This window comes from Helianthus annuus, chromosome 1 (assembly GCF_002127325.2).
Source record: "Helianthus annuus cultivar XRQ/B chromosome 1, HanXRQr2.0-SUNRISE, whole genome shotgun sequence".
NCBI lineage: Eukaryota > Viridiplantae > Streptophyta > Magnoliopsida > Asterales > Asteraceae > Helianthus > Helianthus annuus.
The window spans coordinates 59,983,276-60,055,364 of NC_035433.2; the positions used below are offsets into that span (position 1 = coordinate 59,983,276).

At 36.9% G+C, this 72,089-nt stretch overlaps 3 protein-coding genes and 1 non-coding gene across 5 annotated transcripts; 1 reads left to right on the forward strand and 3 right to left on the reverse strand.

Annotated features, from left to right (window-relative positions):
- Positions 1-16,545: 16,545 nt before the first annotated feature.
- On the reverse strand, positions 16,546-22,678 carry LOC110867206 (calcium-dependent protein kinase 7). The gene is made up of 8 exons (XM_035976717.1): positions 21,691-22,678; positions 20,740-20,863; positions 20,493-20,636; positions 19,313-19,465; positions 18,727-18,842; positions 18,479-18,646; positions 17,060-17,290; positions 16,546-16,940 (listed from the first exon to the last, which is right to left on the reverse strand). Exons 1-8 carry the CDS (start codon positions 22,201-22,203, stop codon positions 16,794-16,796), a joined length of 1,596 nt encoding a protein of 531 aa, XP_035832610.1. The 5' UTR covers positions 22,204-22,678; the 3' UTR covers positions 16,546-16,793.
- An 18,657-nt stretch (positions 22,679-41,335) lies between these two features.
- Positions 41,336-50,174, reverse strand: LOC118481303 (putative elongation factor TypA-like SVR3, chloroplastic). Of its 2 annotated transcripts, none has more exons than XM_035976718.1 (14): positions 49,826-50,174; positions 48,358-48,464; positions 47,321-47,524; positions 46,310-46,486; positions 45,289-45,441; positions 45,093-45,182; positions 44,758-44,892; positions 43,877-43,993; positions 43,617-43,768; positions 43,434-43,518; positions 43,249-43,343; positions 42,699-42,864; positions 41,678-41,873; positions 41,336-41,584 (listed from the first exon to the last, which is right to left on the reverse strand). In XM_035976718.1, the coding sequence occupies exons 1-14, from the start codon at positions 50,055-50,057 to the stop codon at positions 41,451-41,453; spliced, it is 2,043 nt and encodes a 680-aa protein (XP_035832611.1). In that variant the 5' UTR covers positions 50,058-50,174; the 3' UTR covers positions 41,336-41,450. The 2 variants fall into 2 exon arrangements, 1 of the variants encoding a protein (XP_035832611.1); XR_004865344.1 differs by having other exon boundaries at positions 41,363-41,584; positions 42,659-42,864.
- An 848-nt stretch (positions 50,175-51,022) lies between these two features.
- On the forward strand, positions 51,023-51,093 carry TRNAG-GCC. The gene has a single exon. It is a non-coding gene; the product is annotated as a tRNA-Gly (tRNA).
- Positions 51,094-63,863: 12,770 nt separating this feature from the next.
- On the reverse strand, positions 63,864-64,917 carry LOC110891438. Its single transcript, XM_035987659.1, has 4 exons — positions 64,742-64,917; positions 64,569-64,654; positions 64,372-64,459; positions 63,864-64,099 (listed from the first exon to the last, which is right to left on the reverse strand). Exons 2-4 carry the CDS (start codon positions 64,644-64,646, stop codon positions 63,864-63,866), a joined length of 402 nt encoding a protein of 133 aa, XP_035843552.1. The 5' UTR covers positions 64,647-64,654; positions 64,742-64,917.
- Positions 64,918-72,089: the final 7,172 nt, after the last annotated feature.

Below are 72,089 nucleotides of genomic sequence, written 5' to 3' on the forward strand. Positions count from 1 at the left end.
TACATCCCCTTATGTTTATTAAGTTTAACATTTAGTCCCTCAACTAGAATAAAGTTATACTTTTCTTTTTTGTAATCCCCTCCACTTTAGTTTAATTTTTGTTTACATCCCTTATAATTTAGTTGTTTATTTTTCCCTACACTTTAGTATAATTATTGTTTACACTCTTTACAATTTAGTACATTGATTTGTTTTCAGTTTCCTTTACCGATTTACACTACAACCTTGAACTTTAATAAAGTTATTATTTTGAGTTTCTTATGGGGTATGGTGGGGCTTGGGTTGGGGCTTGGGTTGAGCATTGGTTGACACGTGGAATGGGGTAACAAACATGGCTAAACAAAGTCTTCTTATTTTAATATTTAGAGCAATTTTAATCTAGACAGGTTAACTTAAAAAAACATATTTATAACTAAATTCAAATTCTTCTTATTTTAATATTCATAATAACCAATACAAAGTCTGGTGGTTCTAAATTCGATCATTAATATATTAAGAAATATTAAGAAATACATATACATACGATTTAAGAAATATACATAATAACCCATGCTTCTCGCAAAATCTTATTGAGTCTAACGGAGTTTCTATCTGCCGTTTCAACTGTAAAAGTCTGCCTAAGTTTGGTTAAGGGTAAATTAAGGACTTGGCAGAATGAAGTATTTATAAAACCTTGGTTTGCACCAGAGTCAAATAATACTTGCATAAACGTTTGTGAACTAAAACGTACCAACTATGATGTTAGGAATTAGTTCAGCTTCTTGAGTAGTTAATTGAAAAGCTCTTGCGTTTTTCTTGGTAGTCCCTTCTACAGGTTTCGTCTTTTCGTTTGCTGGGTTGCCTAATTTCGGGCAGTTTGTTCTGAAATGTCCGGTTTCTCCGCAATTGTAGCAGGTTATTGCCTTCTTTTTCCTGCAATCCTCTTCTCGATGTCCTGGAATTTTGCAGTAATTGCAGCATCCTCTACATTTTCCAAAATGCTTTCCCTTGCAAGTATTGCAAAATGGGATAGTGGAAAATCGCCCGGCTTCTCTTTTTCTGAAATTGCTACTATTACCCATATGAAATTCTTGGGAAATTTTCTGGGCTAAATCCTTCCTCCTATTTTCTTCCCGAGTGCGTACCAATCCGTCAGTTAGAGTGTTAGCTAATTCTACCGCATCGTCAATTGTGCGGGGTCTCGCAGCTTTGACAATGTCACGAATTTCGCTAATCAAACCCCAGATATAGCGAGAGATAAGTACCGGTTCCGGCGAAGCCAGAGTAGGTGCAATTCTGGCATACTCAAAGAATTTTGAAGTATACCCTCGACAATCTACGTCCACCATTCGGTGACTTAAAAACTTATTCGCCATCTGCTCTTTTTCATATTCGGGACAGAATTTTCTTTCTATTATTTGCTTAAATTCTCCCCAACTCATGGCATAGGCTACGTCACTTCCTTTAGCTTGTAACACTGTATTCCACCATTCTAATGCTTCTTCCTTGAAAAGGTGCGAAGCGTACATAACCTTATCTCCCTCCACACATTTACTTATTCTGATCACCGCCTCGGTTTTCTCTAACCAATGCAGTGCCGCAGTTGCCCCTTCATTGCCTGCGAACTCTACAGGTTTACAGGCAAGGAACTCCTTGTAAGTGCAACCAGGCATTGCAACTTTCCTTTTCTTAGGGAGCGGAGCTTGTTGTGGTTCCACATCATGATTAACATGATCATTGCCCCCATTTACGCTATTACTGAAGTTATCTTCAGAAATACGTTTGCTAGGAATGATTTGTTGTGGTTCTAGTGGATTTTTAACAGCAGCGACGATTGCTGGAATAGCGTTGGCTATCCCTTGAGCAATTATTGTTGGAATAGTGTTAGCTATCCCTTGAGCAACTATATTTTCTATATCCTGTCTAGTCATATATTGATCCCCAGGTTGTTGCTCAGATTGATTAATCTCATTAACTGGTTCATTATTTGCGTTCTCCATCTGATAATTAATTGTATGTATATATATATATATAATTGTATTAGTATCAAATAAATAACAAGTATACACAAAATTATTATATAGCTTCATATAGCCAAAACTATTGATTTCTCCATTCCTTTTTATATTTAATAATATGCCTTAATATACACCATTATCTTACAAAATTTTATTTGTTGTTATTTTACAGACTGATTTTGACTATTATTATTACACAATCCCTGTTCCATAAATCTTTGTTAGATGATATTCTAGTAACGGTATTCCCTCTCATCGTAATTCCAGGAGATCTGTTCCTCAATTTCTTGGATCCTATTCCCAGCATTCATTAGTTCTTGGTTAAAGTGACGAAGTCTAGCTATATTCTCGTTACTTATTGGTGGATTTGATTCTGGATCGAACTGGGGAAAAAAGCTTATAGGGATTTTTTGGATCTGTATTTCATTAGTCAACCATTCGTCTATTCCTAAAGGTTGCGAGAGGATCGAAGGGTTTGGAATAGATGGTTCTACGTTTATTAATAGTTGATTGTCATTAACAGACTTGATAGAATTATAATCTGTCAATGTAAAATCTAATTCTTCCTGGGATGGTAATCCCTCAATTTGCCTAGAGCTTTCCCCGATTTCTATTTTCTTAGGTGTGGGTTTTTCGAAAGGTACAGCGTTGAATTCTATAGGTTCCTCTATGTCTGGTATATATCTATTGAAATCTCTGGAAACTTCTATTCTTACTAGATAGAGATTTAAATTCTGAAGGGCATCAGACAAGTCACTCATGCTGTTTAGCAACATACACACAATTACTAAGTCAGAATTTATAACAAATTTGGTAGAAAACTTTGAAATACTATTTCATACTGTTTAATTATCAAAATAACTGAAATTTAAAATATCCTAGGTTTTATTTATAAATTTATTTATTTACTGAATAAGACTTCTAGACTGTGGATAATAAAGGTATTAAAACTTTTGATCTAATTCGCTTAAAAATTTGCATTAAGTACTATGTTGGCTATATAAAGATCTGCCCATCCTATACTCAGTTAATCAGATAATAAAACATATATTCATAGAATGACAGTTAGAAAATTTAAATAAATACTTAATAGGCTTAAATCAGTGGCTTGATCAGTGGCTCTGATACCACTTTTTTCTGTCACGGCCCCCGTACCCGGTTTGACCCGGTCCAGGAGCCGCGGGCCAGAAAACCCGTGGTATTCATGTTTACAGCGGAAGTCTTAACAGGATCGTTTTAAACTTGAAAAATTTGCCCGAGTATTATTTATTTACATTTAGGATAAACCCCGTAAATATCATAATTTCATTATTTTACAAACATGTTTATTTTATTTGAGCCACCACTTCAAGCTTGATAGTGCTCCGTAGCACGTGTACTTAATTCAGTAGGTCACCTGAAACATGTTGTAAAAAGGTTTTGTCAGCGGGGAAATATTGAGTGAATCATTCATTTTGATAAAAATGACACATAGTTATAAATTACAGCATAAGAGCGATTACTATGGCAGTATCTTAATTAATATCTGGTCTTGCCACCCGTGTGACGATGGTCATACCACTATTGGGTCCAGTCACCCAATTAGTGACGTTTTGTCACTGTTAGGTTTTATTAGCCTAACCCATGTTAGGGCTTATTGCCTAACTGTGAGAAATTAGTAATGTGCACAATACCCCACTAACCAGCGGTCAAGATAACCATGACTTAATCCCCGTAATTATAACACTTTGAAAATAATTTGGAGTATTGTAAAACAGTTGATAAAAGAGAATGACTCACATTGCAGATTTAACGGGCAAAGTATAAGCCTACTGATTAGCCTTGATTAAACCTAATTTAATAATAATGCACACACAACGGGTTAGTAACTAATTCAGCAGTTACGTCAATTCACGAGATTAAACCCTCACATCAATTAACAAGTGCATACTTAATAATTCAATCGGATTCACAACGAATAACAGAGCATAGTCTGAATTCGAACAGCACTCAAATATTTAAGTCGAAATCACGACGAATAATCAAAGTACAAGCTCAATTTGAGCAGCACTCGGACAATCGTTGGATAGTTATAATTGATCGGACGTTGAATCGTAATAGCGATCGAGTTATTACCCTGATTGCGGCAGCACTTCGTGAATTGTGTGTGTTATTGAACTGATTGTGATATAACTCTTCGTACACAACGAATTTCTTTGTCGAAACAAGAACAGAAGGCAAGTCCCGATGTCTGCTATTTATACTAATTTTTGGGACTCGCTTACGGACAGTATGCCTGATCCCTTACGGTCCGTAAGCTAAGCAGTCTAATTATAGGCTGCCTAGGCTCGGGACTAGGCTTGCTGAATCAAAATTTCAGCCAATCAGATGCTAGCAACGAGTTATTTTGGATAACTATCAACTAGGGTTTGCCCCCCTTGAGTTTTAGGGGCCATGATCCTGATTCCGAGTGTTCTGAAAATTCTAGGGCTAATGCAGAATTACTTGGGTGTCTCAATTAGGGTTTCGTTATTGACTAATTACCATCCTAATTATTGATTTTTGTGACAGTTGTTACATCCTTCCCACCTTAAGAAAAATCTCGTCCTCGAGATTTATTGAAATAGATGAGGGTATTTTCGACTTATTTCTAATTTTAGTTCTCAAGTGTATTCTGATCCTCTCTTTAAATTCGGCTTTGATCAGCACTAGTCGTTTGTGCTTGAAAACTTGATCTTTCTATCTTACTTTTGTAATGGTTTCCTTACCATTTAATTTTTCCATTTGCCTCTATATCTTGAAGCGGTACTACCAGGGATCAGTCTGATAGACATTTCTTGAGATTGGATACATGAAACACATCATGTACTCATGCTAACTCTTCTGGTAGTTGTAAACGATAAGCTACTGGTTCTAATCGTTGGATCACTGGAAATGGTCCTACGTATCTTGGACTTAGCTTCCTTTCTTACCGAATTTATAAATTCCTTTTTCAAGGAATTACTTTCGATAGCATTTTGTCTTCAACTCGAACTCCAATGGCTTTTGTTTATTATTTGTATAATTCTTCTAACTGTCTTCAACCTTTCCTTCGTGATACTAAATATGACAGTCGTAGTCACTTACGTTTTTCCACTTTTTTTTTTCCTCATGTTTAATTCTTGTTGTTCAAATATGTATCTTAAATTCTTATGACTTGTATGGATAGTAAACTTACTTCCATACAGATAATGTTTCCTAATCTTAAGGGTAAACTTATGGCTTCTAATTTTAGGGTTACAAGTGGTATGGCTTTCTTTGTACTTTTGTAATTGCCTTGATGCATACACAATTACCTTTTTGCGTTGCATTATCATATATCCAAATTCTAGCTTTGAAACATCACCGTATACTTTAAAAACTTCTGTTTCTTCTGGTAAGGCTAGAATTGGAACCTTATGCTTAAAGGCTTCTTCTGGTTTAGGTTCTTATTCAACCTTAACTGTTTTAACTTAGTTAGGGATATATCTATCTGAGAAATATCCTAAATAAACTGCCTATAGTATCGGGCTAAGTTTACAAAATTCCTAAATTCCATTTAGGGATTGCGGAATCTTCCATTTAATAATTTGCGGCTATCTTAGCAGGATCTAAGTCAATATCTTCATGATTCATCATGTGTCCTAGAAATTGTATTTCCTGCAGTCAAAATTCACACTCCGAGAATTTGGCATAAAGCTTTTCCTTTCTTAACAAAGTTAAGGGTGCATGTAGGTGCTTATGATGTTCTTTCCGACTTGTGAAATAAAGGTGTATATCGTTAATGAAAATGATTACAAATTTATTCAAATACGGTTTACAGTTTTGATTCATCATGTCCATAAATGTTGTTGGAGCATTTGTTAATCTAAAGGGCCTGATTGTAAACTTATAATGACCATACCTAGTTTCTGAAAACAGTTTTAGATATGTCTTCTTTTTGATGATATCCGGAGCGTGAGTCTATCTTAGAAAAATACCTAGATCATCAATCTTAGGTGATGGTGTATCAATTCTTAATTGTAACCTTATCCTATTAATACATTTTCTCATCGAACCACCTTTTAGCTTAACAAACAACACGGGTTTTCCTTAAGGGAATGAACTATGATATATAAAACTTTTACTTAGTAATTTATCTAACCGTTTTTTTTCCAATTTGAGCATTCAGGTGGGTGTTAATCGATAAGGTGCCTTAGCTATTGGTACAGTTCCTAGATTTAGATAAATTCTAAATCCTACTCCTCTATTAGGTGATAATCCTGGTAGGTTTTGGGGAAAAATATTAGGATATTCCGATATAATCGGAATGTCTTTTATTTTCTTATCTTTGGTATCAACAACTATTGATATCCTATATACTATTCCTGGTTTCCTTGAGGAACTGGCCAGCTTTATTATGGAAATAAATTTCAGTGATTTTTGTGGTTTATTTCCGGTTATTATTACTAATTCTCTTGCGGACGTATGGATTTCTATGGAACTTTTATCATAGAGAATTCAAGCATGGTTGGCTATTAACCCATCTATTCCTAATACAATATTGAATCCGTCTAAATTTATTAGTAACAAGTTTTTGCAGAAAATTTATGTCCTAATTTTATCTTTGCTTCTCGCAAAATCTTATTGAGTCTAACGGAGTTTCTATCTACCGTTTCAACTGTAAAAGTCTGCCTAAGTTTGGTTAAGGGTAAATTAAGGACTTGGCAGAATGAAGTATTTATAAAACCTTGGTTTGCACCAGAGTCAAATAATACTTGCATAAACGTTTGTGAACTAAAACGTACCAACTATGATGTTAGGAATTAGTTCAGCTTCTTGAGTAGTTAATTGAAAAGCTCTTGCGTTTTTCTTGGTAGTCCCTTCTACAGGTTTCGTCTTTTCGTTTGCTGGGTTGCCTAATTTCGGGCAGTTTGTTCTGAAATGTCCGGTTTCTCCGCAATTGTAGCAGGTTATTGCCTTCTTTTTCCTGCAATCCACTTCTCGATGTCCTGGAATTTTGCAGTAATTGCAGCATCCTCTACATTTTCCAAAATGCTTTCCCTTGCAAGTATTGCAAAATGGGATAGTGGAAAATCGCCCGGTTTCTCTTTTTCTGAAATTGCTACTATTACCCATATGAAATTCTTGGGAAATTTTCTGGGCTAAATCCTTCCTCCTATTTTCTTCCCGAGTGCGTATCAATCCGTCAGTTAGAGTGTTAGCTAATTCTACCGCATCGTCAATTGTGCGGGGTCTCGCAGCTTTGACAATGTCACGAATTTCGCTAATCAAACCCCAGATATAGCGAGAGATAAGTACCGGTTCCGGCGAAGCCAGAGTAGGTACAATTCTGGCATACTCAAAGAATTTTGAAGTATACCCTCGACAATCTACGTCCACCATTCGGTGACTTAAAAACTTATTCTCCATCTGCTCTTTTTCATATTCGGGACAGAATTTTCTTTCTATTATTTGCTTAAATTCTCCCCAACTCATGGCATAGGCTACGTCACTTCCTTTAGCTTGTAACACTGTATTCCACCATTCTAATGCTTCTTCCTTGAAAAGGTGCGAAGCGTACATAACCTTATCTCCCTCCACACATTTACTTATTCTGATCACCACCTCGGTTTTCTCTAACCAATGCAGTGCCGTAGTTGCCCCTTCATTGCCTGCGAACTCTACAGGTTTACAGGCAAGGAACTCCTTGTAAGTGCAACCAGGCATTGCAGCTTTCCTTTTCTTAGGGAGCGGAGCTTGTTGTGGTTCCTCATCATGATTAACATGATCATTGCCCCCATTTACGCTATTACTGAAGTTATCTTCAGAAATACGTTTGCTAGGAATGATTTGCTGTGGTTCTAGTGGATTTTTAATAGCAGCGACGATTGCTGGAATAGCGTTGGCTATCCCTTGAGCAATTATTGTTGGAATAGTGTTAGCTATCCCTTGAGCAACTATATTTTCTATATCCTGTCTAGTCATATATTGATCCCCAGGTTGTTGCTCAGATTGATTAATCTCATTAACTGGTTCATTATTTGCGTTCTCCATCTGATAATTAATTGTATGTATATATATATATATATATAATTGTATTAGTATCAAATAAATAACAAGTATACACAAAATTATTATATAGCTTCATATAGCCAAAACTATTGATTTCTCCATTCCTTTTTATATTTAATAATATGCCTTAATATACACCATTATCTTACAAAATTTTATTTGTTGTTATTTTACAGACTGATTTTGACTATTATTATTACACAATCCCTGTTCCATAAATCTTTGTTAGATGATATTCTAGTAACGGTATTCCCTCTCATCATAATTCCAAGAGATCTGTTCCTCAATTTCTTGGATCCTATTCCCAGCATTCATTAGTTCTTGGTTAAAGTGACGAAGTCTAGCTATATGCTCGTTACTTATTGGTGGATTTGGTTCTGGATCGAACTGGGGAAAAAAGCTTATAGGGATTTTTTGGATCTGTATTTCATTAGTCAACCATTCGTCTATTCCTAAAGGTTGCGAGTGGATCGAAGGGTTTGGAATAGATGGTTCTACGTTTATTAATAGTTGTTTGTCATTAACAGACTTGATAGAATTATAATCTGTCAATGTAAAATCTAATTCTTCCTGGGATGGTAATCCCTCAATTTGCCTAGAGCTTTCCCCGATTTCTATTTTCTTAGGTGTGGGTTTTTCGAAAGGTACAGCGTTGAATTCTATAGGTTCCTCTATGTCTGGTATATATCTATTGAAATCTCTGGAAACTTCTATTCTTACTAGATAGAGATTTAAATTCTGAAGGGCATCAGACAAGTCACTCATGCTGTTTAGCAACATACACACAATTACTAAGTCAGAATTTATAACAAATTTGGTAGAAAACTTTGAAATACTATTTCATACTGTTTAATTATCAAAATAACTGAAATTTAAAATATCCTAGGTTTTATTTATAAATTTATTTATTTACTGAATAAGACTTCTAGACTGTGGATAATAAAGGTATTAAAACTTTTGATCTAATTCGCTTAAAAATTTGCATTAAATACTATGTTGGCTATATAAAGATCTGCCCATCCTATACTCAATTAATCAGATAATAAAACATATATTCATAGAATGACAGTTAGAAAATTTAAATAAATACTTAATAGGCTTAAATCAGTGGCTTGATCAGTGGCTCTGATACCACCTTTTTCTGTCACGGCCCCCGTACCCGGTTTGACCCGGTCCAGGAGCCGCGGGACAGAAAACCCGTGGTATTCATGTTTACAGCGGAAGTATTAACAGGATCGTTTTAAACTTGAAAAATTTGCCCGAGTATTATTTATTTACATTTAGGATAAACCCCGTAAATATCATAATTTCATTATTTTACAAACATGTTTATTTTATTTGAGCCACCACTTCAAGCTTGATAGTGCTCCGTAGCACGTGTACTTAATTCAGTAGGTCACCTGAAACATGTTGTAAAAAGGTTTTGTCAGCGGGGAAATACTGAGTGAATCATTCATTTTGATAAAAATGACACATAGTTATAAATTACAGCATAAGAGCGATTACTATGGCAGTATCTTAATTAATATCTGGTCTTGCCACCCGTGTGACGATGGTCATACCACTATTGGGTCCAGTCACCCAATTAGTGACGTTTTGTCACTGTTAGGTCTTATTAGCCTAACCCATGTTAGGGCTTATTGCCTAACTGTGAGAAATTAGTAATGTGCACAATACCCCACTAACCAGCGGTCAAGATAACCATGACTTAATCCCCGTAATTATAACACTTTGAAAATAATTTGGAGTATTGTAAAACAGTTGATAAAAGAGAATGACTCACATTGCAGATTTAACGGGCAAAGTATAAGCCTACTGATTAGCCTTGATTAAACCTAATTTAATAATAATGCTCACACAACGGGTTAGTAACTAATTCAGCAGTTACGTCAATTCACGAGATTAAACCCTCACATCGATTAACAAGTGCGATACTTAATAATTCAATCGGATTCACAACGAATAACAGAGCATAGTCTGAATTCGAACAGCACTCAAATATTCAAGTCGAAATCATGACGAATAATCAAAGTACAAGCTCAATTTGAGCAGCACTCGGACAATCGTTGGATAGTTATAATCGATCGGACGTTGAATCGTAATAGCGATCGAGTTATTACCCTGATTGCGGCAGCACTTCGTGAATTGTGTGTGTTATTGAACTGATTGTGATATAACTCTTCGTACACAACGAATTTCTTCGTCGAAACAAGAACAGAAGGCAAGTCCCGATGTCTGCTATTTATACTAATTTTTGGGACTCGCTTACGCACCGTATGCCTGATCCCTTACGGTCCGTAAGTTAAGCAGTCTAATTATAGGCTGCCTAGGCTCGGGACTAGGCTTGCTGAATCAAAATTTCAGCCAATCAGATGCTAGCAACGAGTTATTTTGGATAACTATCAACTAGGGTTTGCCCCCCTTGAGTTTTAGGGGCCCTGATCCTGATTCCGAGTGTTCTGAAAATTCTAGGGCTCATGCAGAATTACTTGGGTGTCTCAATTAGGGTTTCCTTATTGACTAATTACCATCCTAATTATTGATTTTTGTGACAGTTGTTACAGTTTGGTGGGCTTGTGGGCTGGCCGGCTGGGCTGACCCGCTGGGCGGGCAGACCCAATATGATTTAAAACACAAATTTAATTTTTTTAATATTTCTAAATAAAGAAAATTACAAAAAAAGAAAATTACAAAAAAAATCCTAACTTTTATATTTGCTTTTTATCTCTTCTCTCAACGCCAAGACTATTTCTAACTCGTCACCCTGTAGGTGATCAATCGGCTGGGATAGAATTTTCAAATCATCCCGTATTTGTTTCAGGGCATCTCTAGCTTCTTTGCTCCTTCGTATTTCGGCTCTTTGTTGTTGGAATACGTTGAATGTATCCAACCTGCATGGAATGTCATCCAACTGGTCGCTGTATATTCCCCTACGCGAGCCAGAACTCCCAGCTGAAGGCGATGCCATTTGTTTTTGAGCACGCCTTCTTGGAATCCATACGGGTTGCTCGGGTTAAAAGGACGGTTGTAAGGATGCATTTTTTCGTTTTGTAGTAGGAGAATTGAAGATGTGATTGAATGTGGTAAAAAATGGAAGTAAAATGTGAGTTTTATAGTGAAAAAATGGAAGATTTTTTTTTAAATATAGCCGTTGGCCAACGGCTAGCCCAACGGATCTTTTCTTTTGGCCATTCACAAACCGCCATGTCACCTTGGTCCCCCGCCCCACGCCCGACTTGAAACCCAAGCCCCAAGGGGCCACGCCCCAACCCAAGCCCACCCGGGGTGGTGCCTTGGGCATTTTCCCCCAACCCACGTCCCAACCCAAGCCCCATACCCCATGGCCTTAGAGGAAAATCTAGAGAATGAGTGTGTTTGGTTATAGGTTTTATTAGAGGAATATATATTTATTGGGAAATCCGTGCGTTGTGGCGGAGTCGACAATAGAAGGCGATAACATAATTCAAACCTTCAGACAATAAAAAAATCATACATAAATTGTATGTATATATATATAAAAGCACCCACGCTTCGTGACGAGGTAAGTTTTTAATTGTTACATACGAGGGCCAATGAGGTAGTGGTGGGGTGGTTTGGGAAAGACTTGATGCTCCTTGTGACCCAGATTCGACTCTCACTCTCCCCATTATTTTCTGCGGAATCCAGGTGAAGGGCGAATACGGGTGGCGCCGGTTCGTCTTGGATGGGAGGCGAGGTTTTACCGATTATTCCACTGTCGTGCCTTCGGGCGGGTGGAGGTCGGGTTTTCGTGCATCTGGGAGAGCCAAGGGGCTGGCAGTGGTCAAGTAGTCGAACTTGGACATAGCGCCCGGTGTCACGGTGGTTGGCACGTCGTTCCTTGCCGTTCAAAAAAAAAATGTTACATGCAGGACCGTTCAACGATAACATGCTACATTGTGTATACATTCTGGCTAGGCCTGACAAATTCAACCCGGACAACCAAGTTTAGTCAAGATGGGTCTTTGTAAATGACATGTTGGGTCGTCACCCTGTAGGTGATCAATCGGCTGGGATAGAATTTTCAAATCATCTCGTCTTTGTTTCAGGGCATCTCTAGCTTCTTTGCTCCTTCGTATTTCGGCCCTTTGTTGTTGAATACGTTGAATGTATCCAACTTGCATGAAATGTCATCCAACTGGTCGCTGTATATTCCCGTACGCGAGCCAGAACTCCCAGCTGAAGGCGATGCCATTTGTTTTTTAGCACGCCTTCTTGGAATCCATACGGGTTGCTCGGGTCAAAAGGACGGTTGTAAGGATGCATTTTTTCGTTTTGTAGTAGGAGAATTGAAGATGTATAGAAGATGTGATTGAATGTGGTAAAAAATGGAAGTAAAATGTGAGTTTTATAGTGAAAAAATGGAAGATTTTTTTTTTTAAATATAGCCGTTGGCCAACGGCTAGCCCAACGGATCTTTTCTTTTGGTCATTCACAAACCGCCATGTCACCTTGGTCCCCCGCCCCATGCCTGGCTTGAAACCCAAGCCCCAAGGGGCCACGCCTCAACCCAAGCCCACCCGGGGTGGTGCCTTGGGCGTTTTCCCCCAACCCAAGCCCCATACCCCATGGCCTTAGAGGAAAATCTAGAGAATGAGTGTGTTTGGTTATAGGTTTTATTAGAGGAATATCTTTTATATATATTTATTGGGAAATCCGTGCGTTGTGGCGGAGTCGACAATAGAAGGCGATAACATAATTCAAACCTTCAGACAATAAAAAAATCATACATAAATTGTATGTATATATATATAAAAGCACCCACGCTTCGTGACGAGGTAAGTTTTTAACTGTTACATACAGGGGCCAATGAGGTAGTGGTGGGGTGGTTTGGGAAAGACTTGATGCTCCTTGTGACCCAGGTTCGACTCTCACTCTCCCCATTATTTTCTGCGGAATCCAGGTGAAGGGCGAATACGGGTGGCGCCGGTTCGTCTTGGATGGGAGGCGAGGTTTTACCGATTATTCCACTGTCGTGCCTTCGGGCGGGTGGAGGTCGGGTTTTCGTGCATCTGGGAGAGCCAAGGGGCTGGCAGTGGTCAAGTAGTCGAACTTGGACATAGCGCCCGGTGTCACGGTGGTTGGCACGTCGTTCCTTGCCGTTCAAAAAAAAATGTTACATGCAGGACGGTTCAATGATAACATGCTACATTGTATATACATTCTGGCTAGGCCTGACAAATTCAACCCGGACAACCAAGTTTAGGTCAAGATGGGTCTTTGTAAATGACATGTTGGGTCGTCACCCTGTAGGTGATCAATCGGCTGGGATAGAATTTTCAAATCATCCCGTCTTTGTTTCAGGGCATCTCTAGCTTTTTGCTCCTTTGTATATCGGCCCTTTATTGTTGGAATACGTTGAATGTATCCAACTTGCATGAAATGTCATCCAACTGGTCACTGTATCCCCTACGCGAGTCAGAACTCCCAGCTGAAGGCGATGCCATTTGATTTTGAGCACGCCTTCTTGGAATCCATACTGGTTGCTCGGGTCAAAAGGACGGTTGTAATGATGCATTTTTTCGTTTTGTAGTAGGAGCATTGAAGATGTATAGAAGATGTGGTTGAATGTGGTAAAAAATGGAAGTAAAAGTGAGTTTTATAGTGAAAAAATGGAAGATTTTTTTTTTTAAATATAGCCGTTGGCCAACGGCTAGCCCAACGGATCTTTTCTTTTGGCCATTCACAAACCGCCATGTCACCTTCGTCCCCCGCCCCACGCCTGGCTTGAAACCCAAGCCCTAAGGGGCCACGCCCCAACCCAAGCACACCCGGGGTGGTGCCTTGGGCGTTTTCCCCCAACCCAAGCCCCATACCCCATGGCCTTGAAGGAAAATCTAGAGAATGAGTGTGTTTCGTTATAGGTTTTATTAGAGGAATATCTTTTATATATATTTATTGGGAAATCCGTGCGTTGTGGCGGAGTCGACAATAGAAGGCGATAACATAATTCAAACCTTCAGACAATAAAAAAAGCATACATAAATTGTATGTATATATATATATAAAAGCACCCACGCTTCGTTACGAGGTAAGTTTTTAACTGTTACATACAGGGGCCAATGAGGTAGTGGTGGGGTAGTTTGGGAAAGACTTGATGCTCCTTATGACCCAGGTTCGACTCTCACTCTCCCCATTATTTTCTGCGGAATCCAGGTGAAGGGCGAATACGGGTGGCGCCGGTTCGTCTTGGATGGGAGGCGAGGTTTTACCGATTATTCCACTGTCGTGCCTTCGGGCGGGTGGAGGTCGGGTTTTCGTGCATCTGGGAGAGCCAAGGGGCTGGCAGTGGTCAAGTAGTCGAACTTGGACATAGCGCCCGGTGTCACGGTGGTTGGCACGTCGTTCCTTGCCGTTCAAAAAAAATGTTACATGCAGGACCGTTCAATGATAACATGCTACATTGTATATACATTCTGGCTAGGCCTGACAAATTCAACCCGGACAACCAAGTTTAGGTCAAGATGGGTCTTTGTAAATGACATGTTGGGTCATTCTAGGTCAGACGACAATGGGTCAGGATGAATTGTATTGAGATTAGTTAAAATTAAACGTGGGTTAGGATGAACTGATTGCTTGGGTTTGGCTGATATTTTATGTCCAGATCATATCAAAACACCACGTCACAGTTCACCGGCACAAGCTTCCGATAGCCACACCACGTACCATCCACTACCCTGAGCCTCGGGTAGCCACCCATGCTTCCGACGGCCGCCACTACCCCGAGCTTCCAGTACCGCCCATGCTTCCAACTGTCGCCGCTACCAACACTTACCATCTGTGGCGATCTCCGGTGAATGAACAATATTCCAAGAGCGGCGATGGAGAAGCAGGGAAGATGAGTCGTTTACGTGCGGCTTTGAATGAACCAAGGAATATAACTTAAGGCAAAAGATCAAATACAAATAATCTTAACATACTAAACATACAAATTGAAGGAAAACCCCAAAAAGACAAGGTGGTATTTTTGTAATTACCACCAACTATCAAAGTTACAACCAAAAATACCTAAAAAAACACAATTTTTTTTTTAACATTTTTTTATTAAAAAATCGCTACATTTCGTTAGCAAAAAAAAAAAAAAAAAAATTTTTTTTTTGGCTGCTACTAAAAGTAGCGATTTTTTAATAAAAAATGTTAAAAAAATAAAATAAAATAATTTGTGTGTTTTTTTTTATTTTTTTAGATTTTTTTAGGTTTTTTGGGGGGTTTAGTTTTTAGCATTTTAGCTTGGGGGGGGGGGGTTAGGTTTTTTTTAGGTTTTTGGGGGTTTGGGGGGGGGGGGGGGGTTAGGTTTTTTTTTAGGTTTTTGAGGGGTGGGGGGGGGGGGTTAGGTTTTTTTAGGTTTTTGGGGGGTGGGGGGGTAGGTTTTTTTTGGGGTGGGGGGAGTGGTTAGGTTTTTTTAGGTATATTTATAGAGTAACTTTGATAGTTATTGATAATTACAAAAATGCCACCTTGTCTTTTTGAGTTTTCCTTCAATTTGTATGTTTAGTATGTTAAGATTATTTGTACAAGAACTTTACCCTATAACTTAAAATGAGTAAAGTTACGGTACTGTATCTTGTTTCAAACTTACTAGTTAAACTTAAAATCGGCAAAACAAGAACATGCTTTGATGTCTATTTCCGATGCATGTAACCTTCTATATTGTTTTATTCAGTTTTCTTCTGATAATTTTTGTCGGTGGGTTATTTTTTTATTGTGTAACGTGCTAGAAAACAATTCGTTTAAACCCAAAACTGTTTTGACTCCTTACCCAACCCAACCATCTTGCCACAAGTAGCACGAACAACTCTTACAACTTTAAACATGACACGAACACAACCCAAAATGAATCGGTTTTTAGGTTGGCCAATATAATTCGTTTATTAAATTTGTCAACACAAATGCAACATGTTTAATAAACGGGCTGGCCTGTTAACTTTCTAACTTTAAAGGTTTATAAGAAAGTTTATATGAGTTATTTAAAATCTGTTAACATTTAAATTTAATATCTTGATTTTTAGTTCTTCCTCTTATTATTAATTTTCCTATTAAACTACTTATTTCGAGCAATTTTTAGTTCTTACTCATCATTACTTCCTCGTATTTTTCAATCATATTCAGCTTGTTATATAAACCCAAGTTTGTGAACTAAAGACCAAATACAAAAGAAATGTTCATTTTAGCCGGGGCCATCTCTTTTTTGAATTGTTACCAAGTTACCTCACAAATTGAACATTACCGGTCGTCTTGAAACATGAACGCGACATGATTTGAAGTGTGTCCGACTGTCCGAGTTAAGAGTTTCTTCTTTTTACACGAATAAATTTATAGGTAGTTTTCATGTTCACCTATTCAACCCGACATCATTGACATATACTTGAATATAATAAATAGTCACAAACGGTGTGATGCATATGCTACGTACTTATACATATAAAGAAAATGTACGATCTACAACAATTACAAATTAAAAAAAAAAACACATACACAATTAACAAAAGAAAAAAAAACACCAAAATATTAACTTGCAACTCAAATTTTGTGTACATTGCACAGATCACATACGCAAGATAAATATTTACACCCGAAAAATCCCTATAGTTTACTCCCCACAATACCACTCATTAAATGAAATGAATAAACCCCCAACAACATATTACAAGAACAGAAAATGCCCAATAATAACAACAATAATATTAGAAGTTATGGTTACCAGAAATATGTGTTTGGCTTCCCTAATTATCCGTTTAAGTTCATCGATCCGTCTTTGAATAACTTCAAGCTAAGATTATTGTAACGTTCTCGTGAGTATTGTCTAGAGGCCTTCCTCCAATCCGTCCCTGCTTTCATCATTGCTGTGAATTCCTCGAAACTTATTTTTCCATCCTACAAAAAAAAAAAAAAAAAAAAAAAACCGTTGAATTTATTTATTTTTCCATCCAACAAAAATAAAACAATAAAAGGTGATAAAATACGCGAAAATGATAAGATTAGACTAGACAAACCTTATCAGTATCAACATCATGAATAATGGCAGCAATGACTTCTTCATTGTTGGGTTCAAGTTCATCGGATAAGGCTTCTCTTAGCTCTTCAATCTCAATATATCCACTTTTATTTTGATCGAAAAATGCAAAAGCGTCTTTAAGATGATCATCATTGCCCATTTTTCTCAAGTGAACGGAAATTGCAACAAATTCTCCATAGTTTAAGTATCCGTCTTTGTCAACGTCTCCCTGTAGAAACATATTTTATTAATCTCTTTCATCCAACATTTGATTTTAAATTATTAAATGCCTTCTACAAGATTGAACATTATTAGTCTATCACAATATTTTCCAACATAAAGATTCTAGTGGTCACATTTTCGGCTCATTTAGTTTTCTCGCAAACGTGTTGATTTGAAAAAAAAAGCTAAAAAGAGAAAGGGTTATGTATTATCCCTAAATTGCTTCGCTTGAAAAAAAATATATATTAATTATCATGGTAAATAGGTAATAATAATAAAGTTTATATAATCATAATTAACAAGTTAATAATTATATAATATACTATATGTAGAGGTGTACAAATCGGTTTTTTTTTTGAAAACCGGTTACGGTTATTAACCGGACCGGTTTTTTTCGTTCAAAACAAAAACCGGTTTTTTTAATAACCGGTTTCGGTTACTAACCGGTTTTTCAAGTCCAAAACAGTAACCGATGTAACCGGTTGGGACCGGTTTTAACCGGTTTTCTTAATACCGGTTTCGGTCATTAACCGTTTTTTCGGATCAACAATAGTAACCGGTCACCAACCGGCGGTTCGGTTATAAAACAAGACCGGTTATTAAAAAACCGGTTAAAAAAAACCGGTTTCGGTTTTTTTCCCGGTTTCGGTTCTAAAACCAGTTTTTTTGTACACCTCTAACTATATGTATGCTATTTTGTAAACTTCAAACAACTTTAACCCCTCAACTTTAATAATAAACAAATTTAGCCCCTCAACTTTAACAACAACATGTTTAGCCCTTAACTAAAACAACTTTAGCCCCTCAACTTTAATAATAAACAACTTTAGCCTCTCAACTTTAATAATGACATGTTTAGCCCCTTAACTAAAACAACTTTAGCCCCTAAACTCTAATCATAAACTACTTTAGTCGCTCAGCTTTAATAATGACATGTTTAGCCCCTTAACTAAAACATCAAACAACTTTAACTCTCACGATTTGCTTATTTTATCTACATTTCGAACCCGCTATGGAGTGCAGGTGGTAACCCACTAGTTAATTATTAAAATAGCTAAAAATACCATTCTGACCTGATTCAAGTTGACGGTCCTAAAAAGCTACTTGTTTTGACCCAAACCCGTTAGCCAACCCACCCATTTTCGCCACAATCTAATAATATAAAATCAGTAACACGCTAAAACATATAACTTACAGCATCCATAAGTATCTGAAGATCTGCATCTGGTATTTGTTGGCCGAGCTTTTGCAAACCGGCTTTCAACTCAGCGATGTTTATCTTTCCTTGTTTGCTAGTATCCATCAAATCAAATCCTTGTTTTATTCCTGCCACTTCCTCAGCCGATAAATGCTCCGCAATCACCTGTAAATATAATTAATAATTATAAAAAAAAATCCGTATAACACCCACAAAAAAAGTAAGATTTTGAAGTTTTAAAGTACCCTTAACGCTCTTTTCTTGAGCTTGTTCATCACTGAGAATTGCTTGAGTCTTGCTTTAACGGTTTCACCTAAAGAAACATTTGGAGCCTTTTTGGCGTTTTGTATCCATGGATGATCTGTAATAAGAAATAAAGATTAAAGTTTTGAACTTTTTTTAAAGCACATAAAAAAGGATAACACAATCGTAAATAGTAGAGGTGTCAATTCTGACCGATTCACTCATGAATGGGTCAACCGAGCTTTTTTTAACCTTTAACAGGTCAAGCAGAAAGAATTTAAAACGAGCAGTTTAAAAGAAAACGGGTCGCAAGTCCACCAAATATTGTACTTTTAACGCATCAAACCTCTTAATTTAGATTATCATTGCAATAATAATATTTTTGAAATTATACTCCGCGCGCGGTTTATAAAACAATGAGAAACTGGCATTGAAAAACTTTTTCGAGTCAACCAAATCAGTCACGATTCAACCCGTTCTAACTCGGAGTTCTGTTGACCCATATCGACCCGATTCTGACCCATAAACAACCCATTTTGGCTTGCCCATTTAAACCCATGAACCAAAAGGTAAGGGTTTTAAGATTACCAAGAACTTCTTGAGCAGTGAGACGCAATTTCGGGTCAGGATTTAGCATCTTTTTAACAAGATCCTTTGCACTATCGGAAACTTTGGGCCAAGGATCTCTTTTAAAATCTACAACAGATCGAATGATTGCCTGTGCAACTCCTTGCTCAGTTTCTGCAGTAAAAAAACAGACCATATTTTAAAAGATGTAATTAGTTAGTTACTACTCCCTGCATAAACTTTAATGAAATTGCTTAAATGTGTAATAGTTAAAATACCCTACAATAGTGAATAAAATAAAAGCATATAGTGGACCAAAAGCAATGCTATCAATATACTTTTACGGTTACAAATTAAATGTTGCTAAGAAAAGGAATGTTGAATTTTGGATGAATTTGGTACTTTTTGTTCATCTGAATAAAGCATGCATTAGGTGACAATTATAAGCATTGGCGAAGCCACGCCCCCCCAACACACACACACACAATTTTTCTGAAACCGGGGGGGCGGCAACGTATATACCTATACGAAAGTACTATTCATAACACTACACATCAATAAGTTCGGGGGGGGGGGGGGGGCCGCCTCGGGGGTAGCCTAAGCTGCGCCAAGTGAATAAACTTTAAAATTATTACAAATTGGAATGTGTAGAAAGTGAAGTCAAGTGCATTTTAAGTTTTTAACAAATACAAAACGATTAGTATTTTAAAAACATTAAATTAGTGATCACATTTAATATCTTAACAAATTATTAAAGAAAGGACAAAATATGGGTTAGTCTAACCCGAACCGGTTTGATCTATATTTATGGTAACCGGTTCCAAACCGAACCCATTTTAACCATTTATCAAACTCGTTTAGCTAGAAGAGGGCTGATTTAGGTTATATTTATCCCTAACAAGTAAGCTTTTAAATTGGAATGTATTAAAAGCGACCTCAAGAATCTCTTTATTAAAAAAAAAAAAAAAAAAAAAAAAAAAAAAAAAAAAGAAGAGTTTTGTAATCACATTTAATTGAAAAAAAGGGACAAAATATGGGATACATTCCAATTTACATAATTGGAGAAAAAGGGACAAGGGGTATGGGTTAGCCAACCCAACCCAACCAAACCCCATTTTGATCCGTATTTACAGTTACTTGTTCTTACCCGACCCACCCATTTTTCCACCCGTAATTTAATATAACGAATTAAAAAACCAACCTGCCCAAAACGGCGGGACACCACAAAGCAATATGTATAGGATCACACCAGCACTCCATACATCAACTTCTGGGCCATAATTTCTTTTTAGGACCTCGGGAGCCATGTAGTATGGACTACCTACAATCTCATTGAACCTTTCACCTGGAGAATTGTAAAAAAAAACAACAAAATTTAATAAATGCAAAATATATTATAAGTAAAACAAATGTTCCATATGATTGTCGTTAGTTGCAATCATGCTTACCTGGTTTGAAGAAAACAGATAACCCAAAATCGATAGCCTTTAAGGCTGCTGTTTCTTTCTTGTTTTCAAACAAGAAGTTTTCGGGTTTAAGATCACGGTGCATAACACCATGCTTGTGGCACATCTGAAATAAAATTAAAAGAAAATCCAAATAAAAATATTAATTTAGAGTAACATAATCAAGAAGACAATGCCCAAAAAGGGGTAACGTAATTTTTGTTTTTTTTTTTCAAAACAATTAAGTGAATTTATCATAATAATTCAATCAGAAGCTTATAAAGAACGGCTGTTAAAAAGACAAAATCTTCATTTGCTTACTATAAAACAAAGATATGGTTGTTTCTTAATGAAGGACACACAAAGCCGACAAAGGAGTAAACATAAAGTTTACGAATTTGTAAAGCAACTAACGTAAATTAATATAATTTCAAATAAAACACTTATAGAGAATGATTTTCAAACAAACAACAAGATCTTCCTTTACTGATGGAAAACAACGATTCAATTCTTAGCATAATCAAGAACACAATGCCCACAAAGGAGTAGCATAAATTTTCTATTTTGCGAAACAATTAAGTAAATTTATCATATTTCATACATTTTTTTTTTTTGTAAAAAAATGGTAGTTATATAAACATCAAGATCTTCCTTATCTCATTGGAAAGCAAAGAAATGGTTCATAACATAATGAAGAACACAATATATTTCTTTTTTTTTTTTTGGTAAAACAATTAAGTAGAAATGGTTCTTAACATAATTAAGAACACAATATATTTCATTTTTTTATTTGGTAAAACAATTAAGTAGATTTATCACAGATCAGAGAATTATCAAGTCAAGTAACCTGTATGCAAAACCACAAATGTAGTTATAGTTTGTAAAAAAACTAATCATATTCATGTCTTATATATTAACATCAAATTATGTAACAAAATCAAGTAAACTTTTCACCTGAATAACCTCAACAATGGTTTTGGTAACACCCGCAGCCGCGCGTTCGGTGTAATGACCTCTCGCAACGATCCGATCAAACAACTCTCCACCCTCACACAACTCCATAACCAAATGAACAGCACTATCATCTTCATAAGTATCCTTCAAACTCACAATATTAGGGTGAGGTGGCATATGCTTCATAATCTCAACCTCCCTCCTAACATCTTCCACATCAACCCGAGTCCTTAACTTCTTTTTCGATATCGATTTACACGCGTAAACCTCACCAGTTGACTTATCAGTACACAAATAAGTAACCCCAAATTCACCCCTACCCAATTCTCTACCAAGAACATATGTTTGTTCTATTTGATTCCCAGTTGGGTTTTCTAAAACATATGGTTTATACCCATTTCCAGATGGGATTGACCCACCGTTGTCTAGAGCAAATGGGTTGGGCTTGTTTTTACCCTTTTTGTTTTCGAAATCGTTATCTGTGGTAGAGGGTACAGCACAGCAATTACCCATTTAATATTCTGATCAAGAAACAGATTCTTGAAATGGGTTATCAGAAATTTGAAGACTTTATGAAAAAAAAAAAAAGATTGAATTGGGTCAAAAGGGTTGATCAAGAAACAGATTCTTGAAATGGGTATACTGAAATTTTAAGAATTTATGAAAAAGATTGAAGTGGGTCAAAAGGGATGATCAAGAAACAGATTCTTGAAATGGGTTTATTGAAATTTGAAGAATTTATGAAAAAGATTGAATTTATGTTGGATCGATCAGATCTTGAAAGTTGAAAGTCTTGATTGATGAGATTGGGGTTTTAAAAGCAGGATTTTATGAAGAATTGTGAAAAAAATTGAAGCTTGATAGATGATGATCAAAGAGCGAATCACAAAGGGGACAAACAAGTTGGAGGGGTTGAAGAAGACGATGAAATTAGGAATTTTTCAAGGTGTGAACAGCTCAGCCACCATTGGGTCAATGCTGTTTCGTGGACTGTTCCTACCCACACCAACTTTTTTTTTTTTTTTTTTAATTTGTTACTTGGAGTAAATTTCACAAGTTTTTTCAATATTTTGCTTTGGACATCACTAGTCCAAGAAATAACATTTTTTTCCCATTGTAGTCCTTCTAGTTTCGAACATTTTGATTTAGCCATTATACATGTATATCGATGCGCCATCGCTCGTACCATACTTACTTTTCTATCCTTGAAACTTTTGCACGAATACATGAGAGCTTCCATACTAAGTATGCTTACTTTTCTATCCTTGAAACTTTTGCCCGTACCATACTTATTTTTCTATCCTTGAAACTTTCGCTCGTATCATGCTTACTTTTCTATCCTTGAAACTTTTCTCTATTTCACTTCACCTTATATCAAGGAAATTATTTAATACCCTTAACTTCACCTTTGGGTGTAAAAAAGGAACATAATCAATTAAGTTTGGATAGAATTTTCATGACGCTTGTTTATAAAGGTTAATGTTAAGGGTGTAAGGGGCGCTCCACCCGTTGGAGTAGTTCCCTCTCCACCCTAGTCAATTCTACTTTGTCATGTTAACCCCCTTCTCCACTTCTCACTTTGCACTGAAACATTGGCAACACTCCACCCAAACAAATCTTTTTAAAAGAAATAATAAAGATAAAAGTGTGATTTGGCGGAAGAGAGTAGGGCCCACCATTAACACTCTCTCTAACCTCTTCACTTACCGGTAAACAATCCCCGATTGTTTGGGTTTTTGGGTGGGTGAAAGGGTTGGCGGCAGTGTTCCCGCGAGGTAAATTTCCCCTCTTCCCCTTTCACCCAGTGTGCCTAATACACCCTAAGAATATATAGTCGGGAAATTGAAAAGCGGGGAGGAAAATTCGTAAATTATTATTATTATTATTATTATTATTATTATTATTATTATTATTATTATTATTATTATTATTATTAGTTTGTGTACATTGTATATGATCATTTCAACAACTTTTATTTTGTGATGTATATAAAAAATAGAGTTAATAGCCAAAATGGTCCCTGAGGTTTGCTCACTTTTGCCATTTTAGTCTAAAACCCAAATTTTTTACATCTGGGTCCCCGAGGTTTGCATTTTTTTGCCATTTTAGTCCAAAAATGAAATCTGCTCAGATTTCTCAAAAAAAAAACTCAAGTTTTATCCTTTTGCATATGGGTAAAATGGTCATTTTCATTTTATTATAACTAATTATTAATTAAAAATAATAAACCTACCACCACCTCTCTCTCTCTCCCTCTACTCCTCTCTGCCGCCACCACCGCCACCACCGCCACCTCCGCCACCTCCTCACGCCGGCGACAAGAAACCCAGGTTGATCAGACCTGCACCCAATTTCATCACCACCACCATTAATCCACCACCACCACCATCTCTCTGTCTCCCTCCTTCACCCACCACCTCCAACAACACACCACCACAACCACCTTCAAACCTGCAACAACACGATTCAGCAACCAACACCAGAACCCTAACCCCAAACCTGCAACAACACGATTCAGCAACCAACACCGGAACCCTAACCCAAATCAGCAACCAACACGATTCAACCCACCACCCCTACTGAAAACCCTAATCCCAAGAACCTGCAAACCACCACTATTAAACCCACCACCCCATCCACCATCACAATCCCCCCACCGTCTCCACCATCACCACCCTCACTGAAACCCTAATCCCAAACAACCTGCAAACAACCCTAATCACCAACCACCTGCAAACAACCTAGATCCTTTAAACAACCTAGATCCTTCACCTGCTCCACCGGTTCTCATCACGGTGGTGGTGGTGGTGGTGGTGTTCGACAGAGAGGAGAGAGAGATGGGTGTTTGGAGAGAGAAAGAGAGAGATGGGTGTCGTTTTCCGATGTCGGTTCTCATTATGGTGGTGGTGGTGTTGGCGGCAGTGGGATGGTGGTGGTGGTGGGGATGATGCGGTGGTGGTGTGGAGGTATTTCAGAGAAGAGAGAGAGAGTGCTGAAGAATATGATGAAGATGAACTGCTGCATCTGATGTGTGTATATTAATATATATATATATATATATATATTAATTTTTGAATTAAGAAAATATTAAATGAAAAGCAAAATGACCAAAATGCCCCTGAACTAAAACACAAAATAGGAGGTTGCAACAGTTAAAAAATAGGGTTTTTAAATTTTGGACCAAAATGGCAACAAAATGCAAACCTCAGGGACCCAGATGCAAAAAAATTGGGTTTTGGACTAAAGTGGTAAAAGTGAGCAAACCTCAGGGACCATTTTGGCTATTAACTCTAAAAAATAAATTAGAGTTCTTGTTTAAGGGTCCATAAGGGTGTAAGGAGTGGTTAAACACTTTGGAGTGGTAAACCAAAAAACCGACCAATTAGAGCGCGCCATGTCAATCAGTCAAAAATGTTTAAACTTTGCTGAAAAGTGTTGGCAATGGTTTAAACATTTGGTGAAGTGGTAAACTTTTTAAATAAAAAAAAGGAAAAAAATGTGATTGGTTGAGATTGGAATGGACCCCACCCCACACCCCCCTCTCTCTTTCCTTTCTCCTTTCCCGCATCGGTAAAGCCTCACCGATTTTAAACCCATTTCGTCAAACACTTCATGTGGCAAAAGGTTGGCAATGGTTTGCCACACTTTACCGAATCGGTAAAGTGGGTTTACCGAAAGCCACACCGAACACCCTAAGTGCAAGACAAAAACTTGGATAACTAAATCTTAACGTTGAGCATATTATTAACTTATAAGGTATGTGACAAAAGGAAAGATGTTTGTCTTGCATACAAATATGGTTTGAGATAGTAGTTAAGAACTTAATATAGTATTATTACGTACAATATCCAAAATATCGTAACATTTTATATTTTGTTTGATATAGTAGAATTTGAGTGGATTAGGATCAAATACAAAGGATCCTAATTGTAAGAAGTGTAAGAAGGATTTATAGAGTGACAAACGTCCAATAATCTAAAAAAACCCACTACACAAAAATACCCCACTACAAAAAAAAAAAAAAAAAAAAAAAAAAAAAAAAAAAAACCTTAAACATCCACCATCACCAAAAACCTAAACCCCCACCCCCACTCCCCCACCCCCCATATCACCCACCCTAAAAAAAGCGTTACATTGAAGGAAAGGGGGTGATCGGTCTTTATGTTAGAATGATCGAGGATTTAAGTTTAAACCTTCACTTTATAACCCAGTTTATTGTATGATCTTAAATTCTCACGTCTTAATCTCTCGTGTATTAAATTTTAAGCTTTCACTTTATAATCCAATATATATTGTATCGTTTTAACATCTCACATCTTCGTAACGTGTCTTAATATCACGTCAAAATTACCTTTTTGTCTTAAATAGTTGTATTTTAATTTAATTTAATTATAATATAATATAATATTGTATAAATATAGATGTTTGTGTAACTTATGAAGAATGCTGCATTAATGGGCGTCTACATTAGAAAATGAAAGGGTTCTAAATGTCTTTAATGAAACTTTTGTGTCCGTTAGATTTTTGTTCATTCAAATGGCACAAGTTGAAAATATTAATATCTAGTAATAGAATGTAGTGTATGTAATTGTGCCATCTTTTGTACCAAGTGAGAGCCATGGCCGGCCTTAGGGGTGGGCGGGAGGATCATCGGCCAGGGCTCGATATTTCGAGGGGCATGTTTTTTTAAGAAAAAAATCGATATGTATATGTAAAATATTTTTTTAATAGGGTACACACATGCAAACACTAACATAGGCCCCCTTACAAAACTATTCTTATGGTTTAGATTAGTTATTAACCCCTTTGGCAGTGGGTTTAGAACTTTAGTGAGCCCAATACCCAATTTCGTTAAGGCCTAAAGGCACATTTTTTCGAACTCGAACAGGATACACGAATTCTTAGGGCCGACTCTGAGAGCCTCAATATTTTAAGTTTTGCCAGCCAACAAAGTCCAAAAATCAGGACTTATTATTCCATTAATCATTATAAGATTCCAAACCAAAAAATATTATTATTTTGCAATGATTATTTAATAAAAAATAAACCACGTGTTATTGTTATTTATATGCATGGTATCATATTCATAAATAAAAAATGTTGAAATGGCTCATATAGAATTGAACAACACTAATTACAAGCATCCAACCTCTATACTATTTTCGTCCATCGAAAGCTTACATTTATGTTTTTTTGATTAGCACACATCTAAGGGCGGAACTAATGTATTAAAAAGGGTAGCACGACTATGGCTCAACCTCGTATTCGTAGTGTATTTTTCGAGGTTTTTTTTCGGTTTTATACAAAGAATACCCCTAACACAAATACGAGGATACCCCTAAATTAATGGGTTGGCTCCGCTACTGACGCACATAACTATTAATTCTCATCCAGTACCAATGCAAGAAAAACACTTCAGTAATATTTAAGGTTGAGAACTGTTTATGAGACCAACAAAACAATCGATGTGGATTTATCAAAAGTATTACAAATTACGAGTTCCTTGTAAAAAAAAAATAGCAATCTACTACAGACCAAACATGTCCTAAACTCGAATGTTAGTATTCTTTTAATTATTACAAATTCAATTTTTATAAACATCTTATAAACTAAGTAATATTATTCGATATACTTTACTAAAGAAATTAGTAGAGGGGAGAAAAAGTAGCCAAAAGAAAAGAAATTACTAAACATCATGGTAGATGCTTGCAAGTCATAGATTCCAAACCAACTGAATTTTAAAGTGTCACAAGGATCAAGCACGTACGTACACGAACTCAAAACACGAAAGCAATAAACAAATATAAAGTTTTACGTGGTTTAGTTTAAAGTGACTTACGTCCATAAACGACAACTAAATTATACTTTATTGAGATTGTATTTATATAGACTAACTAGGATTTAGAGTATTACAAATTGTTGGGAAATTTTCAGATTATCGGATGATCAGAGAGGCGTGTAGTCACTTTTAGATCAAATTATTTTCGTGGTTCACCTGAATAATTCAATCGGATACAACTCTGATTTTCGAGAATTGAACCAGGGTATATTTTTTTTGTGCGTGAATTGAATGAACCAGAAGAGAATGATCAAGGAAAAACTGTCTACGAAATTGGGGTTCGGGATCACCAACTGCCATTGCAGTTATGTCAAAATTAAGACATAACTACCAGTCTACCACATAAAACTGTCAATTTTTTATGTTTCGAAAATAAGCCATTTTCCATAAAATATTAGTAGCAGCTCGACTCCAGCCACGGGCTCTGCCCCTTGGACCCCGCCAGGGGCTGCCGCCCCTTGGACCCTGCTCTCAGGGGCGCTGCCCCCTTGGAATCCCCGTAGAGTACGGGCTCCGCCCGTAGAGTACGGGCTCCTCCCGTACACTTCGAATTATAATAACTCAAACAAGCGTGCACTCCCGCACCACCTAACTTGCTTGATATGTATTACTATTCGTTTTGATCACCAAGTCAATCCCCGATTACACTAAAATATCTAACACAAATTACGAGTTCAATTTATGAGAATATTTAATCCACAGGCCGAATCCTAAATTCGAATGTTGTCAGTGTTCACTTTAAATATTATGAATCTATTTTTTATAATTACTAAAGGGTGTATGGACTAGTAATATTAAGGTGTTGGATAAGAATATTTTTCCATATAGTGAGGATTCAAATATAATTGGTGCTAAAAAATTAGCCATTCAAAAAAAATTTAGGATTTAGCAAACTTGCTCATCAAGTTACGCTCATACAGGGCCCACAAAACCTACGAACCAACATAAAGAATACAATTTCAAGCCGATGGAAACAAAACAAGTCAGAAACCAATGCAAGCGGCAATATTAGTTCAACAACACTAATCTGCAGCCAAATAAAATTATAGAGGAACTAATGACGAATAAATCGCTTTGAATGAAAAATAGGGCAGAATCCCAACATTTGTGTTGTTCTAATATTCTAGCATCTTGCTTGTCTTTTTCTTTTGCTAATAACATTCCGCTATTTAAAAATAAACTATTATAAGAAAAATAAGACTCCTCCTTTTCAATATGGTATGTAGAAACGAGCTTATATCTTTGTCCATTCTCTACCTAGGTAGCATAATGTTTTGAGGACTAAGCCAAAACCTAACTTCAACATCTTTGACACGTCAGAAAAACATATTGAAGGGTAACCCCACACAAACGCAAGTTAAAACTGTCAATCTCTGAAGATTAGGCTCCAAATTAGGTTCTTATCATAAACAAAGTCCATAGCATACTCTTCTCTAGAGCTCGGTATGCGGACAACTTGTACTTTTTTTGAAGCTCAAGTTTCACCCTCGCCCTTCTCCGGAGGACTTATCTCACTAGACGATCTACACCTTGATAGAGATCTGGCTTAGGCAATTGATGTCATCCTTCGGAATTTGGGATTCAAATGACCTTTGTCCCTCTTAGGAGCTTTGACTTTGGACAAGCACTTAACACATATCTAGACATAAACTCTGAAATGTTTGAACACGTCTAAACAACAGGTAGGTAGTGTTGTGAGTGCATAGAGTATAGTCTCTAATGCTCTCGTCCTTACATATACAAATGGTTACGACTACGTTGGAGTCTGGTGACAGAAATCCATTCCTAATGTGGCGAAGCTAACGGGGCGCTACTAATGCATACACATTAATACCTTATACATTCCAACTATTCCGACCAGATACTGTGAACACCTTTTATGTTGAGCCATAGTACACCAACCACTCCCCCCCCCCCCCCCCACACACACACACACATACAAGCCAAAATGATGCATGAAACCAATATGTGTCTTCAGGTTCCTTTTCTCGATCACATAATGAGCAAAGGTTCATATCTAAATCAATAATACATTAATACCCAGTCTTGTCTTGTACGGGGTAAATCACTTGGGTTAATTATGCAACCGATTTATATCTTGATATATTAGTGATGGATTTTAATAGAAATGCCCATCACTCACCACACACTATCAAAATCATTCAAAAAAAAAAAAACTGAATTGCATCAAGTTTTCAACGCGTGAAACGTTCAACGCGTTTTAGGATCCACGCGTAATCATCACTGGCGGCGGCGATGTTCCACGCTTATAACGCGTGGTAGATCATGTTATGAACGCAATTGACCCAACCCAAATAGACACCACCAGGCCCACTCCAGTGTTAGTAAAAGGCCCACATATTTGTGAAGGAGCAGCATAGTTATAAGCACGATAACAATAACAAATAGGGATATGAATGAGGGAATGGGATCAAATACAAACACTTAAGTTTGTAAGAACCGTAAGAACCAACACATAATTGACAAGTGTCCATCAATAAACAATTAGTTTAGGGGTAATTTAGACCTTTTGACCATATTTATTTATAACTAATTAAAAATAATTACAAAAAATATAATCAGCACAACACTATATAATTAGCATAACATCCTTAATCGTTTTTCATTATCAGCACATCGTCCTCAATCGTTCTCCATTATCAACATAAACGATATTAGCACAACATCCTCAATCGTTCTCTATTATCAGCACACCAGATGTGCTGATTATATCTACCTTTGGTGTTTGTTTGTATTATTTTGTAATTAACACATAATCAACACGTTATCAGCACAATTATAAAACACCTTTTGTTAACTTTTTTAAAAATCACTTTTATAAATACAAAAAAAGTATAGCAATATGGTACTCATATTAAAGATAAAAAAATACTTGATTTTATGATATATTTTTTTTAAAAAAATAATGAAGTATATAAAAGTTATTTTAATTTAAAAACTCTTGGTGGAATTTGTATTTAATGGAAAATGGTCAAATGACTAGCAATTTTACAAAAGTACCCCTAATTTGTTAGTAGTAATTTTTAATTATAAGGGTTTTATTTATAATCAATATCAACCTTTGATTTAAATTATCAATGGTTCAGATCTGTTCTTACGGTTCTTATAATAAGCACTGTTTGTACAGGATCTCAACCCTATGAATGAGTATTGTAGAATGTTTGGTTTCTTCTTCCCATCTCCTACTCTGTGTGAACTCTAAGCTTCTCATCTCCCTCTCTATCAGTTATCTTGTATTACTTTCCATCCTTATTTGTAATCGTTCAGAGAATTAATAGAAACCTATCTAATTTCATACCTTATTTGTATTACCTGTTGAGTTGTGAAATAACGATTCACAACAGATCACCCCATAACGGGACGCCCCGTTCCCAATAAACCATGTAGTGCTAAAAGTCAATGGCTAGTTCGTCTATTTAACCATTTTTTTAATATATATTTTTTTTAATTCTCATTATGGTTGTATATTTTACTCAATAGTCAATATTCGAATAGTGTCCATATCGACATGCAACGTTATTACATCACTCATAACTATTAAAACTTTTAAACTATTTGTTTCATAAGATCTTATTTAGGGTATGTATATGTTTAAGGGAGAGGTTATACGAACACTACATACAGTGACAGAGTTTGAACGAAAAATTAGTAAGACCAGACTCTTGAAAATCCAATATTATACACTAAAAAAATTCAGAAATTTTTGATAAAACTAACACTACGAGCGAAAAATTAGGGGGAGCCGGGGGGTGTTCATCGGTTCGGTTTATGGTTTATTTGGTTTATTCGGTTTTCAAATTTTTTACCCCAAACCAAAAACCAAACCAAATAAGGAATATGCAAACCGATCCAAACCAAACCAAATTCAATTCGGTTTGGTTACGGTTAGAAACCAAATCTAACCAAATTGTGCCTAACTACTTTTTTTTCCTAATTTATATTTATGTTTGTGTTCCAACTTCCCAACAGCGCAACTAATTTACACCTAACAACATATGAATACAAGAAAGTTTCATTGCGAAATAAAACAAACACAACCATAAAGTAGTCGTAGACACAACCACAAAGTTAAGGTTTCAAAACATAGATCATAGAAACTATAAATAGTTAACATGTCTAATGACACAAAATATAAATAATCTTCAAACATGTAGTAACCCTAGTTTCATACTGAAGGTCTGAAGAAGTTCTATTATTTTATTATTTTAGAAATGAGTGGGTTTGAGTTGGGCTTTTAGATTTACATTTGGTATTTTGGGCTGCATAAAAAAATAACTATTTTGGGCTAATAAATTGTATATGATTTATAAAATATTATTATTTTTATTTAATAATTAATTAACTTAAATGGTTTATTTGGTTATCCAAATAAACCGAATAAACCAAATAAAATAAAACGTGGATCCATAAACCGAACCAAAAACCATATTCACAATTCGGTTTCGGTTAGAAACCAAACCAAAAACCGAATTCGTTATTCGGATCGGTTTATTTGGTTACGGCTACGGCTCGGTTTACGATTTCTATTTGATTACGGTTTTTTCTGAACACCCCTAGGCACGACCAACCAAGAACCTCCACCACTGACCATATGTATTACTAATCAACCCGTTATTACTTTGATATTATAGACTTGTTGGTGTATACCCAAATAAGGTATGTATGGTCAGGTATACCGTAGGAGTGTGCAGAATTCGTTTCGAATTCGAAAAATTCGAAATTCGTTTAAATTCGATTCGATTATCAAGAATTCGTTTCGATTATAAGAATTCGAATTCGAATTCGATTCAATTCGAGTCAAGTAAATCGAATACGAATTTATAATTTCAAATTCGATTCGATTAGAAATTCGAATAAAAATTATACATTTTTATTTATTATTTTTAAATATAATACATATATAACTTTTATTAGGCTATACTATAAATTATTTTCAAATTTTTTTCCAAGTATTAAAATTACCCATTACCAAACCCACTACAGGCCCATAACTAAAACCTAAGTAACAAATTTATCAATAGATTTCTAAGAGTTAAAATATTAACTTGTAATGTGAAGTGGTTATTCTCAACTTCTCGTTGTGAATTTTAGACTTGTGGTACTTTATTTGGAACTTTTTAATTTGATATCGTGCTTTATGGATGCCTTAAAATATATGTTTCATTTTGAAAGTTTTTTACATGTTTTTAAAGAATCTGAATTAAATCGAATTTATTCGAATTCGATTCGAATTCCAATTTTTAAGCAAATACGAATCGAATACGAATTGGGTTTTTTATTCGAATACGAATTCGAATCGAATTCGGTAGGTTTTAATCGAATTCGAATCGAATACGAATTCAAGAAAAAATAAAAATTATTCGAATAATTCGAAAGTTCGATATTCGATTCGATGAACACCCGTAGTATACCGTATACTTAATATATGGTATTGACTAATAAATTGACATGATAGCTAGTACTAGACTACTAATAGCTGTGCATCCAACATTGTGATACCGAGAGGGGGTGTTTAACCTATTTCTGTAAGTTAACACATGAAGTTCAAACCACAAAATGTAACCAAGTTAACACTTCTACTAATAGAGTGAATGATGTTATTCTTTTATCGAATCAATATAAAACTTTAAAAAATGAAATATAAATTGTACAACTTGATAAAAGGATAAGTTATTTAACCGTTGACCCAAGCTACTAGTTGATTTTTTTTTTCTGAAATGTGTGAATTATTCGCGAATGTCGGGAGGTCTAGCATATGTTGTCTAAACCGGGTCCGCGCTAGAGAGCCCCCTCGCACAATAGATCCCCAATTTAAACCCCTCAATGAGAAACCTTTATCACCCAGACTTGAACTTGAGATCTGGAGAGGAAAACTCACCCGAGTCCACCAAAGATGAAACTTAAATACCTGTAGCCACTGCTAGAGCACTAGTAATGGTTAGCTGGTTGATGAATGTAATTTCTTTGGAGTTTGGACGTCAGTCTTGACCAAAGTCAAATGTACAACTACACTAGGGGAATATACAAGAGTATCATCTTGTGCATCCAATCCGACACTTTAGAAGGGGAATGTACAACTACATGGGTCGATTCGGACAACTCGGAAGGTTCAACTCTGGTTCTGGTTCCACTTGGTAAGAGGATCGAGGAAACGGTGGTGATCAATTGGGAAAATAGAAGATATGTGGTTTGGGTGGTCGAAGATGTGGATGCATGGAAACCGGATCTGGAAGAGGAGAATTCGGTGGCCATGATGGTGGATAACCCGGTTAGAGAAGCCGCTGGTGAATCGGGTGGAACAAATGTGGAAAATCGGAATATGGAGAATGACATAGAGGACGGCGAAATCCGGTCGCCGTCAGTGGTAATCAAATCTCCGGTTAAGGAAACTCGACAGTCACCCTTCCAGTCCTCTGATCAGCCGTCCGTCCCAAATATCGAAGCGTCGGTGGGTATAGAAAAAAGTGACGTTAATATGGGTTTGCATGAAAAAGCAGGAGAAGTGCATGGGGAATGTTCTATGCCTAGGGATTCTAATTATTTTAATAATGGGGTAACAGGAATGACGGCTGAGGTATTGGGTGACAATACTACTTTTGTGGAAAGAGGTAACCCACTAACGGACCAGGTGGATCATGATGGGCCAACACCAATAGTTGGGCTTGGCAAAAGAAATAGAAATCTCCGCAGCCCACCTTCTTCGGAATCTATGGAGGGCCCGCCAGTTAGGGGTTTCTGTCATGAATCAACAGGAGACACATTGTTTGACCTAAACCGACCATCTTCCCCAGCTGATTCGGGTAACCATGAGACATCATCTAATTTTAGACATGGTGGATTGGAGGTCCCAGTACCGAATCCGGAACCGAATGCTCCAGGATCAGTTAATCCAGATCTGGATGTCCCGGTTGCTGACGATGTTACCGAGGAAGTTGCTCGTACGATTGAGACTGCCGCTGAGGTGGGTATCAACCTTCAAGGATTTGAGGAAGATACCAGGAATTTGATTCTAGGAGAAGGTGTCTACACAGGTATTTAATGAATTTCCTATCTGTAAATTTGAGGGGGATCCGGGATTCCCGGAAAGTTGATTGGGTCAGGGGGATTAAATCTACATATGGTGTTCATTTTTTGGCTATTCAAGAAACAAAGATTGATTCTGCTTCGCATTTTATGTTCAATGGGTTCTGGGGTCGGTCGGCATATAGCCTGGAAGTAGTAAATTCAGTGGGGAGATCGGGGGGGCTTGCATGCCTATGGAATCCGGCGATTTTTAATTGTGATAATGTGATTAAAGATCGTTTCTTCTTGGTTCTTTCCGGTTCGCTTTACCCGTCTGGTTGCAGAATTAATTTAGTTAATGTATATGCTTCAAATGACGCTTCCGTAAGAAGGCAAATCTGGAACAAGTTGGTGGTAATAAAGAATTCTATGCAAGGCCTATGGGTATTAATGGGGGATTTTAATGATGTCAGAAGTGATTCAGAGAGACTTAATTCTGAATTTATAGCATCGAATGCGGATTCGTTTAATAATTTTATCTTGTCTGCGGGCCTATGTGAGTATCATATGGGGGGAGGTAATTTCACTTATATTTCGGATCGCGGGGATAAATTAAGCAAACTGGATAGGTTTTTGGTCTGTTTGGGGTTTATGGAACGTTGGCCTACGGCTTCGGTTACGGCTCTAAACCGGGATATGTCGGATCATCGTCCTATTCTTTTATCTACTACCCCCTCGGACTATGGTCATATTCCGTTTAGATGCTTTAATTCTTGGATGGAGATGCCTGGTTTTTCCGACCGGGTGCGGCAGGTGTGTCAAAGATTTGTGTTTAATGGCCCAGCTGATATGGCTCTCTCAGTCAAGCTGAGATGGTTAAAAAATAATATTAAAGCTTGGTTAAATTTGGAGAAAGTGAAATCTAATGGGGTATACTCAGAAAAGAAATCTCGGGTCCAACAATTGGAACGTTTAGCGGAGTCAAGGCTTTTGGTGGATGCGGAGTTGGAAGAAAGGGCTGAATGTATTAATTTTATCATGGATTCGGATCGTAAGGCCCAAATGGATGCTAAACAAAAATCCCGGTCTAGGTGGGCCATTGAAGGAGATGAGAACACTGCGTATTTCCATAATGTAATCAATGCAAATCTGAGTAATAATCGTATTAATGGCTTAATGGTCAACGGGGAGTGGAGCACGGATCCGATTGTTGTTAAAGAATCCTTCTATGAATTCTTTGCAACCCAGTTTATGGAACCTATGGATGCTCGGCCACCCATTATGTGCCATGACATGGTGTCATTGTCGGCGGCTGAAGCTGATATGCTAACTGAGCCATTTTCTCTTTCGGAAATTAAAGATGCTATTTGGGGTTGTGCTGGTGACCGGGCCCCAGGTCCGGATGGATTCAATTTCAAATTCATTAAATGTCACTGGGATCTATTCCAAGGGGATTTTTTAAAAATTTTTCAGGAATTTCACTCGAAGGGGTCGATAAGTAGATGTTGTTCGTCTTCGTTCATCGCCTTGATTCCTAAAATTAAAGACCCAACTTCTCCTGCCAATTTCCGCCCTATTAGTTTAATTGGGGTGGTGAATAAAGCTATCTCAAAAGTGTTGGTGAATCGTCTTAAAAAGGTTGTTGGGAATCTAGTGTCGGAGGAACAGTCGGCTTTTCTGGCTGGAAGGAACATTACTGATGGCCCTCTTATCCTAAATGAAGTTATAGCTTGGATGAAGAAAACAAAAAAATTGGGTATGATTTTTAAAATAGACATTCATAAAGCCTATGACTCCCTCAATTGGAATTATCTTGACTCAATTATGTCCCAAATGAACTTTCCGGTGCTGTGGAGGGGCTGGATAATGGCTACTCTCGTCTCGTCACGGGCGTCGGTACTTGTAAATGGCTCTCCTACGATGGAATTTGAGTGCACACGGGGGTTACGGCAAGGAGATCCGCTGTCACCTTTCTTGTTTGTTATTGCCATGGAGGCGCTTTCTGGCATCATGAAAAAGGCTGTGACAGAAGGTATATTCAAAGGTTTACGTTGTACTTCTAATGGTCCTATTTTATCCCACCTGATGTATGCGGATGACGTTGTGTTTCTTGGTGAATGGTCGAGAGAAAATGCTCTTAATTTGCGAAGAATTCTGAGATGCTTCCACCTTGTCTCAGGTCTGAAAGTTAATCTCTCTAAATGTTCGGTGTATGGGGTTGGGGTAAATGATATTGGGGTTAATCTTATGGCGCATGACTTGGGTTGTATAAAAGGATCCTTCCCTTTCAAGCACCTAGGTTTGGTGGTAGGTTCTAATATGAATCTTATCCGAAATTGGAAGCCGGTTATCGATGTTTTCAAAAATAGACTGTCAATTTGGAAAGCGAAAAATCTCTCTTATGGGGGTAGAATTACAATGGTTAAATCGGTTCTGAATTCCTTGCCAACTTATTTCTTCTCCTTATATAAAGCCCCGTCAAAAGTCCTAGACATCTTGGAAAGGTTGCGGAGGGTGTTCTTTTGGGGTGGTTCGGATGATAACTCTTATATGAGTTGGATGGCTTGGGAAAAGGTTATTGCGCCAATGGAATATGGTGGTTTAGGTTTTGGTTCTCTTCGTGACGCAAATCTAGCCATGCTCTCAAAATGGTGGTGGCGCTTCAAAACGGATAAAGACGGTTTATGGCGAAGAGTGGTATGGTCCATCCACCATAATAATAGATCCTGGGTTCCTATTCCAGCTAAGTTATCTATTCCTGGTCCATGGAAACAAATTATTGGTATTAGTGAGCATCTTAATCAGGTTGGGATTAACCTTTTTAATGCTATTTGGTGTCGAGTGGGTAGTGGTTTGAAGGCAGCTTTTTGGCTGGATACCTGGATCGGGGAACAGCCCTTATGTGTCAGTTTTCCATTATTATTCGCTCTTGAAACAAATAAAAACTGTAGCATTGTAGATCGGGTCTCATGGGGCGAGGATTCGGTTAATTTTTCTTGGTGTTGGAACCGGCCAGTTGCATCAGTAAGCGAAAATCTGGAGCTGCTAGATATATCGCTTCTTATTTGCGATTTTGATATATGCTCCGGTCCTGATAAATGGGTTTGGAAATATGATAAGTCAGAAGATTTCTCGGTGGCCAGTATTAAGAATATCTCCGCTAAAGTATCAAGATCAGTTCCGGATTACTTGTTTCGATGGAATAAGCTTGTACCGAAAAAGGTGGGGATTGTATCTTGGCGTGCCGTTTCGGAAAGGTTACCTACCCGAGTTGCATTGGCTGCGAGGAATATTTACATTGCTGACAAACGGTGCTTGTTTTGCGAAGTCTATGAAGAAACGTGTGATCATGTGTTTGTTTCGTGCCAGTTTACTCAGACAATTTGGTCTATCATTTCTCAGTGGTGCAGGATTTCCCCCACGTATGCATTTAGTCTTAAGGATATCTTAGATGCTCATGTTTTCGTTAGCGGCTCGAATAAGAAAAAAATGGTTCTCAATGCCATCGCACAGGTGGTTATCTGGGGTGTTTGGAGAATGCGGAACGGAATTTTATTTGGACGGGAATCTCCTAACATTAATAAGGTTGTTGAAGAAACTAAATCAATGGCGTATCACTGGATTAAAAATCGCTCGGGATCATCTTCTTGGTCATGGGAGGAATGGCGAAATTTTAAAGTATTAATGTAATGTAGTAGTCTTCACGGTTGTAGTTGTCTTGGTTATTGTTTGGTGTTGTTATGTAAATTTGGTGTCTAGCATCTTGCTAGTTTGATGAATAAAATTTTTTGTTGGCCGTTCAAAAAAGAAAAGAATAAAAAAACATATGTCCGATCGTGTAAACTCATTTTCTCATTTATTTTACTGTTGGTTCATTTAAATCAAAATTTGTGGTCCTGTGAGAACTATTTTAAATATATACAACTTTAAATAAGTTGTTGCAACGTGTATGTGTAGACAATAAATTATAGTAACTTACAACTCAGTTTTCAAGGCGTGGCTTGGGTAGTTGGGTTTGGATAATATATTTTACCAAATATCATAGAAAACTATATAAAACTTTATATAATTCACAGGAAGGTTCGTTTGAAAAGAAAATTTAATTAAGAAGAAAAAGAACAAAGGGTAATTTTGTAAAACATTAAATAGTTTTTTCACTTATCTCATTTACTAGATTAGAACCCCGTGTATTACACGGGTTGAATAAATGTAATTTTATATATTAAATAATAAAAAGTTATATCTTTATGAAACTCGTATATTATACGGGTTAAATAAATGTAATTTTATATATCAAATAATAAAAAAAGTTATATCTTTAAAAACCATGTATATTACACAAATTAAATAAATGTAATTTTGTATATAAATACTAAAAACATCGTATCTTTAAAAAACACGTGTATAATCTACCAAATGATAAAAAAAAATTACATCATTAAAAACCTCGTATATTACATGTGTTAAATAGATCTAAAAAGAGTTATATCTTTAAAAACCATGTGTATTACACAGATTAAATAAATATAATTTTGTATATTAAATACTAAAAATGTTGTATCTTTAAAAAAACTCGTGTATAGTCGGGTTGAAAAATCTACCAAATAAAAAAAAATTATATCCTTAAAACCCCCGTGTATTACACGTGTTGAATAAATCTAATTTTACATAGCAAATGATAAAAAATTATATCTTTAAAAACTTCGTGTACTACACGGGTTATATAAATGTAACTTTGTATAGCAAATAATAAAAAAAAATTAAATTTTTAAAAACCCTGCGTTTTACACGAGTTGAATAAATATAATTTTGTATACCAAATAATAAAAAAATTATAGTTTTAATAAATTAGGATAACATTTAATATTAATTTATTATTTATATATTTAATATAAGATAAGTAGAAAAGAGAGGTATTTGTTTTAAAAATATATTAAATTAACAATTTCGATTTGCGAATAATATTTTATTAAAGTATGAGAAGATTTGATATTAATTTATTATTTATTTAGTTAATATAAAATAAGTATTTATTTGAGGATACCTTCAATGAATGATACGTGTCCAAAAGTTTGTTTCTTTTATTATATTAGATAGATTATCATTTTTTGACCAATTAACTAATCATAAAGACTATTATCTTTCACACTAACTAATTTTGCCTATACACATCAAAAGTTATCCTACATATTTCGAAATTCATCCTACACGTTGAAATTTATCCTACAAACTTGTAATTTATCCTACACTTTAAATTATTTTATTTTATTTTTTTGAAAAAATATATATTTTGAAGATAAGTTACAAATTATTTAATATAGTTAACTATTAAAAAGGAAGACTACAAATTAATGACCTATGTAGATTTACCAATGTACCCTTATAATAACATTAAATACTTATATTAAATGAAATAAAATAAAGCATTCTTATTGGTTGAAATTTTTTTTTCTTCTTACAAAAAATTTCTTCTCATTTAAACATTAACCTTAACATACGTCTAAGATTTCATTGAATTAATCAGATTAGAGTTTAAACATTAAACAAAAATACCAATAATTAGTCAATGCCATGAGTGTTTACATTATGGACGTTTCACGTGGCCACTTCCTTGATTAATTTATGACATGATGAAACCAGTTACTTTTATCATAGCCAGGACACAATAGCTGGATATTTGTTAACAAAAGGGGCCATACGAGGTCTCGAAAGACCACCATAAGACAATATACCCACTTTATTGTAGTCGCTAGAGGGTTATAAAAATTATATATGAAAAATTTGGGTCCCCTTCTATCAATAAATCTAAAACTGAACTTCACATAACCCGTTCATCAAAAACACATTGCCAATTAAATTTTGTCAAATATATTTGCTCACATTAGAACACTTGACGAGTCACTATCAATTGCTAAACAATTTATTCCATGCCTAAATGCTTTTCTCACTTACAAGGAACATAAATTTTATGCTTTGAGCACCGGATTCCTCACTTACTTCAACTTGTAGTTGTAAGTTCCTCAACTCGATATAGAAACCCATGTCATATCATCAGCGGACCTTTCCAAAAAATTCAAGTTATGTTTGAGTCGTTAAACTCATGTGAGGATGGACACTCCACTACTAGTGAGCTTAGCCGACTAACATAACTTTAAATAAAGCAAACAAATTTTACAAACGTTTACTTTAAACACGTTGAATGAATTTAGCATACGCGTATACTTAAACACGCTATTCATATAAGTTTCGGTTCAAAAGAGTAAAACGTAGTAAATTAGATAAAAATGTCGAGCTTTACTCAACTAACTTCATACAACCGTAAAATATTACGATTAAATTACATGTAAGACGTACGTTTCATCTACGAATGAATCGTGTTTAATTTCGTTGCATCTAAGAAATCACAAGATAAAACTTTTTCTGAGCAATCATTAATCCTTGTATTTTATTTGTTTATAAAAACTTCACTTTGATATAAATTATAGGTGTATATATATATACACACACAGATAATCTCCTTAAAACCAATGACCAAAACCACTAAATTTTACTATATGAATAAAATAGATTTTATATAAATAAACAATGATTTATAAATTAACAAAGATACTTAAGTTATACCAAATATTAAAGTTATAAGTTTAAAGAGGTTTACCTTTCAAAAAAAATTAAAAAACAACTTTTTAAAAAAAATTGTAAACCCTTAACCTTAAATCCTAAACTTTGTGTCTCATGACACGTGCTGTAGAAAATTAACCGTTTTTCGCCTTTTCTAACATCAAGTATCTCCAAAAACGTCATTTATTTGCATGACTTTAATCGTATTGTATCGTTTTATAACAAATTAATAATCTATACCAACGCATACAATAATAGTTTATATAACCTCTACAAACATTCACCTCGCCTTTTTGTTCATTTTTGGATTCTTGCACATTCTTATACTCTTTGGAGTTACTTCCACCAGTTCATCTTCTTGGATATACTCTATACAATCATCAAGACTGTAATCCAATGGTGTGTCAAGAACAACTGCATACACCAATTCAATTCAAAATATATCAATAAAAAAAAAGTATTTAACTGAAATAGAAATTTACTTAATTTTGATAAACTGAACATTACCAGAAACTTCTTTATTCGAACGAACATTTGTAGCGGCTTTCTTTTTGCAAACATTAAGTGCCAGGTCACCGGGTCGTTGATGAATTCCGACAATCTGACCTTTATAAACTTCTACCCCGGGTTTTATAAATAACTGCCCTCTTTCTTGAGAACTAGCTAAAGCATAAGAAGTTGATGTTCCATCTTCAAATGCAACCTATAATGAAGTGATGACAAAGGTCAAAAAAGTAATTTTAATTCAAAAAGATTCTAAAAAATGAAAATTGCAATTTTCAAGGAATGGCGGAAGTATTCATTTTTTAGTAGAGGCGGGGATTTCGATCCATTTGCCTACAAACGGGTCGAATTGGATTACGGTTTATCGCCAACGGGTTGAAAGTCACATCTAAAGTGCATTAAAATGTATAAAACCACCCAACTTGCTTCATCTAAAGTGTTTATCGCCAACAAGTCGAGCAGCTCGCTAGCTGCTCGAGAAAAAGCTCGAAACAAGCCGAACCTTATCGAGCCCGAGCTGAGCATGAGCCTAAAATAAAGCTCATTTATTTATCGAGCCCGAGCTCGAGCCTTAGTGTAATATTAGTTTTTATTACTATTTAATAACATTCGTCCCTTATTTAAAGTTGTCTAGTAAACGAGCCGAGCCGAGCTTATTAAACTTGTTTACGAGCTAAGCCCGAACCTAAAAATAAGTTTGTTCGGTAAACAAGCCCGAGCTTCACTTATCGAGCTCGCGAGCCTAAACGAATCATTTATATTATTTTTATTTAACATATTAAATTTTAGATCATAATCGAGCCGAGCTTGGGTTCAGCTCGGCTCATTTGCACCCCTAAAAAGAGTGATATCTATATTAAAATTTGAGATTTTTATTAAAAAAGGTTAAAAAAAATATTGTATTAAAAAGGTAAGTCATTAGAACTCGGCCCAATCTGGCATGTTTTGACTTGAACTAAAAATTGCCCGTTTTGATATTGGCACCTCACCACCCGAACCGCCCCATTTTCCACCGCTATATTACCAGCGATCCGAGATCACGGGTCGACATGTCACCAGCCCATGGCCCGTAACTATCAAATATCGTGTTGAGAATTGCTGTTCCTCGAGAAGCGGTTAAAATTGCATTTCTCAGTCCAAGAAGCCCACGAGTTGGTATCTTGTATTTGAGTAGTGTTGTTCCTTCAGATCTAGAGAAAGAAAGAATAAATTTAGAAAACAGATGCCTGTAACAAAATTCTGAAAAATTGTGAAATTTCACAAGTCAATTGACAAAATATACAGAGGGCAATTTCGTCAAATGCCGTTATGTTAAAAAACAGTCGACTGAGTTCAAGAGAGAAAAGTCGTGAAAGTGTATTTTTCAAGGCAGAAAACACCCTAATCATTCTATCCATAAAAATATATTGTTATTATTAAGATAATAGTTTTTATTAAAATAAGTGTTTGTAAAAAGTATTAAAACTTCAGGCAAAAACTGTTTTGGGTCAACCCGCCCCGACATGCTTTGACCCACACAATTTTTTTGACCCGTAACTTTTTGCCATCTCTAGTAACAAGAGTAATGCACCTACCCGAGTCCTTGCATATCAAACATTTGACCACGTCTTTTACCGAGAAGTTCAACAACCGATCCCATATGTTCTTCAGGCACTTCCACAGTGGCAATCTAAAAGTAAATCATTAAACGAGTTTATATCCTACTTAACATACACATGCTACAAAAAAAAAAAAAAAAAAAAAAAAAAAAAATTAATACCTCATAAGGTTCAAGCAACTTGTCATCAACTTTCTTGTTGATTACTTTTGGGGGTCCCACCATGAACTCGTAGTTTTCCCTTCGCCTAAAATGTATGTCATTTGTAAATAAAAACAATACATATGGACATATATCGTTAAAAAAGGAAAGTAACGTAATTACATAAAAGTGTAGCAATCTTACATGTTCTCTATTAATATTGTAATGTGTAAAGTACCACGTCCGCTAACAAGGAACGTATCTGCAGTTTCACCGTCTTCAACTTTCATGGCCAAATTTCTTTCAATCTCACGGTACAGTCTATCTCGTAAATTTCTACTAGTTACGTACTTTCCCTGTTGAAGGTGAAAAAGTGTCTATATTAGGAAGATGTTGAGGGGTATTTTAGACATTTCACTGGCAGATGAACAGAAGCATTCGATATCGATTTTCATAGAGCGTACCTCACGACCAACAAATGGTGAAGTATTGATAGAGAAAGCCATTTTGACGGTTGGTTCTTCCACTCTAATGGCGGGTAACGCCTTCCCGTCGTTTTTATCGGCAATTGTTTCCCCAATCTAAGTAAAAGAAAGCAAATTAATCATTTCAAAATGATATTCCAATGATGCAATCTTTTATTAAAGAGTAAAATGTCATTTTCGTCCCTGAGGTTTGGCCAGTTTTGCGACTTTCGTCGAAAGGTTTGTTTTTCCGCACCTGGATCCAAAAGGTTTAAAATCTTGCCAATTTCATCCGGCTCGTTAACTCCATCCATTTTTCTTCGTTAAGTCAGGGGTATTTTCGTATTTTTTGTTAACGTAAAGGGCAATTCGGTTTTTTTCACTTTATGTACAAGCGAGTCCTTAAGTGAAAAAGATTGAATTGCCCTTTAAGTTAACAAAATAGACGAAAATACCACTTACTTAACGTAGAAAAACGGATGGAGTTAACGAGCCGGATGAAAATGGCAAGATTTCAAACCTTTTGGATCCAGGTGCGGAAAAACAAACTTTTGAACGAAAGTCGCAAAACTGGCCAAACCTCAGGGACGAAAACGACATTTTACTCTTCATTAAATAAGACAAAAAATAGGCCCTTAGATATTAAGCGACATTTAATTTGTTTCGTTCTCAAGCTATATTTTTTACCTGTTAGCCCATTAACGATAAAATATAACCCTAATCAACCCATGCATGACTAAATGGGTCGAATTTGCCACCTCTAAAAGCCCTTAATAATCTGGATCTATCCTATGTGAGTAGATTTGCTCAAATAGTTTGAAAACGACAATTAACAGGCGTTGATACGTTATTGTATATTTATTTGTAAAAACTATTGTTACCTGAATATCACCAATACCACATACTGCACAAATATCACCAGCCTCTACACGTTCTGCAGGAGCCCTATAAAATTTCTCAAACACAAATAATTCGCTCACTTTTCCAAATCTGCACGCATCACCCGGTGTGCATATCTGAGACATTGCCAAATAAACAGAAGAAATAAAAAAATTAATATTAAAATTGATAATTTATCAAATGATCTGAAACATAAAATGTTTATTTAGACATCAAAATGCAAATCCAAACACCCTAAATAGGTGTGCAAGAAAACATCAAAATAAAATAAACGAACACAATGAGGGGATCAAATTATTAATATTATTAAACTTACACGAACATCCATGCCTCTATTTAGAACACCGGCATGTAAACGTCCAATAGCTATCTTTCCTTTGTGTTCATCGTATTCGGTACTTGTTACCTGCAAAAACTCCAAAAAAAAATAGATGTTATAAACTAACCCGGTAATTATGTATGGATACAAGGGTAAATATAAAAAGTAGATAAATGTGAGAAATGAAACTAACAAGCATTTGAAGTGAACCATCTTTCTTGATTTTTGGCCCGGGTATGCATCTAATTATCGTCTCAAAAAGCGGTCCAAGATCGTTGGCTAAATTATCAGGAGAAAGTCCAGCCTTTCCACTTAAACCAATTGCATATACCGCTTGGAAATCACACTGCATTATAACGACGATCTTTACATGTTAGACGTATAGTCATAGGACTGCAAACAAACCAAACGTTCAGCGAATAGTTCGTGAAGCGTTCGGCAGGAAGTTCATTTGTGTTCGTTCATTTATTAAACAAATGAACACCAAGAAGAAATTTCGTTCGTTTAGTTAAATGAACGAACATTCGGTAACGTGTTCGTTTATGTTCGATTTTGTTCAATAGTTCGTTAGTGTTTTTAGTTTTTATATTTTATTTAAATACTTTAAAATCTGACAAATAAAATATCTAACAAGTGTCGGTGTATTATATATTCTGTTCATGAATGTTTGTTTATGTTCGCTTGTTTCCATTTGTGTTCATGAACATTAGTTTGTGTTCATCAACGTTCGTTTTCGTTCGTTGCCAAAAATTAACAAACGGACACGGACATGTTCATTTCCTTAAGTCCTTAAAACCGAACACGAACATAAAATCTCGTTCGGTACATGTTCTTGAACAGTTCGTGAACACATATTTTTTTAACAAACGAACACAAACAAGGTCTTGTTTGTGTTCGTTCGATTCGTTTGCAGCCCTATGTATAGATATAACTGCTACAAACACTGATGTCACAAAATAATAAATGGGTGTTTTTGGATTTTGGAATCTTGAGTTTTGACTTTGTAGTAGCAGTAATCAGTTTTTTTTCTTATCGTAAATTATGTTGGCCCACCAATTCATTTACCGTTTAGAAAACCGGATTACACAAGTCGCGTTTGGGTAACCCGTATTGTACCATGTAAAAGGTTAGAGCCCAACATCTTAACACGATTAGACAATCAGGTCGGGTTACCCGAACCCGACAGAAATTGCCATTCTAATATTAGGACATACCTGTTCATCAGATGCGTTTAGTTCAATGAAGAGTTCAAAGGTGGAGTTGATGACAAATTCGGGACGAGCAGATGGTCTATCAACCTTGTTCACAACAACAACAACCGCATGCCCGAATTCAAGAGCTTTTTTTAAAACAAATCTTGTTTGCGGCATTGGGCCCTCAACAGAATCTACCTGAAAACAAACAACACATTAGATATAAGTATGTATAAGCTTGTGTATGAATACGTTTCTAACAATGACGGGATTTGAGTTGTCAGATTTCATTATGGCAACAAAAAGAAAGTTATGGGAACCATGTATAGGGATTAAACCACTACTTGATGCATGGATTCAACTAGGGGTGAGCACAAAACGGAAAAAACCGAACCGAAACCGATTTAGATGAACCGAAAAAAACTGAACCGCACAAAAACCAAAGAAACAAACCGAACTACCCAAAAAATTATTTTCTTAATGTTTCTTATATATTGATTTAGGAATTATTATTTTTATTCTTGAATGTTGTATATTTATAGTAAGAACATTAACATTTTTATATATCTTTGAAATGATTTTTCCATTGCCTACAAAAAATAGCAAAATTGAACATAAAATTTATATAATTTTCAACGTATTATAACAGAATATGTCTTAATAAAAACTTTGGAGAAACATAAAAATAGATTAGAATGTTAGGTTTATGTGAATAATATTAATTAAAAAGGTTAAATATGTTAACTTAAATATAAACCTCTAAGAAAGATTCTTAAATCTTGGATTATGATTTTTATTTTTGAATCTTACGTAATTTTGTTTCAAAAACCGAAAAAACCAAAACCGTTATCAAAAACCGAAAACCGAACCGTCAACCGTGCACACCCCTAGATTCAACAGCCAATTTAAAAGTTATGGTAATGCAAACGAAAGATATCATACTCAAAGTTGCTATAATTAATGTAATAAATGCAAGAACGATTATTAAACATAATATGAAAAATGTAGAAAATCAGTGGCAAGAAAGAATACCACTAAAAGAATTCCTTCGACCATATTAAGAACACGTTCTACTTCACCTCCAAAGTCAGAATGGCCTGGAGTGTCAATAATATTCATTTTTGTATCTTTGTATGTAATTGATGTGTTTTTGCTAAGAATTGTTATTCCCCTCTCACGCTCTAAGTCGTTTGAGTCCATTATTCTTTCCTCTACAACTTGGTTATCACGAAACACCTGCAAAAAAGTAGCACTCTTTTAGTTCATTAACAAATATGTTTTAACAGTATGATTGCTTTCATATATATGATATATCCTTCTTAAGTGCATACCTATTCTAACATCAAAGTTACCCTTTCTAATTTTACTAAATACACGAATAAAAAAAATGCATCTCAGTGCAAACGTTTTCTTCGTTTACTCAGTAAAACATTGTTATCTTATTAGTAACTATTTTATTTGAGAAAATTACTTTTTGAGTCCCTGTGTTTTAGTGGTTTTAACCATTTGAATCCAAAATCAAAAAGTTTAACGCCCTGAGTCCCTAACCGCTCATTTTATAACGTTTTGAGTCCAATTTTTAACACTTCTACTTTTGATTTTGATTTTGGACTCAAGTGGTTAAAACCACTAAAACACAGGGACTCAAAACGTTATAAAATAAGCAGTTAGGGACTCGGAGCGTTAAACTTTTTGATTTTGGACTCAAGTGGTCAAAACCACTAAAACATAGGGACTCAAAAAGTAATTTACTCATTTTATTTTATGGAAAGAGTAAATATGATATTTTTAGTGTTTTGAAAGGTAAATATGATATTGTGAAGTTAGAAGGATACATGGAAGCTTATATTAAGAACTAAAGGGTCCAGTTTATCAATGTCATGTCACCATTATTGGCATATTGCTACAATCATGTCAAAACTGAATTCTCGTACTGATGTACAAAAAATAGATATATAATATTCCCGTTGCTAAATATCTACAGATATATGATATTTCTGTAAATAAATATCTTAGAAATACAGTTTTGATACCAAAAGTTACAATATAGAAGAGATGTGTATGCTTACTTTCGCTTGCTTCAACATGGCATCCACTAATGTTGTTTTTCCATGATCAACATGCGCAACAATTGCAATATTCCTTATGTCATTTCTCCTCACTAATGTGCTTTTCTCTAATAGTACACAACATGAAACTCCAAACTTATTAGCACAAGTGCACAATTTAACATAAGAAAAAAAAAGTTGGATAATAACACAAGATAACAAGGGGTAACTGTAATATATCAGTATAGTTTCACACATTTTCATCAAACAAACACACCATAAAACCAAAAGGGGCTCACATAAGACAACCTTCAAGTCGCAAAAACTTGCGTTTTTCTGTCAGACATTTGATCGAACATCTAGAGTGCCTAAATAGTAAAAGTAATATCAAGGGGTAACATTTAGACCGTGGGGTATGGTGGGGCTTGGGTTGGGCTTGGGTTGGGGCATTTGGTGACACGTGGAATGGGAGCCCCCCCACTGCCTGGTTACGTGTCCGCGGGGTATAGCGGGGCGTTGGTTGGGTTTGGGTTGGGTGCACCGCGTGGCAGAATGTTCAAAAAAAAATTACAAAAAAATTTATAAAAATCACACAACATTTATAAAAAAAAACCTACAACTTCATTAAATTAAAATTTTAAAAATTACATAATCCTAAAAATTACAAAAAAAAAACCTAGAGCGTTAAATAAATTTCAAAAAGGTCGATCTTGTCGAACGCCTTTCGCTCCTTGCCTCGAAACTCTATGTTCGCCACCGCCACCCGGTCCTCGTGGCTTAACTCGCCACCCGGCTGGGGTAGCGGGTTCGTGGGATGTTTGGGATGGACCACACGGTGGGGTTTGGGGTTATTTATAGGGGATGTTGGGGTTGGGGTGACCGGTTGGGGTGACCGCTTGGCCAAGCCAAACGGTTTGAATTTAAAATTCAAACTTTTCATATGCCCCGCTATGACATGGCGGGGTCAGCCAATGAAACCAAGCCAGCTAGGATGTCAAGACCGCCCCACGCCCGGCTTGAAACCCAAGCCCCAAGGGCCACGCCCCAACCCAAGCCCACCCGGGGTGGTGGCTTGGGCGTTTTCCCCCAACCCACGCCAAAACCCCCGCCCCATACCCCACGGTCTTAAGGGAAAATTTCATCTATCTCAGTACAGTTTCACACATTTTCATCATAAAACACACCATAAAACCAAAAGGGTCCCACAAAAGACAACCTTCTAGTCACAAAACTTGTGTTTTTTCTGTCAGGCATTTGATCGAACACCTAGAGTACATGGATACTAAAAGTAGTAACAAGGGGTAACATTTAAGGGAAAAGTTCCTCTATCTCAGTACAATTTCACACATTTTCATCATAAAACACACAATAAAACCAAAAGGGACCCACAAACGACAACCTTCTAGCCACAAAACTTGTGTTTTTCTGTCAGGCATTTGATCGAACACCTAGAGTACATAAATACTAAACGTAATAAAAAAAACCATACCTGCAGCAATTTCAGTAGCCTCAGCTTGAGAAATCGAGCACTTAACAAAATTCTGAAGTGGGTTTCTTCTGAAATTTGAAAAAGATGGAGACTTGATACCAAACGAATAAGAAGATAAGGTACGATTAACAGAGAGTTGGGTTCTGATAAAGGGTGAAGAAAACAAGAAACCCTTTTGATTAGGGTTTAAGGTTGGAGTGATGGAGTTGTTAATTCCAGCAGCCATTCCCATTGTTGGTTAACTCCCTCACTGGTTCACAGTTCACAGAAGAAGCTATGAACAGAGAGGGAGTAAAATGGGATTGAATGATGGATATGGTGGGGGTGGGTATTCAATTCATGTTGTATAGAGATAAGTTGGAAAGAATGTATGGCTTGCAACAAGATTTGAAGATGGGTCATGTGGGTTAGGCCCATTACATGATATGGGCTAGAAAGTTTCTTACTTTTGTTGTTTTCATATCGTAGTTTTGTTTTTAGTTTGCATGTCATCAAGACATCAATCTTTAGGTTGATTATAAACTGCTAAAACTATCTGATGTATTTTTATTTGTGTTAACAACATAAATTATAACCCGGACACACTTAAGACTGTGTAACTCGAACACGAAGTGTTTAACCCATTTATGTAAACATGTTAAATGGATTGTCGGGTAGTAATCAAGCTGTAAACGTGTTAATATGGTGGTTTGGTTATAATTAAACGGGTCGAAAAAGGGTTGACATTTTAACCGACTTAATTAAATGGGTTAAAAGGAAAGCTTAAACAACCAATTTAAATAAATAGGTCAGCCTGAATACAAAAAATTTATATGCTTATTTTTGTTTCATGTTTTGGGTCTTATAAGATTTCCCACTGTAGACTAAACTGGCTATTTGGTTTACTTGTTTTGTGATTTATACAATTCGGTCCATGATATATGGGTTAAAAAGTTAGATTTAACCGTTTGGTTGACAATTTAGAAGTTGAAACTAAACTCGTCATCTTAACTTTATTGCTTATCTATTATTATTTTTAGAATGTAAAATTACATGTATGTATAATAACTATGAAACACTTTTGTCAAAAATGAAAAATTAATATTAGCTCAGTTTAAAAAAACAAAAATAAGTTTCAAACCGTATATCAATTGAAAAACCATTAACGTAATCGAACTAAACAATATTTATAGTTGTTGCCGGGAAACATAACATGTAGCACCAGTGGTCTAGTGGTAGAATAGTACCCTGCCACGGTACAGACCCGGGTTCGATTCCCGGCTGGTGCATATTTTTTTAAAATAATTTTTTTGTCCTTCACATCAATCTGGAACTTTTTGTTGGCATAATGTTTGTTATCTTGAGTTGGACGAGAGTGGGGATGATGACGGCTCTGTTACTTATATACATTTTTTATATTAATAATAGCAAATATTATTTTATTATTTATTTATATTTATAATAACTAATATACATCTATGTTAATAAATTAGTCACTCTGGTTTACAACATTTTATATGATGATGATGATGATGTTTTTAGAGTAACAGGTTTTGATGGAAATGTTTTTCTTTGATTCATCATTTTATCAGTACTTTTGATACGAGTGAGTTTTTATTCTATTTGTTTATGTGTTCATATTTCTAAAATTAAACAAAATTATTACATTTATATAAAGGGCATGTTTGGCTTAGCTTATTTTCAACTTTTGCAAAAGGACTTTTGCCCAAATAAGTCAGGAAATCCTGACTTTTGGCAAATCCAAAGGACTTTTGCCCTTCAAAAGGAAAGCCAAACACTTTTCAAAAGTCCTTTTGCCCTTCAAAAGTCCTTTTACCCTCAAAATAAGGAACCCCAAACACCCTCAAATAATATGGTAGCTTAGATTTACGAGTCTATTAAAACTCAATATATGAAGTTCGGACTCATTATTGAATGCACTTTAGTTCAGGCTTGAGTTTGGCTTCAACTACTTTTAAAAGGGGCTCAATCCAAACTTTTAGGGAACCAAAATCGATCAACTCACGAGCGGCTTGGCTTATTTGATCCTTAGACGAGTTGAAACATATATATTTATAAATATGGATCTTTCTTGTTTATGGTCGTTGATAACCTTAAAAACTTGAATCGAGCTAAGTCGAGCTACTCTTGAGTCATCAAAGATTGATTTGCTAAAAGTTTGAATCGAACCTAGTTTAAACGAACTCAAGCCTAAAATGAAGTACATTTAATAAATTAGCTCAAACTTCATATATTGAGCCGAGTCACTCGTAAGCTACTCAATATTAGTTTGCTAAAAGCTTGAATTCAACCTATTTTAAACGAGCCCGAACCCAAATTAAAGTGTGAATTGAAGCACATTCGATAAACTAGCCGGACTTCATACATAAAGTTGAGCCACTCATAAGCTACTCCAAACTAATTCGCTAAAAACTCGAATCGAGTCAAATTTAAACGAGCTTGAGCTTAAAATGAAACATATACACAAAATGATTCATGATAATAAAACCATCAACAATGATAGATCTCACTACAAATTTGAAAATCTTGAAATCCAAAAGATTCATGCAATAACTATTAACTAGTAAACATGTTCGTCTTCATCAAACATATTGTATCGTTATCAAACTTTATTTTATTTACTTTAAAATAACATAATGGCCAACATATATGTCATATACTCATATACACCACTAAGAGAAACATATAAGTCGGTAAGATGTCCCTCAACACTAGGATGATATATGATTTGAATATGATGTTAAAAGGTCTACAACTAAATAAACTTTATCATATAGGACAGGCAAGATGACACTTAAACTTATTTGGAGAAAACTTAAGTAATATAAACTTATTTGGAGAAAACTTAAGTAATATGATATGAATTATGAAGGGTCACTTTTGCTTAAGTATAAAGATTTAAAAAAAGGATAATATATATTAAAAAAAAACAAGTAAATGAAACCTATCATTTGTGTTAATATATGGTGTTTAGTGATCCCATTATCTATAAAAGTATTTACCAATGTTACCTTCTTTTTTTTTTTTTAATCTTTTATCGTAGTATAATTGATCTTAGTATATAATAGATTCATAAACTTTTTAGTTGCGTTTTCATTAGGTTTAAAATAAGGTTCGTTATATAAAAAATGATGGTCAGTCATCCAAAAACATGTACACAAACATCAATTTATAAAATGATGAGTCAAATAAAAGCGATAGACCACTTTTAAAACATGTACATAGCGGACTTTTTACAACCTTTTTAATCAAACATCACATTCGGTAATGAATAAACATAATTCATCTAACTTAACAAGTCTAAATGACTATATATAAAAGACCCTACATTGGTGACCCAACTCAACCCAACCTTTTATTAAAAAAATAATAGTATCTCTTTCTTCCACTTACAAAACCCAACCCTACTCAATTTTTAACACACATTCACGACGCATTCCAACCTAAAAATATATGTTTTTGAACGAACTCGGTTTTAAAAAAAAAAATTATATCGGGATGTTCACAAAAAAATTAAGAAATACCTTGTATTTAGTTTTTCTTTAAAGCTTAAATATTATAATTTATTTAATTAATTATATTATTAGGGGTATTAGTTTGGGTTGCAACCGGTTGTTCAAAAAAAAAAGTTTGGGTTGCAACCAAGGTTGTTCCACCAACCTGATGTCAACTTTGGTTGGTATGAATTTCTTTTTTAATTTTTTAAATTACTCAAACTTTTGTCTTATTGGTAACCAACTTAACAACATTAAAGAGTTAATTGCTCGGATGGTCCCTGTGGTTTCAAGTTTTTTCACGTTTAGTCCCCACCTTTTGAAAATAGCATGTATGCTCCCTATGGTTTGTCATTTTGTTACTCGGATAGTCCCTGAGTAGATGTTAGTTAGTTTGAAAATAGCAGGTATGCTCCCTATGGTTTGTCATTTTGTTACTCGGATAGTCCCCAGAGTAAATGTTGGGGGACTATCCGAGTAACAAAATGACAAACTATAGGGAGCATACATGCTATTTTCAAAAGGTGGGGACTAAACGTGAAAAAACTTGAAACCACAGGGACCATCCGAGCAATTACATTAAATCACCAATGAACATAGCCTTAGAGAAAGCATTAGAAAAATAATATAACTCTATAATACAATAACTAATTCAATTCAATTAATTAAATATTGCTCAATTATTACCATCTTTTTAATTATTGAAAATAAGTACAACGACAAAAGAAAAAAAAAAACAAAACAAAATCAACAGAAGTCACAATCACTAGAACTGTTAAAATAGTGGAAACACATCATTATTCCACCTTAATGAAAGAATATTAAAGCACTCAAATGTTATACCAATCTTTTTTCTTATCTTTTTTCTATGATTAAATATATATTTATTTTAAAATGCAATTATAAAGATCAACTTAACAAGAAAGTTAAATACTTTAAACAATTATTTGAATATTAATCATTAGTTTCATGTAAAGACATTTATTTTATTCATAAATACATGATATATACAAATGCAATTTCATAAATTTTTATTCAATAACATCGAAAGTAGGGATGGGAACCATACTTAGATTTTTGGCGTCATGTTATGTCTTCTTCATTATTTTGTTTGTAAACCATCTTTTTATTTGAATGTCGACAAGTTCAATTTGTAATTTATAAACTTCATTTTCTTTAAAGATCTTTTTAAAATGCATGAATTTGTAAAAAAGCAAACTATTATAGACGAAAAAGTCCATTGATTTATAGTGTAACATTTCAAAATAACATGATAAATACCTATAAAAAACATGAGATAAAGCAAGACATGTATATAAATAGATCTCGTGACATATTGTAGTTTTTGTGAAGTGTTGAAAAACGGTGATTTTGCCGGTTCTGGTAAGAGAGAAAAGCAATACGTTGTTCTCTATATCTAGAGGTGTATCATAGAACATGTAATGTGTACATCTTATTAAGATTGTGTTGATGCACTCCTAAGAACACGGTGTGGAGAGGCTTGAAGATGGGGGCATTATGCGACACGTGGATCACGCGTCAGAACGGGGCATGATGTTAAAATGGACGGTGTGGCCCGTGGCGCGGAAACGTAACGTTTTTCGATGTGTATCACACACATTTTGTATTATTTTATAATTAAAATTATATAAAATGTATTAAAAACTTATAAAAATATTGCTAGTAATTAAACAAATACATAACACTAAAATAAAAAAAAAACATTACATTAAATTTAAAAACATTACATAAACTAAAAATACGAAACTAAAAACACATAAATTTGGGTGAAGTGGAAATGGTTGAGAGCTTGTATAAATTTGGGTGAAGTGATGGAGTTTGGAAAAAAATAACAAAGAAGTAGGTTCTATATAGTGTAAAATTTGAATTTTTAAAAAAGTTACGTTTTTTTTTTAATTTTAGAAGTTAATCGTTGGGGCTAAACGGCTAACATCCACGTCCATTAACCATGTGCCACTTCGACGCCAAAAACTCTTCCACGCCAGTGGATATTCCCCCGCCTAATCAATAACGCCATCCTAAACGCTATGGACGGGACGGTGTGAACAACGTTGAAAAGCAAAAACGTCATTTTTGAACGCCCACACCGTGTGGTCTAAGAATATTAAGGAATAAAACAATCTTGTTTTACATATATAATACAATAAAGCAGTTAATGAAAATAAAGGATAGTTTTTTACAATAATGTTAGGCTAAGATGCAATTCAATCTGCGAACTCGAAGGACGAAGGTAATCACATAAAGCATTAGCGTCATTGTATCTTGTGAGCTTATTTTTTAGTTATTTGGATATGTTATTTTGATTAAGTTAATATACTGTGATACTAGTGGGAATGCCTGCGCGTTGCTGCGGGTTTTTTTTAGTTTTTTTTTACGCACAAAGTTTTTGGCTTGGTTGTTGGAAGTTGTGTTTAAAAATTCTTCTAGCACTAACGAACATGTATGTGTTCCTAATGGTCATCAAATTTAAAGTCTACACGGGCCCAAAAAAATCACATTAACCATACCCTCACCACCACCATGCACAAACAACATCGCGCTATCCTTCCGGTGCAGATAACTAACTGGAGTTTAGCTAAGACAAAAGGCTAGAATAAAATAAAATGTTGTTGATGAAAAGAAAGAGAACCCCCAAATATATCAAAATGCAAATCCAAACACCATATTATTCTATGATGAAGATTGTTTTTTTTGCTATGTGATACATTAGCTCGTATTGTAACAAGTCTTATTAAAAAGTTAATTTCATAAAATGTCGTTATATTTTTCACAATTTTAGTTACTATTACATAAAACAATACAAATGCTTTATTAAAAGCATATTTTATAGAAAGTTACTGACCACTACCACTAAAAATGTCGATCGAACAATGCTACCTCTTGAACTCGAGAGTCGTCCCTTTAGTAGAGCTTCGTTGTAAGCTAGTGAAGTTGCGTGCAAAATAAAGTGTGTTGACTCGAATTTTAAAATTTTACAAAAGAGGGTGTAAGATTGTAAACCCTTGCCTTCTCATTCATCTTTACATCATATATATAATATACAACCGATCTCCTATCTTTGGTAAGAGATTTACATGACAAATATAAGTGATATGGTTGTTACAATTGCCTAAGATATACAATGGTCTATTACACCCCCGCAGTCGAAGCGAAGGGAGGCCGAATGCTGAGACTGGACCTGAAATCGTCAAATAAAACCTTGGGCAGCCCTTTCGTGAAGATGTCAGCCACTTGAAAACGCGTAGGAATATGAAGAATCCTGACAGAACCTCGTTGAACTAAATCGCCGACGAAGTGAATATCTAGCTCAATATGCTTGGTACGTTGATGTTGAACGGGGTTTCCGGACAAGTAGATAGCACTGATGTTGTCACAGTACACAAGACTTGCACTATTCAGTGGTTTGTGTAATTCGAGCAAGAGATTACGAAGCCAACATATTTCGGCTACGACATTTGCAACACCCCGGTACTCTGCTTCAGCACTGGATCGAGATATAACCGATTGACGTTTGGACGACCAAGAAATAATGTTCGGCCCTAAGTAGACACAATAACCGGAGGTAGAACGGCGCGTATCCGGACACCCGGCCCAATCGGCATCGGTGTATGCACGCAATGAGAGATCCGTAGATGTGCCAATAGTGAGACCATGCGATGATGTACCTTGGAGATATCGTATGATGCGTTTAAGAGCATTCCAGTGATCCACCTTAGGTGCATGCATATACATGCAAACTTGTTGCACAGCATAACAAATGTCGGGTCGCGTGAAGGTCAAATATTGAAGAGCTCCTGCAATGCTGCGATACAAAGTAGGATCCTCAAAATCAGCACCCGCGTTGGAACCAAGTTTTGGTTTGGTGTCGACCGGGGTAGGCACGGGTTTACACGACGACATACCTGCACGTTCGATTATTTCTTTTGCATAAACCTGTTGAGACAGGAACATTTTAGTACCTTGCCGATGAACGTGAATACCCAAAAAATGACTTAATGGCCCGAGGTCTTTCATTGCAAATTCGGCGGCGAGACGAGACATCAGTTGCACACGAAGCGAGTCGGTGGATGTCGTGAGAATTATATCATCCACGTATATTAGTAAATAAGCCGTGACTCCGTCGTGACGATAGGTAAACAGGGAGTTATCACATTTACTTTGTATGAACCCCAAAGAGATAACGAAATCCGTAAAACGTTGGTACCACGCACGCGGAGCCTGTTTCAAACCGTAGAGCGATTTCTTCAAGAGACACACATGATCCGGGTATTGCTGATGACGAAAACCCATGGGTTGGTACATATACACTGTCTCGTTGAGGTTGCCGTGAAGGAACGCATTAGTAACGTCCAGTTGATGAATCGACCAGGATTGAGACACGGCAATGGACAACACAGTACGTATGGTAGTGGGTTTGACAACTGGACTGAATGTCTCCCCACAATCCACCCCAATCTGTTGATTACTCCCGTCACAAACCAAACGAGCCTTATATCGCTCTAACGTACCATCCGACCAAAACTTATGGCGGAAAAGCCACATGCTACGTAACACATGCATGTGGGGTTGCTTCGGAACCAAAACCCAGGTCTTATTTTTAATAAGGGCATTAAATTCGGTAGTCATGGCATTATACCATTCCGTGTTGGACAAGGCGTCCTTTGGGTTTTTGGGTATAGGAGTAATAGTCGAAGTGTGAAGATTGAAAAGTTGTTTTGGTTTAACTATGCCGTCCATTGATCGAGTGCGGATAGTTCGGTTGGGGGGTGGGGAAGGGGGATGGGGCGAAGAGGTAACAGAGGTGGGTGAAGACATGTTAGATGTGGAAGAGGAGGTTGGGCCGGAAGAAGAATTAGGAAGTGGGCTGATAGTATTCGGTTGAGAGGGAGTGTGGGCCGAAGAGAAGTGAGGTAGTGGATCAGAAGGCGACTGATTGGGTGAGCCGAGATGGTGGGCAGGGGGTGGGCCTGTTGTGGGTGAATATAGGCCGGTGGTTGATTTTGGGCCAGTGGATATGTGGGGGCTGGTGGGTGAGTGTGGGCCAGGTGGTGTGGAAACAGATGGGCTACTAGAAGTGGAGTTGGGCTGGTAGGTAGGGCTTGAGGGGTGTTGAGGATGAGCAGGTGGGCCGATATGTGGGGCTTGAGGGGTATTGTTTTGTAGGTGGGGTTGGGTTGTATGTGCAGTAGGTGGATGAAGTATAGAAATAGGGTTGTGTGACTGTGAGATGAGAAAGTCATAAGATTGTGGGGAAGGTGTATTATGATTGGTAAATGGGAATATAGTCTCATCAAAAATAACGTGACGGCTTATTATAATTTGGTGATTGGTAAGATCGAGGCATTTGTAGCCCCGATGGTTAGTGGGGTAACCGAGAAGGACACATGGCATAGAACGGTATTGAAGTTTATGAATTTTGGTGTTCGGGATAAGCGGGTAACAAAGACACCCGAAAACACGGAGGTGGGAGTAGGAAGGTATTTGTTTATACAATTTTTGAGTGGGAGAGGTGTTATGTAATAATTTGCTAGGTAAGATATTATGAAGGTAGGTGGCAACTTCTAAGGCATGATGCCAATAGTTGTTGGGTAGAGACGAGTGGGCTAAAAGAGTGCGAATGGTGTTGTTAGTGGACCGAATTTTTCGTTCGGCCTTACCATTTTGTGATGAGGTATAGGGGCATGAGAAACGAAATTGCATGCCATTCGTTTGACAAAATTGGTGAAACATGTGATTGTTATATTCTTTACCGTTATCACATTGTAGGTATTTGATTTTACGTTCAAAGTGAGTGTGAATCATGTTATAAAAGGTAGTGAAGACAGAAAACACTTGAGATTTATTTGTGAGAGGGTAAGTCCAAAGAAACTTAGAAAAGTCATCAAGAAAGAGGATGTAATAACGGTGACCCCCCGTACTGAGAATAGGGGATGTCCAAAGATCACTATGGATAATATCAAATGGCATGCGTGTAATATGAGTAGAATCAACAAAAGGAAGTTTAATATGTTTACCAAACACACAAGATTGACAAACATTATTTTTCAATGGTCCACAATTAATAAAACTAGAGTTTTTAAGAGACTGTAATAAAGAAGATCCCGGATGACCGAGACGTTGATGCCATGTGTCTTGTGAAATAGCAGTGAGAGCCGTTGGGTTGATGAGCTTGGTGACTTGGGATGGATCAAAGGTGTAAAGATCTCCTGAGCTATTGCATCGTAGGATAGGAGTCCGTGTCTTGAGATCCTTCACCAAAAAACCATACGGGTCAAATTCAATAGATAATTGATTATCGGTAGTAAAACGACGGACGGAAAGTAAGCTTTTAATTAAGGACGGGGCGTAGAGGACTTGATTTAATTTAAAAGGTGGGAGGGGAGGTGGTAGGGTAAGGTTGCCTTGTCCGAGCACGGGAATGGTTTGACCATTACCCCCAATTATATTTCGAAGAATGCCGTTATTAAAAGAAGACGAGAGTTTAGAGTTAGAAGTCATGTGACCTGTGGCACCCGTATCCATCGTCCAAGAGGGGTCTTGAAGTGACATAGCATACATCGCCTGATTGATGTCGGTGGGCATATGAGTGGCAACATGAGACTGGGTCGGACGCGGGCCGAGGATACCCGCAGCAGGATTAGTATTTATGTTCATGGTTGGATAGGGGCAAGGGGGCATGGCCCAATGTGCTGATGTTGTAGAAGCAATCCCAGTGGGTGGGCCGGCCCAAGATTGGAGGTAGGGCCAAGGATAGAAGCCAGTAAACTGATTTGTGCCATTCGTAGGGTAGTTACCTCCACCTGAAGAATACCCGTAGTTTCCCCTGCCGTGTCCGCCGCCACTATTCCGACCACCACGGCCACGACCGTTCCGACCACCACGGCCGCGACCGCGGCTCCGATCCGGAGTTTCAGCTCGTTGTTCTCGTTGATCAGTTCTGTCCCGGTGTTCACGAGGTTGTGGTTCAACAGTAGTATGAAGGGCTGTACCTGCCGACTGAGCGGAGTGCCGGGCTTGGTTGATTTTTCTTGATTCAGCCATACATAAGCGGGAACGAGTGTCATAGAAATCTGGTAGTGGTTTCATCTGCTGAAGGACAGAAGCAGTGTTCTCGTATTGCTCCGTGAGTCCCGAAAGCAGTTGTAGTACCAGTTGTTCGTCAGTGACGGGAGAGCCAAGGTTGGTTAGTTGGTCGAAAATTACCTTGAGAGCTTGACAGTACGCGGACATGTTCGGGAATTGATCCAGATGGGTGTTGGCGAACTTATTATTTAGATCGATGGTACGAGTTGCTTTGTTGTCTTGAAAGATGTTTGCTATAGTTGTCCACGCTTCATGTGCAGTTGTATCAGGTTTCAAGACGGTGTGTAGAAGGTCAGTTGATATTGTGCTGTAGATCCATTGAAGGACAATGGAGTCGAGACGCTCCCATGTCTCGGTAGGTGCCGGCTTTTCTTTGTCTTTGTCTTTGTTTGTATCGGATGAAGATGCGGTTTCCGTTGCATGTTTAGGTTGTAGGTGATCATAAACCAGGTGTGCCTTACACTGAATTTTAAACATCTCGGACCACGTGGTATAGTGGCCATTCTCGATGTCTAGGGTGACGAGGATAAGGTTCTTAATAGAGGTGACCGTGACAGCGGGGTGTGGGGAAGGAGAATTGGACATGGTGGCAGGGAAAGAGATTGGCGCAGAAGAAGGAGAATGATGGGGAAGGCAAGATCGGCTAAAGGAAGGCTAGGGTAAAAAGGTTTGATACCATGTAAGATTGTAAACCCTTGCCTTCTCATTCATCTTTACATCATATATATAATATACAACCGATCTCCTATCTTTGGTAAGAGATTTACATGACAAATATAAGTGACATGGTTGTTACAATTGCCTAAGATATACAATGGTCTATTAGAGGGATCAAGGAAAATAAACGTTGCCTCTAAACCGTGGAGAAATTGAGGACGTTTATAGCCGTCGTACCGCTAGTAACCTGATCTGCCATAGACGCAACGACTGTGTACAATGACAGTAGACCTGCATATGTATAATGCATGTTATTATAGGTTTAAATGCAAAACACAGAAAGATTTGGTATATCGAGGGAGGTTCAAATGAGACCCATTGTATAATTATGAACCACTTTTTAGCCCTTATATCATATTTAAAAAAAAAGTTGTCATTCCACCAACACATGGCCGATTAGGATCGGAACACATGATGTCATGATCTTATTAACTGAGCAAATAATGCCATTGAAACAGATTTGCCATGAACTATCTCCCCTAATATACAAACGATTGTGATACCTTGTAGAAATTATTTCAATATTTATTATATTTTGAACCGTTAACGTATGGTAGCGTTAGTTCTGGTTATGTTTTATCTTTAATGGGTCAAACTAATAACATCAAAGAATTAACTTTGTTGAGAAAAAAATTACTCAACCCACCGGACCTTGCGACCCTCAACAGAATGGCTCCCTTGAACAACATCAACAGATGCATTAGATATCGGGCCTGTCCACAAAGGCTGCAGCATGTCTCTGGCTTGAAGACTCCCAAATTCAACACCTGAATTCTAGTTTTCATGACCCAAAAAAGAAGATAATAACAAAGGAACATGAAACCTGAATAAAGAAAGTTGAAAAATACCTGGACACTTGTAGAACTATAATCTAAATGTTTGAATAGAAATACAACCTTTACACTATCAACCCATTCCATATTAGAAACACTTTCCACTCGCTTTGACATCTTTCTCTCACCTGCCATCAAAAGTTGCCAAATAGTATATAAAAATCCTAACAACGACAATGATCATGTTTGAAACGTTTTTATCCTATACCATAACTATCAAGTGTTCATAGAATCTATTATACAAAAGGAAAAAAGGGATAAGATGTATACATACCCCTTGCCATGGTTGTTTCCCATTTTCTCCTTTACCCTACAAATAGAACAACTTCAGATTAGTTCATAGTGTTCATACTAAACTAAGAATCACCCATGTTCACAAAGGCAAATCTGGAAATTGTTCTTTTTACCACCGTTCGCTCGATAACTTAGTATAGTTTGTGATGTGTTGTGTTGACGGAGACAAACCGGGTTGCGGCTGGTTGGCGACAACTGATTACGATTCAAACCGGTGTGCGGCGGGGTGGCTTTGCGACTGTGGTATAACGGAAAGAGAGAGGGAGGTGACGATGTTAATCGTAGGCAAACCGATGGTGGTGGCTATTTGCTGATGTCTCCGAATGGAATGAGTCAATTATGAAAGAGTACCAAAGGGTTTTGAGGTAAGGAATATGAAGGTTGTGAACACCCCCTTTGCTGATTAATGCAATAACCTTTGGCAATTCAATTATTAATTTCTTTTACTACTCAAATAATGGCCATTTAAGCCAGGTCGGTTATCACTTGAGAGGTTACATAATAACTAGTTTAATACCCGTCCGGTGGACGGGTTACGTCAATGTAATTTATACTAACAACATGAATGAACCTATGAACATAAAGAAATAAAAGAGTCAGACCATGTTCGGCAGTAGTCAAGGGTTGAGATTGACACATCTGCAACCACAAAACACATCCATTATATCCAAATTAGACCATACGTAAGTACATATCATAAAAACATCTCAAATTCTCTTGTGAAATGGAATTTAGGAACACTAAGACCATAACAAAGAAAAAATAAAGGGGCATAATAAAAGGAGTTATAAATTTGCACAAGGTGAAAGCATTACCATAGTTGGCAGTGTCTTCAAATGTAGTTGATGGATTCATCTTGTTAAATTCCTTAGACGACTTTATATCTCCTGTAAACAAACAAAATGTCCTTTTGGGTCATATTTTCAATCACTTTCTTTAATCCGATTAGGGTCCCTTTAAGATTCAGGAACTGGTGCGCAATACAAAAAAAAAACCCAGTAGTTTCTTTTTACCTCAAGAGCAAGTCTGTGAGATCCATACCTAGAGAGGTCGTATGATCGAACTCCAACGTTAGACACTCTGCACTCTTTAAATAATGATGGTTGAAGTTGTCTAAGGCCACATTTGATTGACATGTACCTGTAATATCGGCAGATTAATTAAAATATTTGTCATCAGAAAAAAGAAATACATAGCCGAAAGAAAACAATCTTTAGTACAGAAAGATTTAGGTGGTAAATTCTACCCGTTAACTTATGAACATATCGATTTGATTTATGTGTCAGTTACAAACGGGTCAAATCAAACAATTAGCTAAATGGTGAACATGTTAAATGGGTTGAAAATTGGCTAAAGTCTATTTTTTATACATACACTTATAAACAGTTTTTATTCTAAGATGCAGATTATTACTATATAATACTGCTTTTGTTATCATAGTTATTAATTTACATATAATTCTATATAAAAGATAAAAATTTGGACGAAAAGTGTTTGAGAATCTACCCGTTTAAACACTTGATATGTACCCAACCCCTCTCTAACCTGTCCATGACACCTCTTGAGAAAGAACTTACATAGCTGTCAAAGGTGTGCTTATCCACCAGAGCCAGCACCACCCATGTTAGAAATATGACCCGCTTTATGCTGGTTACCCATGACATGCATTGCTTTATGAATGACCATATTGTTAACTATCATTGATCTTGTTTGGACATTAACATACCACCATTTTGGCACATATAAGCTTCTAAAAGTGTCATTGTTGAAATTTAAATCACTTCCCAAATTCTCGAGAGAAACAAAAACAACAGAGTTGTCCTGGTGCATCCCTGCAAAATTATATGTCAAAAAGTCACCGTTATTAAGAACTTGAAAGTAGCAGACCTAATTAATCATTTCAAATCAAGGTCAAGAACTACTGTTGCCTCAAATCCCGCCTCCCTTTAGCAAAGTTATACACCAAGTATGAGAAATGGTTGTCCACTAAGTATCGAGTGTATAAGACCACATATTACTTATTTTATTGTACTAAACTAAGGAAAATAAAATATCAATCATATCACTCACTGGCAATATAAATTATAGCAAATTAATCAATTACCTAAATCAAACAGTATCATGTTAGCATGACTTTCTATTCTTAAATCAATATCAACTTCAGTGTCATATGTTGATCTGCCAATTGCGACCTGGAAACACAAATAGCAGAGGCTTTACACATAAAAAAAATGATAAATATAGAAATCAACACATGAAACAAATAGACTAAAAACTAAAAGATATAATTGGAAAAATTACCAATAAATTGGGCCATGTTTTTTTTACTTGAATGCTGGAGTTGATGACGCCGTTCAAAATTACAGTAATTGGGCCCATCTCCGTACCTACAATTGTAAGTTAATTCGAAATTAGAGAAAATTTAATCAAATTTGATACGCGAATCAAAGTAATTACTCACAAATTATTCTCACCGACGGCAACGTTGTATTGGGCGAAAGAACCTACACCAGCGAAGGAACAAACAGAATCGCAATAGAAAGTTTAGATATAGACACCTATATTTCCAGCTTATGTAACCTCATATAATGCCACCACTGCAATATAACCGTCTTCAACTTCGGTATCGGTGTCACTCTCAACATGCTTCACGGCAAATAAAAAACCTTGTTTGTACTGCGGGTCAAGATAAGCATCATTGCTGATATATTCCATGTCTTGGTGTAAGATAAGCATCATTATAAACATAGGTAAATTGCATACATGGGCAACCTGTTATTTAAAAAAGTTGTAATATGAAGAACTTATACAATACACACCTATGATATATCACGTATCTTGGTGAGAAGGCCAACGTTGCCTTCACCAAATGCATCACTATTAAAAAAAAACAAATGTACCGAATCAGTAATACCCGGTCATAAGCAATACCCAGTGAAAACCATGCATATAATATACCTCTGAAATGAATTAAAACAACCGAGAAGTGTCTAAAATGTTACCAATTGCCCAAATTCTGCTTAAAGCGGCAAGCTTCAGGGATAAAAGAGACAAGTTTCATGAAATATAAATATATACACAGAAGACGTCGGCCAAGTTACATCGTCACTTCCTGTGAAGATCATCATTGTTTGTGTTATATGACCCACTAACCATACAGGTTCCTCGATCAGATATTTTTTTTTTTTGGGGGGGGGGCTCCAAACAATAACACAAATTTACTCAAATAAAATATATTTTTTTATCAAATTCTTAAACAATAACACCTCTGCATCTAACGGCGATGTGCTGACATTAGCACCGGCAACGTTGGAACAGGTTCTCCGGCAGCCTCTACTGAACTCGCCATCTCAATCCTGATCAAACAACAAACCCTATTTTAACACACACATCGATTTGGAGTGAGATCGGATCGAAACTAATAGGAAAATAGATGATAATTTGAAGTGAAATAACATGTAAATGTTAAATAAGGGTTTACATACCTTGGTTGGTTCTTGAGTTTTAACCAGAAATTACACACACACAAATGCTTGGAATCGGTGTTGCGATGAAATCGATGCTTCACTTTTAGTTTTCAAAGCGCAATGGATTGATACAGAGCGATGAAGAGGAATGGGCAAAAATGTAGGTTTGAGATCCCTATTAAAAGGAAGGGTAGGAAGTTACAAGAATCGTGGGGAGGGGACGTGGGAGAAATCAAACCCAAAACTTTTTGTAACCTCTGAACTAAGAGCACTACCCATATTTGTAGGAGTGGAGATGATGGGCAGGACAGGTGGAGATAACCGTCAGCCACATAAACCACACAAAACTGCCCTAAACTGCCCTCTTAGCAGTTAATTTTGTGAGTTTAAAGGGCTGAGATTTAATCTCAGCAAGATCCAATGGTCAATATTGATTTCAAAGTTGGTTACACTTAATGGGTTCCATATATATATATAATTACTAATAAATCAATTCTAGTTTGTGGAATTAAGTTAGACTCTTCACATGTCACATTAACATTATAGGTTACAAATGTGCCAAAATTACTAAAATACCCCTAAAGTGTCTTAAATTTTTGGACAATGGGCAAGTTTACCCCCTCTAAAATAGCTTGGCTTTCTTGTACCTGTTGCTTGAAGATGTGTACACAATGTAAAATTACCAAAAGGGTAGAAATCCTAGTTCTCTTAATAAAGTAGTATAGATATTTAGTCAAAAGCTTTGTTATGGAAATTGTATACTATTAAGTTTGAATGAATAGTAATTCTTTATTTTAAAGGTTTTCTATGTCTTATTTAGGGGTTATATATATATATATATATCTTATATAAGTTTCGTTTGTTTTTAATCGATGTAAATCACGTGTCGGTATTTTTTGGTCGTATCAAGATTTTTTTTCCTCTATGGGTTGTTGTAACGAGTGTAGGTGGCGTAACAAAACAAACCAATACCGATCAAATTCTCGCTGTGTTGGTATATTTTTGGTCATATCATGATTTTTTTTTATTTTTTTCTCTATTGGTTGCTATAACAAGTGTCAGTACCGAAGTTAAACGAACTAATACCCACCCACGGCGAAACGCGAGGATTTCTGGCCAAACGCGCGGATTTAATAGCACTAGTTGATATAAAGGGGTAACGAAATAACGAATGATAAAATATGTGTTAGAAATTGGTATTATATAAATGTTTAGGATAAGGGGTGTGGGGTTCGGCCTTCAGAGAAGGAAAGGGGAGTCCCATGTGGCATCAGCGCCGAAGGGGAACACCCCCCCTTTCGGCACACTTCTTTAATCTTTCATGAAAATATCTATACCTTCACATCAAGTATCCATAACATTACAACTAGCTACATATCTCTTCATGGAGTTCTCATGGATCTCAAGGGGGAACTATATAATTTTCTAGGAAATCCCTCTGGTTCAAGAGAGAGTATACAACTTTTTTTTAAACAAAACTCTCTAAGGATTTTGATCTATTATATATGTGGGTAGTGCTAATAAGCCTTATATGTGATTAGTGATTATTGGTGGATATAGACTAAACTAAACTCTTACGTCCTAGGGACTTAGGTGCTGTTTATTTTTGAAGAGGTAAAAGGTCTGCAGTCTGCGGACCACATCTGCAGGAGAAGAGGTGGACCAAAGGTCTGCAGTCTACAAGGAGAAGAGTGTTTGTTTTTTTTTAATTATACAAAAACCTCTTCTCACAACACACAACACTCATCTCTCTCTCTCTCTGCCTTCACCCACCACCACACACACACACATGAAACAACACTCTGCTACTCTCATCCTCTCTCCCTCTCGATGACAATCTGGCAGCCACAAGAGGAGCCGGCTGCCGGAGCCAATATTCCGATTACACACACCACGACATCTCAAACCCCCCTTCGACAACAACACCCCCAAAACTCCTTGATTTTGTCGGCGACGGCAGTGCAGCGGCGACGAGACAGAGAGACAGCGATGGCGGAGGTCATCGGTCGGCCACAACCACCCATAGCAGACCAAAGTTTTCTGTAAAAATCTCACTGCGGCGGCGACTCTGTTTCTCCGGCTACCGGCGTCCTGGTGGTGGTGGTTCTGCAGTGGCGGCAGTGTCTCGGTGATAGTGGTTTTGATGATGCTGATGTGGTGGTGGTGAGGATTGATGGTGACCGTGATGTGGTGGATCTGGGTGGTGGAGGTTGAAGAGGAGAGGAGAGGAGAGAAGACATGGGTATAAGTCTGCTTGGGGAAGAGGTGAGGCAGAGGTAAAAGGTCTACAGATCTTCAAGAAAACAAACAAGCTGCAGGACCCTTATGTCTGCGCGCGTCTGCGCAACGCAGACATAAGTGCTCAGAAGAGCCTTTACTCAAAAAACAAACACCACCTTAGAGAGTGACCTTTTACATGAGGAAAGTGAAATTCAACTTTAACATAGTAAAAATTAAAATTCAACTTATATAAGCAAGAAAGACTTGATGTGTAGAAAGTTAAGTCGCACTTAAAATATCACACGAGGTTTGGCAAAATGCACATCAAGTACTTTCAAAGGCGCCTTAACCTAGGTTTCTTTTGTCACTTAGGATCTTACACCTAGATAACGGTTATGTGAATAGTTCATTTTTTACAGTTTGTCGATATGACGGTCCAATCTTGTTTATACATTGTTTTCTTTGTTTTTGGAACAAGTAGTTATACATATGTATTATAATTCTCAAGCATCTTTATCAATTTAAAAGTTTTAATTGAAAGTTGTGACAACCGTCAAATTTGCATGCATCCGTACAATTAATTAATATTGATTTATGCTTATGACTGTGCTTAATTACAACTGATGACTTAAACTGTTTTCTGATTTCTGTATCATACATACATGTGCATCACATTTCATACTGTCACGCCATTTATTACACACAAACTTTAGTGACAAACTTGATGCACAAAGCACAATTAGCCCAGTGAGCGGATAACTTAGAAATGTACTGACAGTGCCAGTACATAGACAGGCAATGTTTCGAGGCCAGTATAAGCCAGAGACAAGGTACTACACTAGTATGGAGTGTAGGGAAGTAAGGACCATAAAATTGCGTCACTAGGTGATAGTTTAAGTGCCGGAAAGTGCCCAAAACTCACTAATATTGTTGAATTCTGCATTATTTATCAAAAATTCAGCATTTTATCATGCTAGTAATGTGCAAAAATATGGCAAAATGGTCCTGTATACTTTCCTAAGTATTGGGAATTAAATGTGACACAAAAAGATACATAAAGGACACTATACGGAATAATTTAACACTTTAATGGAACGGTATCTAACCGAACAACCGGACCTTTCCCAGAACACCAAAATTTTGCCAGAAACATTGTTTAATTATTTCTTGGCTAGTTATGATCCCCGAACACCATAACACCCACTAAAATATCCACTAACTTACATATGAAATCATATACTTGGATTTGAATTAACATTTACCAACTTATCATCAAAATGTTACAATTAACCCCCCCCATACCCATTTACGGTCCAAGGGACCCAGAAAAATCCCCACCATACTTCAAAGATTTAAGTCCATATTTTATTTGGTTGTTGCTTGATTTCTTGGATATAATCTTGAGTGAAAGAGATTATAAGTATGACCTAAGGGATTCACTTGAGATCTTCATCATTCCTTCACAAGTTCACACTCCATCTCCCTCATATCTCCCTCTCCCTCTCGGCTCACCATAACCGCCACCACCACCACCTTATCACCACCATATTTATCCATTTTCAAGCCAAAGTATTAGAAGGTGCCTTGTGGAGGTGGAAGCTTGAAGAACTTGAAGGAACTTCATTACTTGCTTTTTCACACCACTTTTCATCATCTTTTTCACTAGAGTTCTTCCCTAGCCTTTGAGCTAGTTGTAAGTCCTTGTTTAACCTTTGTTTACTTCTATTTTGAGTAGTTAAAAGATGTAGTATGATGAAAATCACAAGAACACTAAAAGGTTTAAACAAGAAACATGAACATAAAGCTTTACATAAAGATGAAACATAATGAAATATTGTTAGTAGGATGTTGTTGTGATTATGTTGTTAATTTCTTATTGATTCTTGGTTATGTGATGTTAATCACCATATGTGAAGGGGTATGGTCCTAGATCTCGCGTCAACACGACCGCGAGTGACCATTACCCTTATCAAAACCCCCACTAGCTAACAACTTACCTGTGTCCGTGCGGGCACGTGCGAACACAGCAGTCGAATCCAACCTTACCAATGTTAGAAGAGGACTAACCTGGAATATGAGAACGGTATAGCAATGCGGCCTGGCGCCGCATCTGGTGTATGAAAACGGAAGTGTTCATAAGCGATGCGGCCTAGCACCGCATCCAGTGAACACTTCTATCAATACAATGGAGCTGGATAACAGCAGCAGTCACCACAAGTGGCGATGCGCCCCAGCACCGCATCCCACAGTCTTCACCATAGCGAGAATGCGGAAAGGGCAGCAGTTACCGCAGGCAGCGATGCAGCGCGGCACCATATCCTGCCCACGAGGCAAGTGGGACTGACATCGCAGAGCAAGTGGCACCAATGACAGTCGCCTGTCAGACCACCCGTAAGCAGCAGACTGACACTGCAGTAAGACGTGGCTGCACCTCCGCAACCGATAGGTCTGACACACCTGCACAAGGGCTGCACGTCGTCAGTCTGTCCCTTCAACTCCTCTTCACTCCTCGGCTATAAATACCAACCCCAAACCAGGTTTGAGGTATCTCTTCACAACTCTCTCACTATTACTACTATCACACTTTTCTTCCCAAGCAAATCATTGATTCTCACGCCGGAGAGTGGTAACAAGGAGCACCCCCCACTCCATCCTCCTTGTTACGAGTCACGGTTTGTTTCCTTGTGCAGGAGATCAACCAGCGGACGATCTAGCCAGCGATCCTCGGGAGGAAGGGATTAACCCTTCTTGACGAGAGCAGTGAGTTAACCCTGCCCGGTTAACCATTGTTTCATCATTGACGCCTACCGCTACTCTTAGCACTTTTTTACCATCCATCTCCCTCTCAAAAGATCATGTCTGATCGTCTGAATAACACTGCAGGGGATAACCTAAACCCAACCAACTCAGGGCCTGCGAGGACCACCCCTCCAATCCCAAATATTGGCCACATTGGCACATTAACGCAAGGGGGCGCATCCCTTACGTTTGGACACGACCTGTCACAGTACGCAGCTGTGATCCCTCCGGGCATGAACCTTCATGCCTGGTACGACCAGCAAGCAGCTCTGCTGGCCGCGACATACAACAGAGCCTGCGCAGATGCGCAGGTACCTGCCGGCCCTACTCCGGCACCACATACCCCTGCGGGTCGTATTTTACAATAGGACGGCAGGGCTCCTTCACGCCCATCCCCCCGAAGCAGGCGTGAAGACCGCGGATCCTCTTACTGTGAGGTCCGCACAATTGATGAGGGCGATTCCTCATATGGGTCTCGTGCCAGAGGCCCAATACAAAGCCGCCTAGGCCCTCAAGGCGATAACAGGCGGCAATCCACAGCCCAACGCGGCTCCGGCATTCAAAGCCGGCTGGGACCGCAGTCCCATCACGAAGGATATGGCCGTAACGACCCGGACGACCATACATATTGCGGGGAATCTCATGCCACTAGCAGCAGACCGGGAGGACGCAACTATTCTCCTCCCACTCACTCCCGAAACACATACCTCCGCGCTGTAAAGCGCCCCGAGAGCCGACCCTACAGACCAAAAGTTGCGGCCGAAAACTCCAAATTCGCCCCAAAAATCGCCCACGCCCATGTCACCACCACATTCCCATTTAGCATTGGGAAATACAACGGTTCGTCCGACCCGGACGACCACATGAACATCTTCATGGGTGCAGGGTGCAACGGCAGGTGGGACGAGCCCACCTGGTGTCATTTTTTTCCCCAGACCCTCACGGGTCTGGCCAGGACTTGGTTCGATTCTTTGCCAGTAGGATCACTGGCCTCATTCGAGGACTTACATGCAAAGTTCCTCACACATTTCAGCCAGCAGCGACGTCACGAACGTGATTCGATGAACGTCATGAATATCTGGCGCAGGGACGACGAATCTCTTGAAGCGTTCGTCGTCCGATACAACAAAGAATGCATGGAGATAGGTGACGTGGCAGACCAAATGGCACGTAACCACTTCATCAAAGCCGTTAGAGACGAACAGATGGTTATGACCATCTCCGGCAAGGATGGCTTGCCAAAGAAATGGGAAGATGTCATGGCTGCGGTCAAGACATACGCCCAGACTCAGCGGTCCCTTAAACCGCACCTCGCAAAGGCACAGCCCCAAGCGGA

Coding starts and splice junctions, on each gene's coding strand:
- LOC110891438 (XM_035987659.1), bottom strand. CDS start 64,646: ATGGGCCCAATTACTGTAATTTTGAACGGCGTCATCAACTCCAGCATT. Junction 64,460..64,568: donor AAACATGGCCCAATTTATTG/GTAATTTTTCCA, acceptor TTGTGTTTCCAG/GTCGCAATTGGCAGATCAAC. Junction 64,100..64,371: donor CATGATACTGTTTGATTTAG/GTAATTGATTAA, acceptor ATAATTTTGCAG/GGATGCACCAGGACAACTCT.
- LOC110867206 (XM_035976717.1), bottom strand. CDS start 22,203: ATGGGTAATTGCTGTGCTGTACCCTCTACCACAGATAACGATTTCGAA. Junction 18,843..19,312: donor CACTGCTCAAGAAGTTCTTG/GTAATCTTAAAA, acceptor TTCTTATTACAG/ATCATCCATGGATACAAAAC. Junction 17,291..18,478: donor TTCAGATACTTATGGATGCT/GTAAGTTATATG, acceptor ATGTTTCTACAG/GGAGACGTTGACAAAGACGG.
- LOC118481303 (XM_035976718.1), bottom strand. CDS start 50,057: ATGGGAATGGCTGCTGGAATTAACAACTCCATCACTCCAACCTTAAAC. Junction 48,465..49,825: donor GGCTACTGAAATTGCTGCAG/GTATGGTTTTTT, acceptor GTGTACTATTAG/AGAAAAGCACATTAGTGAGG. Junction 42,865..43,248: donor TTTGATATGCAAGGACTCGG/GTAGGTGCATTA, acceptor TTCTTTCTCTAG/ATCTGAAGGAACAACACTAC.